General features: G+C 33.0%; 2 protein-coding genes across 2 annotated transcripts; both read right to left on the bottom strand.

Annotated features, from left to right (window-relative positions):
* Positions 1 to 13,776: 13,776 nt before the first annotated feature.
* On the bottom strand, positions 13,777 to 47,425 carry LOC145640098 (agamous-like MADS-box protein AGL27). Its single transcript, XM_081691411.1, has 9 exons — positions 47,105 to 47,425; positions 18,597 to 18,675; positions 17,744 to 17,805; positions 17,567 to 17,666; positions 16,713 to 16,754; positions 15,221 to 15,262; positions 14,960 to 15,067; positions 14,780 to 14,878; positions 13,777 to 14,695 (listed from the first exon to the last, which is right to left on the bottom strand). Exons 1-9 carry the CDS (start codon positions 47,299 to 47,301, stop codon positions 14,570 to 14,572), a joined length of 855 nt encoding a protein of 284 aa, XP_081547537.1. The 5' UTR covers positions 47,302 to 47,425; the 3' UTR covers positions 13,777 to 14,569.
* A 9,687-nt stretch (positions 47,426 to 57,112) lies between these two features.
* On the bottom strand, positions 57,113 to 63,355 carry LOC145631613 (agamous-like MADS-box protein MADS4). The gene is made up of 8 exons (XM_081683764.1): positions 63,083 to 63,355; positions 60,702 to 60,780; positions 59,351 to 59,418; positions 59,142 to 59,241; positions 58,204 to 58,245; positions 58,054 to 58,095; positions 57,536 to 57,669; positions 57,113 to 57,427 (listed from the first exon to the last, which is right to left on the bottom strand). Exons 1-8 carry the CDS (start codon positions 63,265 to 63,267, stop codon positions 57,349 to 57,351), a joined length of 729 nt encoding a protein of 242 aa, XP_081539890.1. The 5' UTR covers positions 63,268 to 63,355; the 3' UTR covers positions 57,113 to 57,348.
* Positions 63,356 to 72,089: the final 8,734 nt, after the last annotated feature.

Raw genomic sequence — 72,089 nt, 5'->3', positions numbered from 1 at the left:
TTCTATCTCATGACTAATTTAAAATATACAATATTTTATTGATGATCATGAATAATATATGATATAATCTAATTACATTAATTAAAATATGAGATATTTAGATGCCATGTTTCCTTAATTGTGAACATTTGATGTTGTAGTTTAGGAAAGCATGATGAGTGATTTATTATGTGGCAATTTTATAATATATTATGTTGTTTATTGCTATATAATGACTAGCATGGCCCAGTAGATTGCTAAATACGATCTGCGCATCGTGATGTATTTTTGTAATCTTAGTACGGTCTACGAACCGATAAAGTATTTTGTAATTTTATTTTATTTTATTTAAGTAGTAGATAGAATATAGTAGAATTACAGGTTGCAATTAATCCAAGAAGCCCATGAAGTGAAGGCCCAAAGGAGCAAGGTGGATGAGATCCATGATGATTCAAGTGGGAGCTTTTTACTTTGTTAGTTTTCTTAGGATTAGGGGCCATGCTATGTCTTATTTATGCATTCAGTATTTTATGCATGTTAGATTTTATTGATGTTTTGTGATGATGCGCTAGAGTTCACTATTTAATCACAACATAATAAATCTAGATCCCAGTAATATTGATGCAACTTTTCCAATTAAAAACCCGACGAAAACCTTGATCGTTTATGATGGGTCGGCCCTCAACAGAGCATCATAATATATCTTGGGGAAGTGGGGGTAGGACCGCATATCTACACTTTTAATTGGTTATATTCAACAAGGTTACCTAAAGCGTTTAGAACCTTGAAGCTAAGAGTAATAATTAAACATGCGATGGTTAATTATTCAACCAAGAATTACAAGAGTTGTAATCAGTAAAGAGTTTACTCACCTTGAAAATGTAATGGTTGATTGCAGAGCCTCACTCTGGTTAATTATTGCACAAATAAAGGATCTTGGAATCATTTTATTCAATAGGGATCAATTTAAAATTGAATGAAATGCTTTAAAGTTACCAATAAATTTAATAATCGCTTATGGTACTTTAAATTTAATAAACACAATTGAATTTTGCGTTTACTTACAAGTAACATGTCGTTCTAATTTTATTATTATATATAATTTCCTCGATTGAAAATAAAGTTGAGAAACGTTCTCAAAAGTTTAAAAGATATTCCATAAACCTATATTCCAATTTTGCTAAGATGGTTCTAAAAGGCAAGTTTTAGAAATCCATGTCACATGTCTAGAGTTGGTTTTATTCAAAATGTTTGAGTAAAATGCCAACACATCTTCATTTTGAAAAGCGTTTCAAGGGATATAATGAGATGGGAGGTACAAACCCTCTAAAAGACAAGTATAAAAGTCCAATAAAATCTCTTATCTTCAATATGATTGAATATAAGAAAGTGATTGGAAATCTCTATGATCAAAAGTTGATCAAATGACGCTATTCTTCATCCACTTTATATAAGAGTTAAATAGTTGATTAAACTCTAATATGAATGATGATTGAATAGACTTAGCAAAATCATGAAATGTGCTTAAAGTAGTTAAGCAAAGCATCATTTTGAACCTAAGAGAATTGTTCTAAGTGGCTCAAATGGGAAAGGTTTAGGAATATATGAGGATTGCATTAAGAAGTTATAGGCCAAGAAATGCAAACAAGTTGCTACTTCTCAAACCTAGAACTACTTACATGCTAAAAGTTGTTATGAACAACAAATGTTTCAAATTAAATGGACCAATTCCAATTGATTAGAAACTACCTCATATAGTTGGAAGGTAAAAGAATGGAAATGTTCCAATTTAAGAAGTATATTATAGAAATTGATTTAGCACATTGCTACTACTTCTTGGACATATGATGTCTTGTTTAGTTCTCTCTCATTGAGAATGAGGTTGAACTAAATGAAGAAGTATGACTAAGGGAGAAATAAATTTACAAGTTTAGAAGCAAATGTTGCTACTTCACAAGTAGAGTCTACGAGTCTGGAAGCAAAAGTTGCAACTTTACAAGTAGAACCTATATTTCACCTTACCTTGTTATTGGCTAGAAATAAATAAATGTTATTCATTCTTGCCATTATCAAAGCACCATTCAATGTTAGTAATGACTAAGCATCGAAGATTCAAAAATGTGGAATAAATGTTATTCTATGCTTCATTGAGTCATAATGTGTTTTGAGATTGCTAAATAGGTTCAAAGTTCTATATGATAGAAATAATTAAACCATTTCTATATATGAATTGTCTCTAAAATGTCTTAAATTCGAATGAAAATGAACATTGCATGCGGAAGATCCAAAGGGATGGACTTTCAATATCATAGGATTATGAATCCATTGATATATGTAAATATCATTCTAATTTAAAATTATTGACAAAGTCACCATTTAGAGAAATGATGAGGAGAACTCAAGGTTGAATACATATCGATGTAAGAAAACCAAAGGTTCAAAGGCTAGAGACAGACAATGAAACTTCATTTGTGATACGATCACTATTTATGCTTAGTTGAAGCATGGAAATGAATATTTTGAAAAGTTCAAAATTTTCAGTATGAAGTTCAGTATCAACTTGACAAGATAATGATTACATTACAATATGATTGTAATTGTGAAAATTTAAGTCGAGACATGTACTTGGCAACACATTCAAAGTATTGCGATATGATCGTAATAATGAGAATTTAAGCAAAGACATTGATGAACATCCAAGAGTTGTAAAATCGTTTTACAACAAACTCCGAAAGAAAACCTTGTGAAGTGCTTATGAAGGAAGCTATGAATCTATATGAGATATATTTTGATAATGGATGTAAATTACCTATCTTCCAACCATTGTTCAAGGGATATACTTTTTAGATAAGCTACAAAACTAAACAAAAAATTACATAGGTCAAATCAAAATGTAGCAAAGGCTTCATATGTGATATGGTTAAGAAAAGTTCTTATAAAGTTTTTCTACAAAGCAAGGAATAAAACATGTATTAAACCGTTTGATGCACGTTCGATTCCTATATAGAGCATGGGGTACTAATACACAACCATACTTAGCACAAAATGTTTGTTGCTCAAGTAGGTGCCCTTATGGAAATTGTTCCAAAAGGTCAAGTGGGAGTAGTGTAAATCTCAAAAGAGTTCGAGAAAAGCAACAAACAAACATGGTTCAAAACCATGGTTGGTTCACCCTATGCTAAATATGCCTCCTCAAAAGGCAAGTGGGAGTATAAGAATCTTGAAAAGTTCGAGAGCCTTGAAAGAGTTCAAGAAAAGTGAATTCGAAAATCTTGAAGAAATTTGAGAAGTAATCGAATAAAAGCAACAATATGAGCATGATTCACCTCATGTCACGAATGACAACGCGTGGTCTCATTAATTGTAATGGGATTAATAACCATGTGTTGAAGGTAGTACATTCCAAGTACAAATCCTCAATTTTCGTTTCTCAATGAAACTAAACAAAGTTGTTGTATAAGTTTCAATTGTTGCATCAAAACCCATAATGATGACTAGCATATGTAAAACTTAGTCAAAGAAATATGATTTCATATTGATTAAGAGTTCGAAAATATTCATTTTGGAACATGATGATTATGCAAGTAACAAAGATGATTTGACAAGTTATAACTCCAAGTGGTTTAAAAACCAGGAAATCTGAAATAGATTCTAAGCCTGTAAGCAAGTGTATGACACTTGAATAATTTGCCTGATTGGGTGAGACCCGTTATAAGCAAAACAGACAAGAAAGAAAAATGTTTTCTAAGTAAGCAAAGACTTGTTAAAGGATTCAACTAATTCATAGTATGACTATGACTACGACGAAAACTTTACATTAGTCATGTTGCAAAGATCTATTAAAGATATTTTAGTGATTTCTACCTTATAAGATTTGGTAGATGGATTTCAAAACACTTTCTTGAAATTGTTCATGAAAGAAGATTTGTATATGATACAATCAAAAGTTTGAAGATCCAATAATCCTAGGGATGCATAGCATCATAGAGTTAGTGTTCTTAATTTTGTGAGTAAATCAAATCGTTTGATGTTCTCGTAAAATGAAGAAAATGTCTTGTGTGTACAAGTTGTTTAGTGGGAGCTATGAAGTCTTCTTGGTCTAGTACAAAGAGCAATTATTCATTTATTGAAGGGTCAAGTGATGGCTAATGCATTTTGTATGTAAATCTTGAAGAAGAAGATGAGTACATTTGGGATTCAAAATCTATAGAGATAGGTTTTGATGGATGTTTGAGCTTGGTTAAGAAACTTATATTGATAAGATTCTTATAAAGTTCAACGTTATATTGAAAGGAGTTTCAATCCCATGTAACATGGCACATTGCTTATGATTCAATACTTTGAGAAAGGTTGATGAAATTAAGGTCTTGAGTGATGATCCTTATGCAGTTTGCAAAGGATGCATCATTATGTCATGGACTATACTCGTCTATTTGATTCACGTGTTCTAAGAACAAGTGATGATAGATTTCAATCGAAATCCAATGTGACGTTGGAATACAAATTAGAAATTCCAAAGTTCCTTGCGAAAGGGCGAAGGAAAATTCTTAGTGTATGGAGATGAAAATGATTATAAGACTTAGAAATTGCAAAGTTCATGTTTATGAGAATGTCTCATGAACTCTACTTACTGAACCCCTTCCATGACCAAGGTATGAGAGTCATACTAAGTTTTTTGGATTGAAGCAAGTTATGTAATTTTAGTTGTGTATGTTTTGAGAAAGCATATTACAAAAGTAAATACATTAACTTGCAGAATTATGTTTATCAATTGAAACAAAGTTTCAATCTTATTTAATCGTGGTTTCAAGATTAAATAAAATGTCCAAAATAATTATGAATTGATGGGCTTATCAGGTTGATGACCTGGTGAATGAAACCCCACAGGTGAACTAAATTCATATATTATTTAAGTTCCTAGTTCGGAATCATTAAACTGGACATAAATGATTTCAATTCATGGACTAGCATGTAAGATTGATTGGATAGCGCAGTTTCATGGGCTATAGGAGCATAGTGAGGCTCGGTCAATCACATGGATATGCATGAATGATGCATGATCGAACTATAGACTTACTTTGAAGTTTAAGTATAGAGCTTCCGGATATATTAGTGGATTCCTTTGACATGAGTGGAACATTGATTTCATTCAATGGATGTTATGGCTGTGGTACACTCAAACGTCTGCCCGTAACTGGAGATTATAAAGGGTGTTTCCCGGTTATTTCAGAAGTTGAGTGGGAGCTTTGGTTGCCACAAGATTGGATAGAGTCTACCTATTTAATTAGGAATGTGTCTTGGCCCCTTGAAGAGGGAGAATTCAGAAAATGCATGGCCGTGCTCAAATGGATTACATAGTAACCATTTGTTTTGTAATTCTCACTCAGTTTTCAAGAAAAGATTTGTAGACTAATATGATCACGACATGAGATGCAATCATATTATCAAATCGACACACATTGACTTAAGGAATTTGAATATTGCGCACTTGTCTCAGCCAAGTGGGAGATTGAAGGAGTTGTGTCTTCGATAAGTGCAATTACTAGATATATCAAGGATCACTATTATGGAGATAATAAGTTCGTTCTCTTGGGGCGTCATCATCTGTTGCTAGACTATGAGAGATGATCTTTGGGCTAGTCAAATGGTCCAAAGCCCGCTAGAATGGATCCTATGAGGTCACACACAAGGGTATTGGGTTAAGCAAGTTAGAGGCCCATTAATGGGCCTCATGAGCAATTCACTAATCATGAAATGGATTGGGCTAGCATAGTTAGATGGGAATTAAGTTTTGGGCTTTTGACATGGGCTCTTATTTAGAGATGAGATCTATAAATAAGATCCATGCCTAGGGTTGCATGCAAGTAAGCAAGTAGTCATAATTCACACAGTGAATTTTGACATCAAGGCAACCAATCCCAAAACCCTTATTCCCTCTCTAATTCACGGCTCCCTCTCCTTCCCCTTTGGACTCACGGCCGGCCACCCTTGGTGGCGCGTGTGGTGGTTCGTGGTGGTTCATGGTGGTTCGTTGCTCGCACTTCTCCATAGAAGGTCAATTGAAGGGTTCAATTGCAACTAACTAGCATTAGTGGAGGTCTTAATCTGTGCCCGTGGACCAAGTAGAGGAATCACGCTTGAGGTTCTTTATCTCCCATTGTTCTTGCTCGATCGCATGTGGAATCACGCTTCAAAGGTACGATTATATGTTCTTTATGTGTTATGCATTAGATCTTGGGATTAGGTACTGTATGAATATGATTCATGTTTATTTCCGTTGCGTAGTACCTATAATTCCCTACAGTAACACCCTAGAAATTCCTTTATTTTAAAATTCTTGTTTTGCCCTGTATAAAACTTTAAATAGGAATATCTAAGACATTACCGCCACCGTGAAAACGGTTAAGGCAAATATCAAAGATACACAGCGGAAGACTAATTTTAAAAACCTTTCCAAAACAAACCAACTTGAAAAGCTAACCAAACAAAAGTAAAGTTAAAACCAAAATGAGCGAAGTAAAATGAAAATCAACCTACAACTTGGAACCATTAAAGGCCCTTATTAAAAAACCAAACCAAATCCAAACTTGATATTAGTTCCACATATAAATATTAGCATAAATAATTATAGCAGAAACACATTGTAACTAATATAAACTAGCATGATTCGCTCTTCACTCGTGCCCCATCATGAATATGCCTCAATACCTGAAAAGCTTATCTCTACTTGTCTCCACTACTCTCCATTAAAAATGGGTCATCATAGGGCCAAGATAAAGACATGGCCAAAACACACAAACACACACAATCAGCAAAGCTGAGTACATAAGCGTAATTAAACACACTAACATGCATTCTCCTATCATCACACACACTTACCCCATTGCACCTGTTTACAAGCACACACAACAATCAACAAGACACTCTAACTAGACACTAACTAATTCATTTAGCGTTGATTACGCATCGAACGGGTTTCCAACTATACCTCCCCCAAATAAATTTGAGGTTAACTGGCACGGGAGCTAACCGTGCCAGCGACAAAACCACACAAAGGTGACGGAATTCCTGCGCATAATAAATAATAAAAAGGAATATACAGCGTCCTGTACTCCATTGGAAGTTATGGTTAAATATAAAACCCCATAACCCCCCCCATTGTTCATACTCAAGGTATATACGTTCCAAGAGTTTTGGTGCGTAATCTCTTTCACTTTACGTTATTTACATATTATTAGACTTGGTGATGACTCACAAAGCATAATAATTCAATCAACAATAATTATTCAATCAAACAACCATACCAATTTAATTCTTGAATAATTAGTGACCACATATTATTTATTGTTGAACCCTTTTTAATTCTACCTCAGTGTCAAAGACACCTTAAACGCATAATGCGCCAAAAATCCTATCCCTCGGTGTTAAAAACACCTTAAGTGCACAAAGGCACCAACATACAATTTATTCCTTGTGTACATAGACACTTATATAGCTCCTTCCTCATGCTTAAAGCATCAATAAAAATTATTTGAACCATAATAAAATTCCTTTTCAATATTCCAAACATAATTAAACATGTAGTTTAATTAATCATGCCTTCTAACATGCCATAAATAAAAATGTGGTTCAAACACAACATGCCAAAAATACAATTTTCCAATCCATAACCCATCACAAATAATTCATGCTTCACCATTCAATCACAAACACCATAAATTCACAATTCCATACATAAACCTTAGCATGATTCTACTTATAATCAATTACAAACAAACCTAGCATGATTCTACATCACCAAAATATGCTAAGTACGCGTACGTACCTCAAATAATCTCTTAAAATAACCGAGTACTCTACAACAATTCTTGAACCAAGTCTCCTACATAAAGGGACCATAATACTATATTAATTACCCTTGTATACACAATTTCCAGCAACTTAAACTCACTTTAAATAACTTATAATAATTTGAAAATTATTTAAAAACCCCTAATTAAACTCCTTTTTTAATGGATAATCACACCCTTTTATTAAAAATCACGATTATACTACTTTAAATAAAATTCCAACATTTTAAACTAATCAAAAATCCTTTAAAACTTCATCAAAATGCATCTTTATACTTAAATTATCCATAGGAACATTAAATTATCTCTTACCCCTTTTAAACTCAAAGATAAAATTTAAAGCATAAAAAAAAACTTCGTTAAAAATCAAAAACTGCTCGAAAATCGTATTTAGAGGCTGAATTTGGCCACGAGAGGGTAGTACTCACTACCAAAGGTAGTGAGTTTTTCATAAAACGTTGTTTCCACTCGAAAAACACTACTTTTTTTTAATCAAAATCAGAGGAGTTTAGAACCTGATCGGGATTAAAACGAGATTAATATTAATGAATGGAAATCTAATTATTAAAACATGAATTTGCGTGTTCAAAATAAATCTGGAATTAAGTAGTTATAATCACCAAAATTTCAAAACATCATTACTATAAAAGCCCTAAATCAATTATTCATAAAAACCCTAAAATCATGATTTTCAATAATTAAAAACCCTAGGTTATAAAATTTACAAAATCTGAAAATTATAAAGTTCAATCATTAAAATACAATTTGATACTAGTTAAATTAATTTCAAACAATAAAATCAAAACCCATAAATCAATAATTATAATTACACAAATAAATAAAACAAAGGAGAGAAGAAATAAGACTAACCTTTTTTGTGTGGGAATTTTTTGGGGATTCATGGGGTATTTATAGAGTAAAAAGTGTAGGGTTAAGTTTGAGCTTATAAAAATGTGGGCTTGAGTTATGGGATAGGGCTTAAGTTATGGGTTTTGGAATAGGTTATTCCAATAAGAGTATGTAGGAATAATTTACATTGCCCAATAATTAATAAACGTTTGGCCCAAAACTTATTTTACTTTTATAAAACTTTATATTTAAAATACTTTAACCCTTTAAAATATTTAATTAAGCCCTTAACAATACATGTTATTAATACTTGAATACTTTATAAAAATACATAAAAATACGGGGTATTACACCCCTTGCCGGTGCGAACCCACCCCCTCCCTTTCCCCCACCCTACGCAGCGCAGCCAACCTCCCCTTTCCCTTTCACTAGTAGAAAATATCAAAAAGGCACCCCCTAATTGGCACCGGTTCAGTCCAAACCGGTGCCAAAAATGGCCTACAAAATTGGTGGGAAGCTGAATCAGAGTAAAAGGCACCGGTTCACTTCAAACCGGTGCCAAAATCATAAAGGCCACCGGTTTGAACCGGTGCCTTTGTGAACCGGGCCTTTAATTATTTTTTTAAAAAAAACCGGCCAGCATTACTTATAACCCTAAATCTATCACTCTGCCTCTTCTCTCTCCTCTCACTCCGCCTCTTCTTTCTCCTCTGCTCTCCCTTCTCTCTCCTCTAGATCTCCTTCATTCCCAATCTCTTCTCTTTCTCTTTCTCTTCGAGCATCTCCGCAACAACAACAACAACACCACCGCAACAACAACAACAACAACAACAACACCGCAAAGCCGCCGCCACCACATCATCACCACCACAAAGTTTGACGGCCGTCGCAAATCCCACCGACATCAACATCAACAACAATTTCTAGGTATAATTTATACGAGGTTAGGATTTAATTTGATTTTAATCGATTTTGTTGGATTTAATTTAGGGTTTAAAGTAATCAATTTTGGATTTTAATCAATTTTTCTGGGTTTATTTAATCGATTTTTGGATTTTAATTCGATTTTTGTGGGTATAATTATCCAAATTTAATGGGTTTTGTATTTTAATTCGATTTTTTTCTCGTTTTTTCTGGGTTTAATTTTGGGTTGATTAATCAATTTTAATTACATGCATGTGTTTTTTTTTGGGTTTTTTTTTTTTTTAATTACATGCATGTGTTTTTTTTTGGTATAATTTATACAAGGTTATGGTTTAATTTATAAGTTTAATTCGATTTTAATCGATTATGTTGGATTGAATTTAGGGTTTAAGTAATCGTTTTGGATTTTAATCGATTTTTCTGGGTTTATTTAATCAATTTTTGGATTTTAATTCGATTTTTGTGGGTATAATTATCCGAATTTAATGGGTTTTGTATTTTAATTCGATTTTTTCTCGTTTTTCTGGGTTTAATTTTGGGTTGATCAATCAATTTTAATTACATGCATGTGTTTTTTGGGTATTTTTTTTAATTACATGTATGTGTATTTTTTTTTTTTTTGAGTTTCTGGGTTGTTTTTTTTTTCGGGGATTTTGTATTTTTTTTCAATTTTATTTTTTATAATTTTGTGTTTTCTGGGTATAATTATCTGAATATAATCGTTTTTGTTTTTTTTTCAATTTTCAGTTCGTGAGTTATCTTCGTCGAAAATTGGTGGCCGATACTTTGCTTCTGCAATTCAGCTACTGAGCTCGTTCGTCGAATATGAATTAATGTTATACTTTGCTTCTGCCATTTGGTTTTTTTTTTTTTTTTGGGCGAGTGTAAAACTACTGATTATAAATTTCAATTATATTATGTATTAATGTATTATGTAACATTTTGGTGATTATGAATTTCAATTATATTTGGTGTGGTATTATGAATTAATGTTATAATTGTTGTTGTATTAGTTTTCTGCCAATTTTCAAGTGAACAAAGAACAAGAACAAAAACAAAACAAAACAAAAAAAAAAATAATAAAAAAAAAATAATTTTGGGCAGTTTTGGCACCGGTTAACCAGTGCCAAAACCAATGAAATAAATATTTTGGTTCATTTTTGGCACCGGTTAACCGGTGCCTAATTGGATATGTGGCACCGGTTTTGAACCGGTGCTAAAAAGGGGGTATTTGGCACCCCCCACATAGGCAGCGGTTCAAACCGGTGCCTTAGACCGGGTTTGAACCGCTGCCAAATCACTTTTTTCACCTAGTGTTTCTTGTTGCCCCGACCCCCAACCCAAATCGAAAACCACCTTTTTTCCCTCCCTCCACCGGAATCGGCCTCCTCCTCGTTCTCTCCACCGAATTAGACCCCCCTAAATTGAAATTGAAATCGAAACCCTAAAATTCGAAATCGAAATCGAATTCAAAATCCTAAACCACCATCCCCAAACCACCGAAATTGAAATCGAAACCCTAAAATTCGTTTAGGGTGGTCTGGGGTTGGTGGTTTAGGATTAGGGATGCCGAAAGGGTGAGGGAAGGGAAGGGGAGGGGGTCGATTTCGGTGGGGGGAATAGGGGGGGGGGGCGATTTGCGGTGGAGGAAAGGGGGTGGTTTCCGGTTTGGGGTGGGGGGTCGGGACAGCAAGAACGGGAAAAGGGAGGGGGGTTGGCTGCGTAGGTGGGGGAAAGGGAGGGGGTGGGGTCGCGCCGGCAAGGGGGAGGGGTTGGGGTTGCGCCGGCAGGGGGGAGGGGGTGGCTGTAAGGTGGTTGAACGGTGGCTTAAACCCAACTAACGGAAACAATAACGGTACAGTCATTTGGTAGTGAAATATATATTTTAGGGATTTGTGTGGTAGCAAAATAATTTTTTTTTTTAAACGGGTAGCAAATGTGACACGGAGTGTTTTCGCTGGTAGTAAATGTCAAATTTTCCTAAGTTTTAAGGAAGTATAAGGTGAAAAAACACTTTTGTCAAATATATAAGATCCACAAAAGTGTTTATAGGTAAGAAGTTATGTAACTCTCACATCACCCACGTGATGACGTGAATATAAGATGATCGCCATAATCTTACCCCCAATAAACAGAAAGATGGTAGTGCCGAGTTGCCGACTACAAAGCAAGTAACAACCAAAAAGCAGGGACAATTGACAATTGTTGCTCAGCAACAACCTTGATGACTCATTAATAGACACATAGCCAAACACAACATGTAACACTTCCAATTTTCTAGATAGATGTCAGTTTATTATAATCTTTTACGGAGTACTTTGTACTACGTATACTATTCCAATGATTCTCTTACTAAAGTTTACTGTTAAAGTTAAATAATAAAACTATAAAAGTGGTATCATCAACTTTTCCAGCAACCCATTAGAAATGCAACAACATCTTCAAGATATCACAAATTGCAGTCATCAAAACTAATGTAAGCTCTTTGGTAAATGTTTTCCCATCTCTTTCTCTTCATTTAGATCATCACATACATGCATTTTACTTTTGTTATAAAAATAAATTATTATGAGAATAGATCGTAGTATAATCTCGGTTGGCTTAGCCGGTAAAGTGTTAGAGAATCGAAACTATGGTATCAAGATTGAGTCATCTCATTTTATGTTTATTGTTAATGTCAAAGCTAGGCATTCCATGTACTAGGAGGCCCAATTCCAGCCTTTTGAAATCATGATCCACTTCATACTCTCAGTCCACACATTTGATGTTCATTGACTCATTGTAGATGTATTTTTTTTTTTTTAAAAAATAAAATAAAATTTAGAGTTGCTTCTGATTACATCTATTTGTGCCGTGATTTTGTTATATATTCTTAATTATTGTAAATTCTTAACTTAATTTCATTTTAAAAATTACATTTTATGTTTATATAAGGCTACATATATTATTACTCCGTATTCACGTTTTTTCTTTTAAATATTTTTTTTAAAAAAAATATCATTATTAATGTTATCGTATATTTAATATACATCGTTAAATTCTTAAATCATTAATTAATCCTATGTTAATTAAGATGACATGCTTTAATCCAGCAGCGACACCTATTAATGTGTTACCCTAATTAGTTGCGTTGCTGGACAAAAAATAGAGCATCACCGTCTCACCGAATACCAAATGAGCGAATTACCATTATCGTTGGATTCGTTTCCAATACTTATGCAATGGAACACGTACCAAAAAAACTAACTAAAGTGGTGACACCAAAATATCTTTTACCATATTGCATATTCCAATACACTTGTTTATTTAATATTAACCACCACTGTACTTGGCACCAAAATACGGAGTATCTTTTACGGTTTTACCATATTCCAATGCACTCGTGTTTGTCATTCATTCGTTACCAAAAATAATGCTTCTACATTTAAACCAATGTTTTAGGTGAGCATCGATATAATTAATTAGCTGCCTGGTAATTAATCGTCACTTTTATCTCTTTCTCTTCTTTTATACGAAGTATATCTTGATAAATTTTAATGTATTTAGTATTCATCACGTATGTCTTTTGATCAATGCAGGCAATTAAATGTCGATTGCATCATCATCACGTTGTGACCGCATTGTAAAGAATTTTAAACAGTCTTTGCTGGTGATATTGAATCTCGTTTACATCATTATTATCACGCTGCGACCGAATTGTGACGAGTTAAGGTATGAAGTATTCTATTACTCGATTCTATTGATTTAGTTGTGGTTTTAGTAGTCAAATTACATCATCAAACTCATAAAGCTACTTTTTACAGATTTACCCGAAGATATATCTTTATAATTGGAATTTCAACTTTTTGAAGACTTCAATCTCTTAGATGAATTGACTGACAATGGAACAAATCAAGCGTGCAATAACAGAGTTTCAAATCCTGAGGCATTGCAATTTACAGTAAGTAATTTCATTCTATTTTAATTGTTTATAATTTCAATTGATTTTACAATTTAAATTTTGAATTACGAGTAATTTTAATCTATTTCATTTCAATCACGAAGCATTTCTTTTTATATCATTCATTTCATTACAATAGTCCTGAATCATGAATTCATGAGACGAGGCGATTTATTTTTAACTGTTAGTAATTTGATTATTTGCATGAAACAGATTATTTCAGATAACTGCAAGTAATTTGTCTTTTTCTTTTTTTATTTTAGACTGTATATGATGATAATAAATTTATACAAAACTTACCCTAACAAAGGATGTTATTTAGAAAATTGGAACTTATAGTATAATTGACTGGTTAAGGGTAAGATTACTTATGTAATGGATCCTTATGATTCCGGTCTAACGAAAAGATTTTGATGTACAATATGATATACAATGTGGAACACCTTAACTGACTAGAGGCCGTAGTCCGTAGAGGGGAGGTATTAGTTTGAAACCTTATCAGTAGGATAACATGTCTTAGGCACCAACATAATGTACCTGTATTCGTCTACCCTCGCCTGGATTCAGCTGTCAAGCCTGTCCGAATATTTATAGTTCTAGTCGAGTATATCCAAGTCTTCGTGTTCTCTGTCTGGTCAGTATATTGCTGATTTTCCCTGCCTGATCGCAAGGATAGCATAACCACAGAATATCAAGATAATTGGAGAGAGTGGTGACTAAGTCACATTATTAGTAACAGATTGTACAGGAATGTATTGACCAAGTAAATATACAATACATTAATCTTCATCATGTCTGCAAATTAATGCTTTATTACACTGCATCTACTTTATTACACTGGTGAAGTATAGTAGTTAATAAATAGGTATAAACAATCATAGTTTTACATATAGGAGACAAGGGAATCAAATGAGAATGCGAGTTCTCATCAGAAAAATAAGGAGCATTCATTATATAGCCCAATTAGCATTACCAGTGCAAAGACAAAAAATAATTCAAATGCTTAGCCTCATGCCCCTACAGCTTGCTACCATAGCAGAGGAAGTGTTCTTACCGATTGAGGGCATGCTATATGTGCACCCACCTCCTCGATGTTGTTTGACTCTAAATCTGTTTGGTTTCCACTGTTGGAATTGGCCATCAATTTTGCAACCTGCAACCCACACACTCAACATAAGTAACCAATTATCTCACTGTTAGCTAGGCTAGGTCTTTTGATAGAGGGGAGTGTTCTCACCGGCTGAGGGGATTGTATATGAGAACTCGCCTCCACCACGTTGTTTAAATCCAGATCTGCATTGTTTTCATTGTTGGAATTACCCATCAGTATTGCAGCCTGCAAACCACACAATTGACATAAGTAACCAAATTCCATACTCTTAGGCTAGGGTCTTTTTGAAAGAGGAAGTGTTCTCACCGGCTGAGGGCCTTGTATATCATCACCCTCCACTCCCTCCTCCATCACACCATTTAAATCTAAATCGGTCTGGTTTCCTCTGTTGGAATTGCCCATCAATTTTGCAACCTGTAACCCACACAATTGACATAAGTAACCAATTTCCTCGCTCTTATCTAGGCTAGCTAGGGTCTATTTCTTTTCTTTTCTTTTTCTTTTTTTTTTTTTCTTTTTTTTTTTTTTTTTATTTTTTTTTATTTTTATTTTTTATCTAATAAATACCTCATCCTTCAGCTGTTCATTCTCTAGTTTCAGCGCCCTCTCCTGTTGAAGCAGTGATCACCAGATATAGTTAAATAATGTCACAAAAAAAAAAAAAAAAAAAAGGAAGACAAGAAAAAAAGAAATATGAAAACTAAAACACATTTGACATAATCATATCTTGTGCATGCACAAAGAATGCCCATTATTACCATTCCCCCATTTGGATCAGCTAACGTCGACAGGCCTGGGAAAGAAGTTGAGCCTGATCATAATGCTTAGACCTTATCTAACTATAACTAGATGAATATTGAGGGACAACTCTTCTAGGAATGTCCTTCCAAAGACTAACATAATCCCATCTGAAATTTCTGATCACTTTTGCTTTGAAGGAACAAGAAACTGTTTCACATGCTTCATACTACTCCAAAGATACTGCATCCACACCTTTTGAGTTAAATCCACTAACCTAGTTTTTGAATGAGTAGTAAAAATAATTGTCGGGAAACCAAAGACACTGCATCCACAACTGAGCTACAATTATTCTGTATTTTTCACTTAAGGAACTTTATTCAGCATAGTTTTTTCTAATGTAATTGGGGGCTGGGTTCTAATTATAGAGTTTGGTTGGACCAACCATCACATTCAACTCTGTCTCTGCATAGATCCCTTGTTTCAGCAGTCTTGTTAATTGCGGTTGTAAAGAGGTTCACAACTTGCTAACGTAATATAGATTTAGTTGGCTGGAGCACTGAAGAAGTGAAGATAGGTATGCAACTATGCATAACTTCTGTCTTCAAGGAAAGGAGGGATGTCAAAGGAAGGTAACGAAGATCAAATTTATTAACCTTATTGTTCATTGCATGCATTTTGAAGAGATGAAGCAGCAGGTATCCTATTTAGGAGAATATTATAGAAAATGTCAAGGAAACTCTAGGATTACTTCCATAGGTTCTACTTTCATCTTATACTTTCAAGGTAGTGTGTCCCAGGTCGGGAAATTAGAAACGGATATTTTTGCCCGTTCCTAAGTGTCTTGTCGCTGAAATCACTTTGTGAAATTCATCTGTTCACCGAGGAATGGACTACAAGATACATATGCTTATCAAAACTGGTTGGGTGTCCCATGAGAATTGATAGATACAAGCAATCTCTCCCATTGCCTAACAATAGTGAGAATAAAGGACAATATAGATGAAAAGAACATTGTCAATAAAAACCTATTAGAACCATGAGGATCTGCATCCTTACAAGTGGATTAAAGAAATTGAATAGTGCGAAGTGGTAAGCTTAAGGATGCTTTCTACTTCTTTGTTGTAGTGCTGTATGTTCTAGACATAGATCCTGGTAAGGAAATGTGATTGGCAAGTCTTTCCTTTGACTAGTTAATAAGTCATTATATAAATGGGGATGCATCTACATTGGTAAATAAGGACAACTTTACCTAGAAGCTGAAAGTATAACACATTATTCTTATCAGATACAAGAAGTCTGGAAGAAGAAATCTCCGTACCTTTTCACGTAGTGCAGCCACAGATTCTAGCATAAGCTGAGCCTGTTAAGAACCATAGTATCGAAGTCAGTGCAAAACATTTGATAAATATTGATTGGCGATCAAGAATCTACTCAATTGTTAAGCAATGAATTGTGTGGTGTCTAGTTTAAGATTTGCTTGAGAAAAGAATTTAAAGACCCTCCTTGGTTATTATTCCCCTCTTTGGCTTCTCCCGACCTCACAATGTTTATCCTTAGTATTTGGGAAGAAACTGAGGTGAGAATGGATTACCCCCTGAAACCTCAAAGAAAGATAAAGCAACAAACAGAAAAGGATAGAGGTTCTTATGTGTATAAACTAAAGACTGCTCACAAGAAAGCAACTGGACTGGGGTAAGATATAGTATGGCTATGAGATTATATATTAGTTTCAGCCTTTATGAAGTAAAATGGTTACTGGATGCGAATGATAACAACCAAAGGAAATAGAAGGGCCAAGAGTTATGATTATGTATTTGTCTTGCTGAACATTTCAGCGAAGAAATTAATGCACTGTATGATACATCTTGCAATATGTACTCTACACACTCCACAAGAATGGATTACTTTCCTGTTTCTAGTGAGCAAATTACACAATTACTAATCAAAAAATTGGGAGCTTGACTACACACAAGAGTAGCAAGTGCTGTTTGATTTAAGAGAATTTGCTCATGATGATGAAGTAGTTGTAAGAACTAAGTCTATGAAGCTCCTTCAAGTTTGAGAGTTGCAAGAATAATGGAGAAAGAATAGGAACTAGCCACATAGTAGCTCACTAACCCAATGGCCAACTCAAAAAAGGAGAGGGAAAGGATAACAAGGGCGAAGATGGACCTTTCGGTTTCTTGTCTGTAGAAGGGCATCAGCTAGTTGCCTCTCCATCTGCATGAAATCATCCAGACTAAGTTTCTCAATATCTGGGCCTTCTAGATACCTGCAAGATTAAATAAAATTATGAAACAAAAAATGTCATCTTCAGAAGAAGAAGCAGATAGACATTTTAATACTTGCCTTTCAACTGTTTTTACTAGTTCACTACATGTTTGAACTTCTGTGCATGTAGAAGGGGAACTCTGGTCACAAGAAAAAGAACACCAAAATTGTTACAAATGAGGGAAAAGGTCAAGAGAACTATAAACTTGAATGAATATTCAAAACATGAAATATCATTCCTGGCCTAGAATAAGAATGATGCTAGATACAGAGAATTCAGAAACTTTCAGTATAAGGAGTGAAGGACTATATATAATGTCTACAAGGACGATCAATACTCTAATGCAAGAAGAAACTATCCTATATTCCTATGCCTAGACTTTATAAATAATTTCTATCCACTCTAACATCAATACCTGCCCCTGTTAATTCCAACCGTGATAGCTGATGGCAGCTACGGAATGGAACAGTAATAAGAATACAAGCACATCCATACCCCCCTCTCCCCTCCAGAACCACACCACTTACTACTTGAACACAAGCAGAAAGACACTATCAAGGAAGCTGGTGTGAGCTGTAAGCCTGTAACAGTGCACACCATTAGGAAAGGCAAAAGATTGAGAACAGATACTCTAGTATCAAAAGTCAAAACCTGTCTTTAGACTGCAAATTGCATAACAAGAATTACACTGAAGGCATTCTCATCAATGTCGTTCTGTAATTGCTTACCAAAAATTCAGTCACCAATGGTTATGTGCAATAATAAAGTAGTAGTAGTGATACCATATCATCCTATATGATGTACTATAATAACGCATAGAGTAGCCTTTAGCATACGATCAGAACAACTAATTCATCAGGATTTGTCAAATATAAAAGACTTGGGAGTAGCAGTGGAATAGTACATGAACATAAATGAGATGTTCATTACCTCTGTTTCATCAACAACCATTGAAGCTTTCCCATCTGTGGCGATAGAATCTTGGTAGCGCTTAAGAATCTTAGACAAACTGAACAAGAAAAACCATGTCTTAAATAAGGCAAGTCAAACACACATGAATTATCCATATAAGATCAGGGTAAGCCCATGTACTCTAAAGAGAATGGAAGTTTCAAAAATCATCAAACCAACAGAATTTTGTGCTATTGAAAAGCCATAACAAGAGTTCAGAGGATCCAAAACACTAGCAGTAAGAATTTAAGTGACAACTCTTATGGATAACACCTATAAATGTAAGTTGAGGGTGGTTAGAGGCCAAGAACTAAAAGGAACCCTTTGTGGATGTTGAAGAGGAATTAATACATTGAGCTTGACTAAATATGCCAAATAGTTGATAGGTGAAGGATTTGTCTTTTTAACATCTAACCTTATTCATTAGATCCCATAAAGTTTTCTAAGATAACTTTGATACATCATCACAATCTTAGCCGGAGCTTCTTTAACAATGACAATGGACATAAGGACTATATTGTGCTACCTATAACTTCTTGTATAGAGGTCAATAATGAAAGAAATATGAGTCAACTACAAAGAATGTGGAAGTAAAAGCAACACCATTGTGCATAGTTTTAAATTAATGAGAAAACATAGGGAAGAAGATGGTCTATTTGGGAAGGCAAGTTTTGGACCATAAAGGTTTAGCTTCCTTCATATGATATGCTAATGTCCTTAGTTCAAAGAGAAATGGTCTATCTATGAATTTTTCCTTTCCTTCTCAAAATCATATCTCCCACATTGAGTAAAGATGTACTACATTTACTAAAAATAGTTGCTATATATTATGTGCAACAAATGTTTTATTTCCTTTTAAATTGTCATTTTTCTCTACCTCTCTTCTTATCACATGCATCATTATCTTTCTCTCTTTATTTGACATTCACAAGCAAATTTTGTCTAGGAGTATGTGCAAAATCAATTGTCGCATATACTGTGAAAGAGAGGTAGTAATCAATTTCATAGTGAAACCAAACCCTTCCCATTCCAAATTCCAATTAGATTTTTTATCAATTAGTAAAAATAAGCTTGCTAAATGAGGGTTTCTCTTTGATTAAAGGAAATAGTCCTTATGCTCTTAAGGATTTTTGACATTATTGTTGTGACTAAACTTGAGCTATGAAGATTTCATTTACATCCAATATTCTTATGTTTATTTACACTTTGTTTGGATGGAAGGAAATGGAGGGAAAAAAACAGGAAGGAAAATGGAGGTATTAATTATCTTTCATTTGGATAACAAATGAGAAATGAAGGGAATTGGAAAGGAGAGAAATGAAGGGATTTAATTGTAATGATTTGACCTCTCCATTTGACTCATTTATTTCCCCTCCCCTTCACCTCCCTCCCCTTCTTTTCTTTCCCATTTCTTTATCCAAACACACTGTTAGAGACACTATCTAGATTAAAGATAATTTATTTTCGGTACAGAGCAAAATAGCGCCCCAATTTGCTGGAGAGTAAGAAGTGGAAGAATGCGTAATATCTACGTAAAGTGTTAATAGGGACAAAATCCCGATCAAGTGATTGAAATTTCTATCAAAGTTTTGTACTCGCCAACAATTCGGTTTCACGAAATGGTATATGGCAACAAATGATTCTTTGTCTTTTCGAAAAAATTGTGAATAGATTTATCTGCTGAAGTCCTTTAAAAAAAAACTTCCCAATTTTAAATATTAGGATCGAGCATTTAGGATCCTAAGTTGTTAAAGTTGAAAAAGACTTCCTAGAGACTTACGGGGCGTTTGGCAAATGAGAGTGGGAATGGGAATTAATAGGTGGGAATTCATGAAATAATCCCAATCCCTTGTTTGACATATTTTGGAAATAAGATTGCGAAATTTTAAATCCTATGTTTGGTATGTGGGAATAATAGAGGGATTAAAAGCAAAATTTACAAGATTGTCCTTTTATTATCATATGCCACAAAAATATATGCCACAAAACAAGGGTAGTATTGTCTTTTTAACAATTTAGTGAATTCCCCCCCCCCCCCCCCCCCCAAATATTACTTGCCACCCCAGGTAATAAAATGTAGGGAATACAAGCTAATTATTCCCAAGCCCATTCCCACCAACCAAACATGGGTTTACAAAGACTAGGGATTATTATTCCCATTCCCAACCCATAATCCCACTTACCAAACAGCCCGTTAGGGTAAAAAAAAAAACCTAGCTGAAATTAACAACAAAAACATGATCATTATGGACATGAGGGATCTCTATTTCTAGTTTTTACAACCTCACTTTTATAATTATTTGCAGAATCTCTTGTTATCATGAAAAATAGGCTGTCTTTGGTCTACTATGAGTAAAGATCTATGAATCTATCCAACAATATGAAAGGATTATGATTCAATCTTTACTTGAGTTGGTCACACCCATTTTACACATGATAGGTCATATAAGTGACCTTTTCAAAAATCCCCTTTATTCCTTTTATAAAAAAAAAAGAAAAAGAAAACAAAGAGTTTGTGCACCATGTTAAAGTTGACATATAAAAAAACTCATAAAACAATTGAAGGTGTAAGGAGGAAAATATGAAAAAAATAAAATCAAAACCTTAGGGATGGAAAGGTAAGAAAAGCAACTTTGAGAGACATATCATACATTTTGTTTCATGAAATTTTTTTGGAGTTGATTTTTCTTCTAACTTACAACTTACCCTAAAAGTTATTTGTTCACCTCTTAGATCTTATCTTTCTAGGTACTAACATAAAACTCTTAATGTATCTTTGTTCTTGTTTTAGTTCTAGTTCCAAGATTAATTACTCAACTTTCAATCATTTCTTAAACAATAATTTATATAAAACATCACACAAGGAATTGTCTTTTAACTACTTTTGAATTGTATCCTCTAAACTTAATTCACAGGTGAAAAGATTTCTCTTATTATTTCCTTGAAACACATTTTATGAGCAAGTAGTTTAAATGCAAAAAAAAAATAAGAGTATTGCTTCTTCATTCTTGTCAGCAAAATGCAAAACTTTTTTAGCACTCAAAAGGGTGAACATGATATAAAAAGAGAAAAAGACCTTTCTATCTTGTTCCTAAAGTTAGATGTAAATACTAAAAATTAAATTGATAAAATAGGTAATGAAGCCAAAAAAGAGAGTTTCATGCACATATCTAGGTTTTCTCTCATTTAAATTATTCTTTTACACATTAAAATCATGTAAGCATGTAAAAGTAAGTTTTACCAATATGTTATCCAAATTGCAAGAAGTTTGTTCTTACAAAGGTTTATGAACACTTGATTTTCTCTTATTGTTAAAGGATCATCTAAACCAAAAGCTTAAGCTTATGGTTGAAGCCCATTCTCTTATCACGCCCCTTCACATGAGTGCCTTTTAGGCTTGAAATGTAGACATAGCATAAACCTCCTCATACGTAGTGCGTAATATTCCACTTGAAAGAAGCAGAGGATGAGATTTGAACATGTGACCTTGTCACGTTGGCTTTAATAACGCTAAAGGAACATGTTAAAGCCCATGATCGGTTTATACAACATTCATCCCTTATTTTTTCTCCATAGAGGTAATGTTAATTAATTTTTGGTTGATAGAAATTAATGAGAGTGAAAAGTGGTAGGGTTAATGGAGTAGTTGTGAGAGTAAAGTTATGGTCCCATATGTCCAAAAACATAATGAGGCAAAAGTATAGGGATGGACTGAAAGAAAAATTGGGGTAAAATATAAGGGACGGTGGAAGTATACTCATATTGTTAAATACGAGTCTGGGTCACACCCTTAATCGGAGAGAGAGTCCACTTTACAAGTCCAAGAAGGTTCCTTCCCAATATCATATGGCATAGGAAGAGTAGCCCCTTAGAGCAAGTTTAGCCCCAAGTCTTAAGACTTGGGGTGACATCATCATTTTAAGTCTTAAGACTTATGCTTAAGACTTTTCCCATTTTTCTTCAAAAATCTCAAGCAAGTCTCAAATTGAGTCTTGAAATTTCAAGAGTCAACTTAAGACTTAAGATTGGGTCCCACTACTCCCACCTCACTTTTATTTTTAATATCTTTTTTTTTCCTTACACTTTTCTACATATAATATGTCAAATATTTAAGTCTTAGGGCTAAAGTGATAAATATGTGTAAGTCTTAACAAGAATTTGATGACATCATTTTCAATGGGGACCACCAAAAATGATGTCACATTCAAGTCTTAAGACTTGGGGCTAAACTTGCTCTTAGCTTTATAAAGTGTTATAACTCCCTCTTCTTTAATCAATGTGGGCGTTCACATGTGGTGTTTGGTAAAGCTATGCCTAAACACTTATTTTAATGAAATTTTTACTTTTCATCACCTATAAACACATTACATTAAAACAAATCAAAACACAAATCATAAGAAATCTTCCTTCCATAGGATGAGGCAAAGGAATAAAAAAGGTAAAAGATACTCAAAAGGATATATAACAATGCAAGATAATGTGAAAAAGACAATTACAAAGGAGGGCTATAATGTATTATTTTGAAGATCCTAATAAATACCCTTTGTGCAAGGTAAGTAAGGGTTAAATAAGCAAGGTAAAGAAGAATCAAACATATAAGTGAAGAGTATATTCTCATTTATCCTTTGATTTATGAAAGTTGATTTATAATGGATACATAATTTTGGCTCAAACCAACATGCTCATTGTTAAGTTACCGACTAAACACCCAACTATACATTGTCCATAGTAGTATCTAGTTACTCATCTACACCTAAGGAAGGCCACAAAGATCGTTTTCGATTTTCCCACAAGTTAGCACACATCAATGGTTTTGAAATTATATCTTGTGTGCTTAACTTTTAAAACCAACCATTCCTCATTATGTCTAGGATAAAGAATTAAAGACTAGGATGTGCTTAACTTTTAAAACCAACCATTCCTCATTTTGGGTTGATTATGTCTAGGATAAAGAATTAAAGACTTTAAATTCTTCAGTTTATTTCATATTATGAATTTAGGGGTTTTAAGTATTCCTGCCTTTAATCACAATCCTTTTAGTTTATTTCATATTATGAATCAAGGGTTTTAAGTTTATTATTACTGCCTTTAATAACAAATGAGAGTTAGTTTATAACCTTATAAGTTTTTGGAATGTTTAACTATTTATCGAGTAGCAAAATATTCTTAAAATTTGTTAAAACATTGTTCGTGTCTAATGTTAATGATGGAAGGCCTTTGTTGAAGCTTCATACATTTTGAAATCAGTTTTATAGTGTCCTATAATAAAGATGAATCCTTTTTTTTTTTTTTTTAATATTTTGGGCATGGTTTAGAAAATAGTTGCATAGGTCACATAATTAGTGGTTTTACCTCTTATCATGACTAGATGTAGTTTTGTTCATAAATATAAACTCATTTTACATAATAGACTTTGAAAATATATTAAATATCATTCCATTGAACATTTGAACTAAGGCTATTTACCTAAGGTAGAACAAAATTTTAATATTAGGATATTCCACTATAGCCTTAAAACATACAAATGAATCAAAAGCAATTTCATTTTTGTATATATCAAAGTAAGTTCACTTTTTTACAAAAGTTTGAAAGATCATGAAATTAAAATATTTTCATGGTGTAAAACTTGGAGACTATGTTCTTACAATAATATGACAATGAAGATTCATTTGTGTAGTTAACAATAAGTCATTCTGGTACAAAAAAAAACTTCAAAACTTAATTATTATGGAAAAAGGAAATTGCGATGTGTTTTTTCCTTTTAAGTGGTTTTATCTTTGAATCTTGCTTTTGTACCATTTGCAAAACTCTCTCCTTCTTGTCCTTCTAGTGAATGCGAAAATGAAATGATTGATGCCCTTATCAAATAAACAAACAAACAAGACCATCATGAACTTTCATGTTAACATAATCAAAATTTCATTAATATCACATCAAAGAAAATAATGCTTTAATGTTTCAAATACAAAACTTATAATGCAATAGACATAAATTTTAGAAACACTCATACATCACTGAAGTAAAAAGTCTAATGCATTTCTTATGATTAGGACAAAAACAAATAATTGATATAAAGCTCATTTTAAAAATTTCACATCTATGATAAACAAAGCGGAGGAGATAGGGTCGTCATGAGATGGAGTTAAACTATTAGTTTCACACAAGATACCTTTATAATCCTCATTTTAATTCATGTAGCCGACCCACTAATAGAAAATGCAACGATACATTAAATACTATTTTGTAATTAACCATCATAAATCAAACTATTTCAATCAATCTTTTTCCTCTTCAATTAAAGGAAAGAACGAAAGATTATCATTATCCAACTTCCTTAGTTATATCTTACTTTTTATATTTTTATAATTTACTTATCGGGGACTCATATTTCATTTCTACATTAACAATTTGTTTGAAGGTAAGTATTATGATGTTAATGAGGCTAATATGTTAATAAGATTATGCACATAACTACTGGAATCTAAATTACATATCTACCTGTACTAATGACCAATTTTGGCTCATCTTATTCCATATTAGAATTTATTGTGATGGATCTTATTAGAAAAGTGTTTTCCAATATATCGTTGATATAGATATCTTGATTCAATCTCATGGTGATGGTGGTGATGATGAGGATTTCAATGCGTGGAGGCGAAAGAAGTGTTGAGTAGTCTGTTATATAGTGGTGGCGGTGGTGTGGTGGAGCGAGGATGGCAAATGAAAGAATGTCAGTAGGGTGGCCTGATGGTGGCAAGTGGCAACGGTAAAGATAGGGAGTGGGAGTGGGAGTGGGAGTGGGGTGGAGGCAAGTACGAGGACGAAGAGAGAAAGTCAAATGCCTATTGTTGTTGGATGTAAGAGAGGAGAGTGATAGGGTCTAATATGAGGAGAAAAAATAAAAGTAAGGGTAAACTTGACATTTTACTATATAATATGCTTAATAATATAGAAACATAAACTAAAACGGTTTTTCACCTTATATCCATGAGAGAAAGTCAAATGCCTATTGTTGTTGGATGTAAGAGAGGAGAGTCATAGGGTCTAATATGAGGAGAAAGAATAAGAGGAAGGGTAAACTTAACATTTTACTATATAAATTATGCTTTATAATATAGAAACATAAACTAAAACGGCTTTTCACCTTATATCCATGAGTTTTTTTTTGCTTATTCATCATATACCCTTGAATTTTCACAAAAATACATCATATACCCTTAATGACTAATGATATGTTAACTTCATCGGTTATTATGGTTAATTATGACTCGAAATCACCCTAAATACATTCCTTTATTTATGAAACCACCTACAATCCTTTTTCCCACCCCTAAAACCACCCTAAAATCCCTTTTCTCATCCTAAAAATCAATCATACGAATATGATTATAGAGATTTGGAGAGGTTTCGGGGATTAGAGAAAGAAGATGAGTCGTTTCGGGGATGTGGGGAGAGATCTAAGGTGATTTCGATGCATAATTAATGAAATTCTACTTATCTTGTTGTCATTAGGGGTATATGTTGAATTGTTGTAAAAACTTATATGGTGAATTTTGTAACAATTCAGGGTTAACAAAAACCTCAGGGGTATATGGTGAAAAAACTGTAACTAAAAAGAAACTTTCCAAAAAGAATGTGTGTCAACTATAAAAAAACAAAAGAAACTTCCCAAAATGAATGTGTCAACTAAAAAAGAACGAAGGTAGTATTTTATTAATGTTGTCGTCATGGACATATCTACGCATGTAAGTAATTCTTCATCCATCATTGTCGGTCCATTGTAGATAAAGGAGGGAAGTTCGTTAATGACAATCAGGGTAAAATGTTTTGCACTCCATTAAATTTGAAGGACTTCTTGGTAAGGGTTGTTAAAGCTTTTTTTTTTTTGGTTTGAAATATTATGGTTGTTTGAGATGGAAATTTAAGCTCCTTAAACATATTTTAAAAGGGCTATTAGTTTAGTGCATTTAAATCTACACAATTTTTTTTTATCCTTTGTAATAATATATTTTTCCTTATTTTTTATCCTTTGATACAGAAGAACATAAAGCCATTTCAAAGATTCTTTTCCTCTTGGAGGTACAATAAAAGGATGAACTAATCTAAATATCATATGAAAGAATCTCATAAGGGTGACCTTTAAGAGTACATGGCCATATCAACTTTGGACTAGGAATTTTAAGGACTTAAAATTAAAATTTTTAAGTGAATTTTTATTTCATATTAATTTCTCGCTTGTTAGTCCCTTATTCCACGAGTTTCACCCATTTCACCCGTGAATGACGAATGAATAATGGATACGGGTGATATATTAAGCGTGTAATGGATGGATGTAGATGGAGAGTATTGAACGGTGGATGGATGCTAGTGAAGTTTCACTTGCTCCAAATCCGATCCAAATCCAATCCAAATCCAATCCGTTGTCATATCTTTTTGTACATAACCACCTATTCTATGGGTAAGAGACAAATCACATGGTAGGAAACCATAGTCGAAGAAACAAAATGAGTGGAATAGCTTTCGTGACTTATACAACCTTTGTTGGCATTGTTGAAGACAAAGTTGATGGTTCACTTTGCGGTTTTGAGAAAGGTACATCAGGAGTTTGGTAGTTTTGCGAGTAGACCAATCGCACGGAGGAGTTACAGAATTGGACTTGGTGGTTGTCTAAGTATCTTAATGAAATGTCAGACTAGTGATAAAACCACTTATGATTGCTTAAAAGGTGGAGGAATAGGCTTTGCAAATGGTGGATTTGGTGCAAGTGGTCTAACAGGTAAGAATATTAGTGTTGACCTTTGCTTCTTCACCGACAATAAAACTAATGTGAAGTTGGGTGGAAATCAAAATCTTAGTAATAGAAGAAACTTGTAAAACAAGTGAAGTATGGAAGAAGCTTCATTGCAACCATCTATGAATGAAGGAACATGAAGATTCTAAAAGTGATAAATAGGGATATTCTTGTAATTGGTCAAAATGATGGAATCACTACTAAGGTTAAGTGAAGGTCACATGCATTAGGTGGAAGTGTGAAGAAAGATCCTTTGGGGACAAATATTTTGAGTGATGTCAATACAATTAAAAGAAAAGTGATGTAAGGCTAGCCTAAAAATGTAGGAGTTAAGTGGAGAAATTATGCTAACTCATAAAAATGAAAGGCCTATAAATGAGATTGGTATCTTCAGATTACTTTTCATTCCCTAAATCTTAACCAACATTCAATACAACCCATATGAGATGATAGTGGATCTTGAACTTAACCCACATCCATGGTCACCATAGATCCAGATTCCTTTTCGCAGATATGGGTTCTTAAAATTTAGACCCAACGAATTTGCGTTAGAATCGGGTCATTTGAAGAAAAGATCCCTTTAGATACGGGGTTTAACCATGATAATTGCACCCTAAATCTTATACTTTTTTTTTCCTTCTAATAATCTAATTCAGTATTCCCTATCTCTACAACATAACTCAGTTACAATGTTGTCAGAGGAGCATAAAGGAGTTAGTTAGAGGAATATCTTTATAAATAAGAGAAGAATAGAAAAAAGTTAACTTAATTGATTGGTTGTTTTGGCTTAACTTGGTAAGATAAATTGGGGCACCTCGTGAAAGTGGAATTTTCGTTCATAATTTTTGTAATTTCATTCATGATTTTTGTAATATGGTTTATTAATCAAAGTATCTTCTTCGTCTTTAATTTCTACCATTAATGATGTTTATGCTATATTAGTTTACAGCATAAGACTTGGATGGAAGAATGCTATATATATATATATATATATATATATATATATATATATATATATATATATATATATATATATATATATATATAATGTTTATGCTATATTAGTTTACAGCGTAAGACTTGGATGGAAGAATGCTATATATATATATGTGTGTGTGTGTGTGTGTGTGTGTGTGTGAAATGAACTTAAGAAATACTAGTTTTTTTTTTCTTTCCAATTTTGATTTATATAAATCTAGTTTATATGTTTATCTGAAAGTGCATCATAAAAGGTAGTTAGGGATCAAGACTTGATCAAATATAATGAAAATCTATTATAAGTGAAAAGACAACAAATAATGTATGTATTTTGGCATGTCGGTGAGTAACGGAGTTGCGTAGGCACTTGTTACTCACCAAAGATTGTTCGACAAGTCAACCTTAGAAAAGTGACCTAAAAAAAAAAGTCAACCTTAGAAAAGTTAACTAATGGGTTTGAAAATAACATTGCTTAATTTTGACCAAGGAAAAGGAGCCAAGCATTTATATTGCTAGAACAATATCGCATTGCTTGAGTTCGTTTGACCCGTAGGGAAAGTCTTTATTCTAACTAATCTTCCATTTTTCGTGCTCTCATTTTCTTGTATTATTGGGTCATGCTACGAGTTACTCTTAGTAATCTACTCCTTAATCCAAGTGTTAAAGTTCGTGTATCTAGCCGAGGATCTAATGTAATTGGTTGTTTTCATTGACTACTTAGTCTTTTATTCAAGTTGAGATTGGTTTTAATTTACGTATGTCGAGTTTTAGGTCTTCACATCAATATTTAGTGAGGGGAGGGGGGGATGTGTAAAGACTTTGGCTTTTCTACAGGTGAAAGGATTTTAGGTTATAGGGAATGTTTGCAAAAAAGATAAACCATGTCCTGTGGAGTATGGGGAATTTTTTTTTTCCCTCTTTATAATTAGGGTTGTAAACATTATAGAAGGAGATAAGAATTTATGGTTAAGTAATAAAAAGAAATTGATCTAAGATGTAAATTAGTAAATTACCTATGTAAAGTAAATGAATTCGAATTTTCGAAGGACGCGACCACAACCCGGGTGGGGTGGGGGGGGGGCAGCCACAGCACGAGGGAAAGGGTGGGTGGCCTTCCTTCTACTGCGTAAGCAAGAATGGTTTCTAATTCAATAGGGAATCTATTTATTATTATTAGTTTAGTTAAATAGTGAACGAATCTAAATAAAATTGAGAACTAATCCGCCTACGCGATAGGCGAGAGGCTTTACCGCGAGAAGAGCCCAAATGCCCCCCTGCTCATTTAGTTCTTGGAAACAAGTGTTGTCATCCAGTAAAGGATGGTAAACGTCAGGGGCAACAGGTTCGGGGTATGGTACTTGGTTTATGCTTTCCTCTGAGTTTGGTACGCCGAGTGCTGCCCGCCTGCACAATAAGAAAATGAGGTCCGGAATCCAATGAACAACAACGATTACTTAGGATCAGCTTGCGAGAACTATGAAAATGGAAAGAGAAATGAAGAAGGAAGGATAGGGGTAATCAGTTAAGATCCTAATGAAATGTGTAGTAAAGATAAATAAGGGAAATTTTATTACTTCCAATATAGGAAATCGAAGAAGCAGGCCTTGTAGATGTTTAATAGGTGTTTAAATTTATTGTTTAACCTAAGAGGAAAAGACTAATAAAAGAATTCTTTGAATGCATTTTGAAAGTGGATCTTAATCTATAAAGTTTAGTTATCTATATAAATCCAATAGATTTTTTTAGGGAAGAATTCGATTGTTGTGGTTTACAACAAAATAATGTGTAATATGACTTCATTGGTATTTTTATATATGCAAGTTTCTTCTTGCCATTTCTTAATTAGATTAGTTTGTTCTTGCGATATTGTCCTTCTTCTTTTGCGAAAGATTAAAAAAGTACTGAAAAATCATAGCTTTTGTTTACATCGTTTTAATTTGTTTTCTTTTATCTAACAATTTTATTTGTATTTTTGATGAGGTAAATATGAACAAAAATAATTTTTTTATTGCATATAATTATATTGTAAACATTAAATACATAAGTATAAGCATCTGCTCACTTCATTAAAAATAATTAATTTTCAGTAAAAATAATTTTAGTTTAGTAAAAATACTTGGATGAGTTTGTTAGGGCAATAATGACCGGCATGGAGAATGGGGAATTCTTGGAGTTGGAAGAAAATGCCCTTGGTATAGGCTAATACCGAAAGGTGAAGTTGTTGCGTGATGCTTCTAGACTATGTTGTAGATTCCAAAAAATTAAAGGTAAGAGGGGAAGAGAGGCTCGAGTGGATTTTGCATATTAGAGATTGACATGTTTTGCTTCACATGTGGAATTATGGGACACTTGGAGCGAGACTGTTACAATGTCATTGAAGAGGATATGAAGAAAAGGCTAGGATGGGGAGTTGGTTTTAAAAACTTCTAGGAAGGGGAGAGCAACAGAGGCCAAAGAAATAGAGAACCTGTTGCAAAACAAAAATAACCAAAGGTAGAGAGTTCGATGATTGCTAGCAAAAGGTGTAAGGAGGTTTCGAAAGGGATGGTGATTTCTTATGAGCAACTAGCCTCGGAACACCATAGTTTACTTCCAGTTGTCCCAAGGCAACCGGTACATATGGAAGGAAGGGGATATAAAGAGGTGATAAGCGGTACATATGGAAGGAAGGGGAGATAAAGAGGTGATAAGGAGTGCTGGAGAGGGAGACCATAAGGATGGTGAGTCATTGCTGCAATGTGAACCAATTTTCGTTATTAGTAACGGTAGTGATGGTCTAAACATGAACATAAGAAGAAGTGGAAAAGGAAGGCTAAAGCATAATCTTAGGATGTTATCATGGATATTATTTTACCAAATCAAAGAAGAAATTCCATATTAGCTAATTTTAAAGGAGAGGAAAAGGGAGATAAACGTTCTAAGAAAATGGAGGTTATGAGTGGTGTAGTTAAGACTTTGATAGAGGTTGATGTTACCCTCCAACCCTATCGAGAATTACGAACCTATTATGTTGGAACTATTGAGGGATGAGCAACCCTCGGACACTTCGCCAGCTCCGTAGGTGGAGCAACATTTATGGCCCCAATATTATATTTTTGTCGGAGATGATGATCAAGAAGAATGCCACAGAGAATATTAAACTTTAGCTTGGTTATGCTCATGCGGTTGGAATGGAAAGTAGAGGTAAAGTGAGTGGTTTATGCATATATTAGAGGGATGACATTGAATTCTCACTTGTTTTGTTTTCCCAAAATTATATATGTGAATGATAGTGTGCCTTGTTGGAGGTTTGTTGGATTTATGATGGCCAAGGAGGACGACAAACACAAGAAGGGATTTTGATTCGACACCTTTACGATGGGGTGGAAATACCTATTATATTTGAAGGCAACTTCAATGAAATCCTTAGCTTATGAGGATATTAAAAGAAAAGTTGACACATTAAGAAGAGAGGTGGCAAATTTTAGACACAGTTGATGTGTGTGGCCTTCGAGATCTTGGCTATGTGGGTTAGTGGTACACTTGAGGGAGGGGAATCAACTAATACTAGGGTTTGTGAGCAGTCATACCGTTTCCTTCCTTTGAGCTTTTTCCCAATATGATAGTGGACCATTTGGTCGTTATAAATCAAACCACACTGCAATTGTTATCGAGCAAAAAAAAAAGAGGGAAGAAGAAGAAAAAGAAATGGAGGGAATTCAAGATTGAAACTTCATGGTCACTTGATGAGGGTAGCGAGCAGGTTGTTAAGGGTGCGTGGGAGAGCTTTGCTCGGGGAGAATTCAGTCTTTCGAATGGCTTTTGTGGGCGTAAGCTAGCTACTTGGTGTGCAGAGTTTCACAAAAATTTGTTGAACAGATTACTGAGATCGAGAACAAGTTCAAAGCAGTCAACAAAACCCGATCTTATAAACTAGCTTTGAAGAGTGTTCTTTGCTCGAGAACTGATCTCCATGATAAACACGGGACCTATTGGTACTTAGGGTCATGTGTTTCTGAGGTTTGTGATAGTGATAAAAACATTAAGTACTTTTAACATCAAAGTCCCGCAAAGAAAAATAAAAATTACATTGCGGGATTGTTTGACAATGGGAGTGTATGGTGTAAAGATATGGACGAGATTGAATAAATCGTTACTCATTTTAAGAGAATCTTTCCAATTCGTCTAACCCTATGGTGCATTTCAGGAGGTGCTTGAAGTTATAAGGCCGAAAATTTCCAATCACAAAAAATCAAATTTTCAAGGCTCTTCGGCAAATGCATCCTTACAAAGCTCTCGGATGGTATGCGTAAGCTTTCATCTGTTCACAAAACAACCAAATTTTCAAGGCTCTTTAGCAAATGCGCATCCTTGCAAAGCTGGTCAGCGCGAATGGTATGCATCAACGATTTTAGCACATTATTGTTAACATTATTGATGATGATACTGCTAGTTTCGTTTGTAATATCCTACATAGGTCCTTATCGCCTAATATTGTTCTTATTCAAAAGTAAAAGTCCCCTACTTCTACTTTGAAATTTAAACCAATTGCTCTATGTAATGTGCTAAATGAATTAGTGTCAAAGTCAGTTGTAATAAGGCTAAAAGTGTGTGCTTCCTAAGGTGGTAACCGAAAATCAAAATGCATTATTGCCATGGAAATTTTCCACACTATGAAGATTAGGTGTAAAGGCCGAATATGATAGGTTGCGATGAATCTTGACATGAGCAGATCCTAAGACAGAGTTTAGTGGGGTTTTTAGCGTTAATTAGATCTTACTATGGGTTTTGATGGGTGATAGGTTAATATGATTATGAACTTTGTCTCCATGGTGTCTTACTCCTTAATGATAAATGGAAGAGTAAGTGGGTTGATAACTCCAACTAGAGATCTTTGGTAGGGGATCCTCTATCCAAAAATCTTTTTATTTTGATTACCGATGCTTTTTCTTACTTAATTCAGAATAAAGTGCAGAGTAAAGCTTTTCGTGGGGCAAAAGCAAGTCATAATGGCCTCGAAATTTCCCACCCTTATTTGCTGATGGCAGTCTTCTTTTTACGAGAGCAACTGACAGGAATGCAAAGTGATAGTTAATATATTCAACCAGTACGAAGCAGCATCCGAACAAAAATTAATTACCCCTTTCGTATTTTATTACTTGCTCTATTTCTCCATGCGTGAAGTTTTAAGATAAATAATACAAGTAAAAAGTAATAAAATATGAAGAAAGTGGGGAGGGTGGAAGAATAAAGTATGATAGTTTAAAGCAGAGAAAATATCAAAATATTAAAGTATGATAGTTGGAGGTCTACTAAGAGAGAAGAAATTAGTGTTGTAAAATGTTTCAAAAAAAGAAAATGGAACAAGTAATAAATATACAGTCGTAAAAGAAAAGATAAGTGATACAAGTAATAAACTGCGGAAGGAGTAAGAGAAGTTTGAGGTTTCCTTCAATAAAGGAGTTAGTGTTGAGCGAAGAAAAGGTTTGTTAAAAATTCTACACATGCGACAGTAGATAAATATGAGAAATATTTAGGCATCTCTACAATTATTGGTAGTTTAAAACGTGCAGTCTTGTTTAGGCGTTGCTTGACATAATTTAGAAAAAGTTGCAAGGTGAAGGGAGATTTCCTGGGGTCGGCGTGGCCTTCGATATGTGGGGAATAAACTGTACAGGGTTATGGCTGGAAGATAGGAAATGGAGAGAGAGTTAAAATTGCAAATATGAAGTGGGTACAAGGCGCTGTACCTGAACTGAAATCGATCTTATCCTTCGGGGAATAGGTTCTGGTAGGGTTAAAGATCTAATAATGGAAAACCCAAGACAATGGAATGCGGCTATTGTACGTGAAAGATTTGAATGGGAAACGGCCAAAAGAATTCTCGAGATGGAATAGCCAGCGGCCGATGAGAAGGATTTTCTTTACAGGAATTATCACCCTTCGGTTAACTATTCAATTAAATTGGGGTATGCTTCTTTAATGCGTAGTTCTTCTTTGAAACAGGTTTTCGACCAAGATTACACTTTCTTTAAGCTCATTTGGAGTTTATATATTCCCCCAAAGTGGAGCTTATTTTTATGGAAGTTGGTTATGAATGGTTTGGCTGTCAAGTCCAACTTGATACAGCGTGGGGTGGATATTGAAGGGGCCTGTGATTCGTGTGGAATGGTGGACGAGGATTTGCAACACTTTTTTAGGTTTTGCTCTTTTGCGAGGTATGCTTGGAATAATTGTCCTTTGCATATTCGCTCTTAAATTAATGAATCTATTCCTTTGAGACACTGCATCCAACAACATATCCTGCTCTTTAATAGTGAGGATGGGAAACGAAGTGAACGACTACATATTTTTGTGGGAGTATTGTGGAATCTATGATTAACCAGAAATGGACGAGTTTTTTAAAATGAAAGGGGGTATCTGACATTTTAGTCTAACTATGAATAGTCTTGAATCATTCCTCAAGCCAAATAAATGTCCTACTGGGATCTCACGACACTTGGATAGCAATAGGGTATTGCAGGGTTAACATTGGCCTCCCTGCCGCACCTTTACAAAATAATGTTGAGGTGGTTATTATGGTGGATGCATGGATCGTGGGATAAGACTATGGGACATGCTGGTTTTGGGTGGGCTTATTCTCTTGATGTTGTCAACTTTTTGGATGGAGGAGGGGAGTATGGCACGGCTATGTCAGCCTTGCATGCGGAATTGGTGGCTTGCTTAAAAGCCATCAAATGGGCTCACTTGAAAGGCTACCAATGCATTACAATTTACTTAAATTCAATTTCTATTGTCCATATGTTGCGGTTTCCTAATAGAAGGGAAGTTCGATTACTATGGTCCTTTGATGAATTAATCAAGGTTGGAGGTTCTTTCGATATGTGCACTATTTGGAAAATAAGGAGGGATCAATTGTCAAAAGCGCACTTTATAGCGGGTATTTGTAGACGTAATTTAGTTAGTTTCTCGGTGTAATTTTTCTTTTAGTTGCTTTTGTCAAAAAAAAAATAAAAAAGTTTAGAAGGCATGGGGTTTAAACTTTAAAGATCTCGCTGTTATGAAATGATGCTTTATTAGGACGCCAAGTGTGAAGGCCCACCCAGAATATGGACTAATTGTCTAATTGTTAGGTTGGGTTATAAAGGCTAAGCAGTATCTTGATTAGATGTTTTTTTAGGCTAACTTGGGCTATCTCGGAGTTATGCTTGGAGGAGTATTTGGAGTTCCAAAGCCCTTGTAATAGAGGGCATCATTTGGAGGACAAACAAAATGATAAAGGCACAAACTTTGAAAAAAGTTCTAGAGAGAGAAAGAACTCTCTGTTCTTATCCCACCGCTTGTAGCACCGCCTTCTCCACCGCTCCCCTGCTCGCCGGCGTCTGACTTTTCTTCTCCTTGCAGTCGCCGGCGAGCCCTGTAGTCTCTTGTTTGCTTTATCCAACTTTAGTTTCTTTCAATAAAGAAGGCCAGGAAGTTCAAGGACGAAAACATTTGCCCAAGTAGCAGCGTTTCGATGTAAAGTTATTGTTTTTCTTTGCACCGTTGCTTTGAGGAAGAAGAGTATTTTATCTACTTCAATTATACTTCTTCTGGGCTCTGTTTTTCTGCATCTCCCAAGCCAAGCTAAGTTATTCTTGTTGTTAATTAGATTGATTTTAGTATTAGTGCCTGGGTTTAATCTAGTTGTGTAAGAGTTTCAAGTTGGTGCCTTTGGTTTAATTTTGTTGGCTTGGTGTTTCATTTTGTTGGTGTGTTCAGAGTTCTTCGTTTGGATATTACTCCATCGATTATCCGTGGCCAGCTAAAGGACGTGTTTCTGTTCTTTTAGTGTTGGGTGTTTCTTTGGTCTTAGTTTGGAGCTCTTTTGAGATGGAGTTGGAACTGTGTCCTGCTTTTGCTGAGTTCCATCTTCCCAGTGAATATAATGACAAGCATGTTGTTCGTATTCTTGATTCGTTGGCTTGTCCGAATTATGTGTTAGTCCGTTCTAAAGTTTTCAAGGAGGAAGGTAACTCCTTGTTCAAAGAAAGCAAATTTAAACTTGCTTTGTCCAAATATGGTTTAGCGAGTAAATTGTTGTGTTTTAGTTTGCCATCGACTCGGGAAGCTTTTGCTATGTTTCGCTCATTAGCATTTGCTTTACATCTCAATCTGGTTGTGTGTGCCCTAAAATTACAAGATTTTGATAGAGTAATTAAGTTATTTTCGTTTGTGTTCGAGGTTTGACTCCTATCATACCAAAGGCTTCTTTAGGAGAGCCTTGGCTTTTAAGGGGTTAGGCGATCTTAAATCCGCCACATCCGACCTTTGCAAGGCAGTTAACTGTGATTTGAGAAATTTGGAAGTGTTAAAAGAATTACAAGAGGTTGAAAGACTTTTAGGTTATGCCTCTTCCGTAGATCACAATTTGGGGAGTTTAAGGTCTAAGCCGATCCTTGAAGTTACCTCTACTTTGGAAATGCAAGGAGTTTGTGATATGAAGGTCATTGCACAGGTGTTGCCTAGTGGGGATGGTATGGAGTGTGATGTTGTAAGTGCTAAGAGTGGGGTGTCTTCGCTAGAGTCATATGCTAAGGTCCCAAATGTTTTGGGAAGTGAGTCCTATCCGGGGTCAATTAAGTTGGATAATGGTTTACACCAGCACAGGTTCTGATCCCGTAGAAGTTCTGGTTCATCTCTTCAGATTACATCTTCTAATATGCAGCGTCTTATGCACGGTGATGTGCTCAGTTTTTTTTTATCATTCAAAATTTGTATCAATAATGACAATTTGGGTTGTCCCGAGTAAAACTCAAATCTTGACAGAGGTCCCCTAGGTGAAAAAACCAGACCTCTATGCCTTTGGTTCCTCCGGTGTGTGGCTTGAAGCGCCAAGCGGCTCCCGTTCATAAGGTCTTGCGTGCTTCATCTCAATCGCCCACAGTTAACACAGCTGCAAATCAAGTTCCCGAAGAGTTGATCAAGGCCTCAGCATTTCAAGCTAGCCCGCAGATAGGGGCTACTTCTCCTGGGTTTGTAGGCAGTCTTCAGGTTTCTGCATTTCGACTTCCAACTTTGCCATCAATGCTTAGGGTTTCGTCTCGCTTGAATCGCCAACAACGGACTATTTCTCATTCTCGTATTCGGACGTCAGGTAAGATGTGCAGGTAAGATGTGCTCTGATAAGGTTATTACAGGTTGTAGGATGGATCGTCTGGGATCAAAACGACGTGCGACTTCGCCTCTTGTTCCGGAGTCTATCAACTTAGATCGTGTGAAGCTTGCTCGCATTAGTCCTTCTTGGGTTTTTGTCACTTAATGCAATGGTTGTTTTGTGTAGTTTAGTTTTTCGTTTATAGATCCTGTTGTAAAAAAAAAAGCAATATGGACATTAACATTTGGAGTGAAACTTGGCTAGTAGACGAGTGTGCAGAATTGTGACAAAAACTGAATTCGAAGACTTAAGGGTTGTGGGTGATCTGATTAATGGCAATAAGGGGGAATGACTTGTGGATTTAATTGAGCAATACATATACGAGGTGTATGCTTGCTATCCTTCTATGAGATTCATTAACAGAGGGAGGAGGGGTCCCGGTAGAGTGCATGCCCTGCCACCCTTTCCTTTTTTTAAAAATAAAATAAAATAAAAATTAAGTTAATTCTTTTATTATTATTTAAAAATAAATGACTATTTGTTATTGCAAACAATTAATTATTCTACTCCGTAATTTATTAGTGGTTCAGGTCCGGTGTTTTCAGTCTTAGTTTATCATATACTTCAAGCATGTGTGGATGAATGTTGAAATTAAATACTACCTCCGTTTCTTGTTAGTGGCAACTTTTGCTATTTAGGGGTGGTACACATAGTTGCACCTTTCTTTTTTCTTTCTTTTTTTGGTAAATTTTTTCCTATAAAATTATTATATTACCCTTACGTAAAAATCATAAACTCAATTACATAACATAATCTGATTACATGAAATCATTTATCCAACATCATTAAATAAATAATTTTCACCAAATTATTTATCCATCAACCAACCTCATTCAATGAACCTAACCAATTCATTGATATTTGTTGGGTTCTTTATCTTCCTCATGTCTCTCTCCTTCCTCCATGAATGTTCATCTGGGTTGTTTAACTTCCTTCATGAAATTTTCTCTCCTTCTTAGATCTAACCCAACAAATCCTCACACTTGCTCTGTGATGTAACCCACTAATTTCCTTGAAAAATACCCCGTGAATTTGCTGAAAAAGAACCCACAAATTTGTTGAAAAACCCACCAAACCCACGAATTCGCTGGATCTACCCACAAATTTGCTGAAAAAAACAACGAAACCCACGAATTTGTTGAGAAAACCCACAAGTTTACTAAGAAAAACCAAGAAACCCAACAAATCCTCACAAATCTTCACAAAACTCATGACTTCATCACAATAACCACAGAATCCTAACAAAATCCTCAGATCTACACTTAAATATGGTTTTTAGGTGATTTCGGGGGTGTCCGATGTGCGTGTGGGTGGTTGTGGGTTGTTAGAAGGTGTTGTGGGTGGTTGTGGGTTGTTAGAAGGTGTTGTGGGTGGTTTCGACTGAGAGAAAGTGGTTTTTGGGCGACGATGGCAAGGTGGTTGATGTTGGGCGACGGTTGTGGGGTGACTGTTGGTGGTGGTCAATTTATTAATTACCTTCACTTTCTCTCTCCTACCCGTATTTATCAATTGTTTGATTCATTAATCAGCTATTATGATAATTAGCTATTATGAAATTTTGTCTTAAAATCCGAACCAAGGGGAAAGTTTCAACTAATAAGAAACGGAGGTAGTAGGATTTTGTATTACATATGATGACACATTATTTTTGATAGTACATGTCTACCTTCAATTGTTAATCCTATGTAACAATATAAACTAAGTACTGATTATGTAGATAGCTTTAAATTTCATTAAATATTGGAATGTTACATGTTAAATTTATGCTCAGTTTTTGTCCTTTTTGGTAATAGATAGATGGTTCAATGTGCTCTACGACCGATAATTATTTTATCAATGATAGTTATTTCTTAATTGGTTGTTCTATTTTTTTTTTTATTTAAAATTTTAAATGTGTTTAGATTGGATTATTTTGTTGTCGATTAGTATGTGGTCGATTGTGCTTTACCAATGTTAGAATCTTGGCTCCGCTACTGATAAGATTATTCGAGCCTTTTCGAAAAATGGGGATTATTCAATTAAAATGCTTACACAATAGGTAAATTGTGCAATTCAGATGATTTCCACCATTCTTTTGTTAGAATTTAGGGAATGAAGGTTAGCCCAAAAGTCCGACATTTCCTTTGGAGGTTGTGCACAAATATTGTACACGATCATTTGATGTACTTTTGCCACTTAATTGAGAATGTTTTGCGTCTTTGGTGTAATTGTGAGGTCGAAATAGTGATCCATACGATTTTTTACTTTCGTTTAACTCGGATGAATGTGGCTCAATGTTATGGCCAAATGGGAGAGTGCGGATTCCATGTGCAATTTGATTGAGAGTTGGAAGATAGTAAATGCAAACCTAGTGCAAAAAGGAACTTCCATACTTGGTGTATTTGGTATGAAAGAAATCAGTGGGTCTTTGAGTAAAAATCAACCCCGATAATGCCCTCATTGCCAAAGTGTATAGAGTAGTGGAGGATCATGGTCTATATGCTAAACACATCTACGATTCTTCTCTTCGAAGATTGCAGCGAGGAGGACTTGTCTTGGGCCACTTCCAGACTAGTGAAGACGATCACTGAGGGTGGATTTGGTTTAGAGTCATTGCAAGAGATAGTCAAAGGGTATCTTTTTTTTTTTCTTTTTTTTTTCTTTTTTTTTTTTATGCCACGCGAAGAGTTTGAGCCTACTGGAGCCCCGAAATTGCTGAAGAAAAGGCTCTGGCCATTAGGGATGTTCAAAATTGGTCTGGACCAGATGGATTGTCTCCGAGTGAGAAATTTATTTTCCTGGCGTTCGGTCCAACCCAAAACCCTACATAAATCGGTCTTGGACTAGAGTGGTTTTTTTTGCTTAAAATTATACATAAAACCTTTAATAATAATTACGATTATCCTTAATAAGCTTGAAAAACTTTAGTCGTATGAGGTATGAGCTTTTTTATACTAAACATACAAAAACAGACGTTAAAATATTGTTTTTCCTTTTTTTTTCGAGTTTTCCATAAATTATGTAAAATTTAGAAAAAATTTTATAAAAAATCTATAATCGGTCCAAACTGGTCCAATACGGGTAGGTTCGGTCCTAGCTTAATCGGTTCGGTCCTTGATTTTTGAAATTCATTATTTCGATCTTCAACCCGATCCAATCTTAGACCGATGAACCCTGCCGGCCATGGCTCTAAGGCTTCAAAGGAGGTTCGGCATTGAGGAGGTAATCTTGGAATCTAATGGAGACATTAATCAACATCTCTCAAAAGGAACTTTATTCCTTGTGACTCTTAACTTAGTGTTGGGTGATATTCTTGTAATTAGCTCTAAATTCAAGTCTATTTGTTTGTCGCATGTTAAACAGTAAGCTAATACCATTTGATTGAGAGGAAGTTTAGGAGGATCCTTATCCTAGTAAAATTTCTTCGTATGTACTCTTGGACATTTTGTCCCTAAATTAATATATAAGCTTGGTTTTCCTAAAAAAAAAAGTTAGGTTTTCATAAAATACATGATTGTACATACTATTATTATTATGGACAGGTATTTTAAACAATTGTTAACCAATATATATTTCAAACTTGTAATTCCTCTATAATTTTAAATGTATGATTTACTTCTATATACTACGTATAACTTTGTCACGACCATTAAATTATACGAAGTAATTGACAACATATTTTGTGTATTATACTACGCTTAATAGACCCTTCTTGTGAATTCATGTTGTCAATATCACAATCGCACAAGTTAATACATGGCAACTAAAAAATCATCAAGAAGCTATGAAAGACTTCCTTCGTTTCTTTTTAGTTGACGCGTTTGATTTAGGCACATATATTAAGGAGAGGAGAGAGAGTGAGAGAGTGAAAAAGCTAGTGAGGTAGCTTGTAATTGCAAGGTAAAAAATTTACTCCAAAAGAAAACGTGTCAACTAAAAAAAATAAATAAATAAAAAAAAAATAAAAAAAAAACTTCCTAAAAAGGAATACACGTCAACTAAAAGAAATTGAGGTAGTAGTTCTTTAATATCCTATCATTAAAAAGGTAAAAGTTCAACTTAAGGTTATCTTAATGTAAGTGATGTGTTTATTTTAGGTTGTTTCAAACTCAATGATTGATCTAACTTTCATAAATTTTGCTTGAACATTTGTTGGAAATTTTCCATGGGTATGAATAAATATTGTTTAACATCTAGAGATTAGTAAAACCACTAAAAAGCTTCATTACCTAAATTGCTACTTTGCCTAACACTTTTTTGTTTTTTATTCAACAGTGGTTGACTTAGTAACATCACTAAGGGCCTAATCTGATTTACTAAATTAAGTTGCGCCGAAGTGAACTGATTGTAGTTGAGCTGAACTAAAATAAATTGTTTATGAGAGAAAGAAATTAGGAACTGAACTGAACTGATTGTAGCTAAGTTGAAGAGAACATGCCCTAAACAGCCCTAAAATTTACTCCGTATTGTTGAACACTATCTAAGATACATTTACCTAAACTCCATAACGCTGTATGTCAAAGATAATTAAGAAGTTGTATCTTTAAATCCATAAAATAAAGTTGTACTTTAGAAAGCAACCAAGGTGAGGCTAAAGTATCATCACACACATATATATCAAATATTCAGTTTATATGAAAAATGATAGTTACTTGTGAAGAACGTAGAGTTCATAGCATGGTGAAATATAATTGTAATATCTAATATTGAAAGATTAGTTGGTTGATAACTTCATTCTTGTGTAGTTCATCCATTTGTTCAATGTCTATATACCATCCCTACTAATTTTATTTGCTTTAAGTGAGGAAGTATTAACGTGAAATCAATTTGGACAAGAAGGAACTTGAAAAAGGTTGTGATATAAATACATGTGCATGAGTTCATTAAGCACTTGAGGAGCAAATGCACGTGTAAAGAACATCACATTTTGATAATGGAACATGGATTTGTTATTCTATTTATTAATTATTGGTATAATTAAGTGTATAACATACTCATCACATGTTTTTTTGTCAAAGTGTCATGCTCTTTAACATACGCATTTGTGTTATTTTGGTGTATAATGAGCAATGTGCATGTGTATCAAACAACTAAGATTATAAGGTTGAATCTTATGCCTTGTTTGGTTGAAAATATAAAATGAGAAAAGTGAATTTTTTGGGATTTGATAAATTGGATATTTTTTTTTATTTTTTATTTTTGAAAACAATTGGATAGTTGTTTAGTTGACACCCAAAATGGAAATTTTCATTTCCCACAAAACATGGTGGGAAATAAACAAACAAGTTTAGGAAATTATTAGGGAAATAACTTCCCATAAAATATAATTTTCTACGGGAATGTAATTCCCATGTTAACCAACGAGACCTTAATATAAATGCTTTAGGCGATATTAAATCACATGAAGGTCTTGAGGAGATAGATATGAAGGTTTGCAATGAAGCTCTAAAGACCGATGATTCTTGGACTAAGCTCTAATATTACAGAAGTTTGGACGAGAATTCTATTAAGATTATATGAATATTGCAAGTCCTTCCTTAATTGAATTGAACCCTATAATATCCAACATTTCCGCTAGCAAGTTTCATATTGAACATGAAGGTCCTTGTTAAGGTGAATGGTGAAAGCTATTGTGTGGATGCTAGCTTTGGGGAGGATTTGCACGAATGAATTGCTCCTGAAGTGTAGGCCGGTGAAGAAAACCCAACTTTTGATCAAGTTTAAAACCTTTAAAATTGTACATCATAACTCAAGTTTAGAATATAAATTCTAGAAAATATAAGGTATTGATATATGTATGAATAAGAAAAACCCTATACACAATATCTGAATAAATAAAGTCATCAAAAGTTGATAATACTAGCTAATCTTTAAGAACCATTAAAATTTGTGTCAAAATAAAAGAACCATTAAAATTAGTATTTTTATGTTAATCAAATATGAGACTTTATAATGCTCTAAAAACATGCACATAGGCAATCATTGCACTTTTGCATTCAACTTAAGAGCATCTTTAACAATGAACAAATAAAATTGTTTGTGTTACTATTGAAATAAAATAATGTAAAAAAAATTATGGAATGATGAATAGTGGCATGAACAAATGTGAATGGTTTGGAAAACCAAACCATTTGTGAAAATTATTTGTCTGACAAAACTTACTTTCATTGATTATTTTAATGATAAATATTGTATTTTAATTTTTAGGAAAAGATAAATTGAAAATGGGGTAGGTGAATAGTAACATGAACAATATTGTTTTTTGGTTCATTGTTAAGAGGAGAATGTTGGAAATTATTTGTTTGATTTATGTATATGAGAGAGAAAGTATTTTTTTTGTGAATAGTAATATGAATATTTTTTTTTTTTGTTCATGAATAAAGATGCTCTAACTAGTTGTTTTATCTAACGTATAATGTTGATAATTCTATGAAATAGTAGTATCTCATGAGTTGATATTTACTATTTCTCATGAGTTGATATTTAGTATCTTTATGAGTTGTTTTTTTTTTTTTTTTTTTTTTTTTTTTTTTTTTTGTGGACAAAAAACACCTTAGGGATTCTTTGGCACCGTTTTTTGTTTTCGGTTTTTATTCATTATATGGAATATCATATGATTTTGAAAAGAAAAAAAATAAAATAAAAAAAAATAACAGAAAAACACAGTGATGTCAAATGAACCTTTACGTCTTGGGTTTGGATTATTATACAAATCAAGACAACTACGAGTATTTTTATACAATGTCAAAAGTCTTTGATCTACTAGGCATGCATACATACATTATTACATATAGTTATATTTTTTTAGAGGTCGAATTCTTATAATAAAAGCCAAGAAGATTTAATTTTAGAATTTGTTATATACACCCGGATATATCGTACACTCAACACTGTTAGTTTTTTTTTTTCTCTTCATTTGATGATAAAATGATCTTTACAAAGATGTTAGGTTACTAATTTTATTTTACAAAGTTGAATGGATTGAATTTCCTTAAGCTCGTCATCATCAATTAAGGGCCTGTAGTGATTTACGATTTACTGAGCTGGACTGAACTGAATTATTTATGAGAAAGGGAAATTAGGAATCGAACTGAATTGAAATTAAGCCGAAAAAAAGGTCTCAAGGAGATTAAACCAAATACAAAACTACGATTTTTATTCATCTTGTTACTTGCAATTGACGACGACAACAACAACAACAACAACAAAAAAAAAAAAAAAAAAAATCCTCAGTTCTTGTGAGAAAGGAATCAATTTGATTAAGAGAAAGATCATAACTTGATCAAATCTCTCACGAGTCAACTTAATTTGATCCATCTTTACGGCGCACGACCTTACCCTTGTGGGAGAAGAAGCCGACCCTAGTGAAAGTTGGGAATGTTACAACTAGACCTAGCATCCAAATCAATGGTAGAACTACTAGAACCGATCATAAAACTAGAAGCTAGAAGGAAGAAACATTTTCACGATATTTATACTAGTACGGAGAAACTTAAACACATGTGTTACCATAAAAACATGTACTTCATCTGTTTTTAAAAGATTGTCCCTATTTTTATATGAGTATTATTAATCTATAGAATCAAAACGTGATAAATAAACGCTTTTTAAATACGAGAAGGAACTGTATTCCCAATAAAATCACATAACATGCTATGTAACTATCAAATCGACAGTACTTTGACTGTCAACAATACTTATATTATTCCCTTAACTATGAAGATAAGCCTAGTTTTTGTAAAAAAAAAAAAAAAAAAAAAAAAAAAAAAAAAAAATGAAGATAAGCCTAGTACATGTTCAACAAGTGGATAGGCTTTGGTAGTTTTGGCGCACTAGTAACAACACTACACGTTGAAAAGTCTATGCTCAAGATTCAGCATTTACTAAAGCACACAGAAATAAACTTTTTTTTCCAAATTAAGAAACATTATATTACTAAAATTAGGCCATCAATGTAGTACACCAATAAATTTTGCCCCTTGTTACTATTTATGGAAATGTTTACACTAATAAAATGAAGTTTAAATTTCTAAATATATCCTCCTAGTTTCATAATTGATAAAGTTATACCAGTAATTTAACATACTCCCTCCGTTTCAATTTGTTAGTCCCATATACTATTTTGGGCGTTTCAAAAAAATCTACCCATATTAAATGTATTTAACTTTTTAACTTGGTTTTTATTTCTTATTTTATACATATTAAATTCTAATTGATTTAATTAATTGATTGTGAATTGATGACATGACTCTAAGTAAAAAAATTATTCCCTTGAATTATGCAATTATGTTTGACGGTTTCCTAAAAAAATTCAAACAATTTAAATAAGGCAAAACTATTTATAAATTGTTTTTGAATTTAATGTTAAATTCCAAATATTCTTGTTTTCTTATTTTATGTAATTGCTTACATATGAGACTATCATATTAAAACGGAGGGAGTAATAAATGGTTGAATGATCAATCCAAATCATATCATAATCTATATACGAATAATTCTAGAGATGAAAGGAATAGTTTTTATGAAAGACAAAATCAATCAAAATCGAAATGTATATATATATGGTTGAAATTAAAAGTTAATAATAAATTAAAAATTACGGGTATTAATATTAGTAGTACTTGTAATAACTGTAATAATTATTCACTAAATGATGTTTCCTTTTTCATTTGCAGGTTTGCTACTAAAAAAGGAAAGTTTCAACACTTTCACACTACTATTTATAGTACTCCGTATAACGAACCAAACAATCCAATAAAAAAAAGAGCTTCAACCTCACGCTATCCAATGTAATATTAATATACTAATCACGAGATAAACAGTTAAACATTCAACTAACTTCATGATTAAGAGCAACTATATCATAAAATATTGCTAAAGTACGACTGTACGAGTAGTATATTATACCATTAATAATAAACACTCACGTGATTCTTGTTAAAGACAAGGAAATTAAAACTCAAAAACAATAAAAATCAATAATATATTTAAAAATAAATTTAAAAATTATACTATAATAATAAAAATACTCCGTAGTACTAATCAAATCACCACAGTTACATTATACTGTACCACTTCAGTTAAAGGATAACTCCAAAGGTTTTTATTTATTTAATTTCATTTTTTTTTGACGGGAAGAAGGTTAAAATTCTTTATAATTTCAATAATTCAGAATTGGAAGCACCGCCTCATAAATTGAAAAATATTTTTTAAAAATATATATTAAAATTGCCATAAAATTAAGCATAAAATTGGTGCAATTTTGTATTTTAAACTTAAAAAAATAAAAAATAGAAAATCGAAATTATTACAACAAAAAAAAAAAAATGAAAAACCAGCGCAGATCGAGCTTATTTATGTAACAAAAACCTAAAATCGCGCGAGTAGTAGTAAATAGAACTCTAAAATCCAAACGAAAATGCAAAGAAAATTCATCATGCCATTTATACAAACCAACAAAAACAAAAAAAAAAAAAAAAAAAAAAAAAAAAAAAACTGAAACAACATAATGATACAAAAACAAAATTAAATGAAATAAGAGTGAGAAAGAGGAAGAATACTAACTTGGAGGAAGAAGAGGAGCCGCTAACGAATTCGTAAAGGCGACCACGATTAGAGAAGACGAGAACCGCAACATCAACTTCACAGAGAACGGAAAGTTCTCGAGCCTTCTTGATCAATCCAGAACGCCGTTTTGAAAACGTTACTTGACGGCTGCTTTTATCTTCAATTCGCTTCATCTCAATCTTCCTTCTTCCCATCGCTTGGATCTCATACACTTATCTCTAATTTGGTTGAAGATGAGAAGTTGAATCAAGTTAATTATTATGAGAAATAGAGAAGAAACCCCAATATACTGTTTGGTTTTGTTGAGTGAGAGAGAGATAGGGAGCAATAAATTTTGACACACACAATTGGAGGACATGATTTTTTTGATTGGACGGATTTTTTAAACTACACGTGGTTTTTTTAATTATTTGGACTGGAGTGGATTTTGAGTACTTCCCTTTTTTTATGGGGTTTATCCTTTACCTATTTTCTATTTTTTTTATTCTTCCTATTTTTAGTAATTAAATTGCATCGGTATACGTTATTGTTTTTCTTTTAACATTATAAAATGTTTAATGTTGTGGAAGTGTTTTTGACACATCGCGTCATTATCTTCCTACGTTGTATACTTTGTACATGTAAATGTGACTAGGGGTGTACACCGGTTCAAAACCGGACCGGACCTGGACCGGACCTGTTAGGACCGGACCTGGACCGGACCTGTTAGGACCGGGACCTGAATCTGTTAATTTTAAGGACCGGAGACCGGACCTGATTCAACAAGTCCGGGTCAGGTCCAGACCTGAACAATCAGGTCGGGTCCGGGTTTGGACCTGATTGGACCTGTTTTTTTTTTTACTTAAAAAAAATCAATTTGAAAATAAAAAAAATACATGTTAACCAAATTCATCAGCTTTATATTGATGTTTAATATTAATTTCAGTTTTAGATTCTTCTTCTTCAGAAAAGGAAAAAAAAATTCAACTTCAACCTAGAAATTAAAACAAAAAATAAAAGAAAAAAAATAGGAAGCAATTAGCCAATTAGCACTCTTAGGCTCTTAGCAGGCAACAGCCGCAACACCGCAGCAGGAAGCTAGGAACCACCAGTCCACCACAACAGAACTTTAACCCAGATAAGGTGATCGTTGGGGTCGCCGGAATCACGCGATCTCGTGGTCGCGAATCTCGCAATCGCTAGAGCCACGCGTTCGATCTGGTGGTTGCGGTCGTCGCGATGGCCATGGTTTCTGCAATTGCGCGATCTGGTTGCCGTGGAGTTTGCGCGCGGTGGCTGATGCAACATGCAGGGGGTTTTTGCGGTGGGCGCTGGTGGTCGCCTGAGGGGAGCGTGCAGCCAAGGCAGGGTGTGCAGCGAAATTGAGGAGTTGAGGGTGTCGGCTGACGGGCTGAGAGAGTTAGTGAGTGAGGAAAGAGGGAGTTAGGGTTAGAAATGAAACTGATATTTGTTTTGATTTTTGAAAAAAAAAAACTTTTTTTTTTTTTTAAAAACTCAATTGTACCGGGTTTCAGGTCCAGACCTGAAAACCCCGGTTTTGGACCTGATCTGGACCGGGACCGGAAACCTTGAATTCCAAGGACCGGGACCGGACTTGAAACTACAGGTCCGGGTCAGGTCCGGTCCCAACAGGTCCGGATCAGGTCGGTTTTCAGGTCCGGTCCTGTTTATGTACACCCCTAAATGTGACTGTAATAAATAGTTCTATCACTCATTGTAGGTTTTATTTTATTTATTTTATTTTATTTTATTTTATTTTGGGTCTTATTGTTCCGTTTGAAAACAAATGTCTTATTTTAACTCTTTGTACAATTTACATGAGCCATCTTAACTTATTACTCCATATTAATTTATAACTAAAAAAAAAATTCAATTATGTAGATATTTGTTAAATACTTGATATCAACTTTATATAACTATGCTTACTAAGGGTCTGTTCTCATTAATTGAACTGAACTAAGCTGAGCTGAACTGAACTGAACTGAATATTTTATAAGAGAAGAAAATTAGGAGCTGAACTGAACTGAACTAAACTAAACTGAACTGAGTTGAGCTGAATTGAACTGAACTGAGCTGAATATTTTATAAGAGATGGAAATTATAAGCTGAACTGAACTAAACTAAACTAAACTGAATTGAGTTGAGCTGAATTGAACTGAACTGAGCTGAATATTTTATAAGAGAAGGAAATTATGAGCTGAACTGAACTGAATTTCAACGTAAGAGAACAGGCCTTAAAAATTAAAATATTACTCCCTGCGTTGTTTATTTAAGTGTTTCAAATTTGACGTTAATACTATTCATATGCATCGCTTTAACCGTGCTTTATGTTGGAATTGTTGTTGCCCTTGTTGGAGTTATTTCTTTCCAAAATAAAATTTCAAGTCTAGTTTCATTTTTGCTTCAAAATATCAATAACCAAATTTGCAAATATTAATTAGTTGACTTTTTGGCCATAATTATTTCTTTCTATTACCATTTTAAGCCGCCTAACCATGCATATTTGAGGCTAAGTACATAATGCTTGATTGCTTGTGATTACTCAATTAAAGGTATTTAATTGATACTCCTGGACTTGGGCATGCATGATTGCCGTGAATGGCTTCCTTCTTTGGTTAGAGCAACCTTAACCATGAATAAATAAAATTGTTTGGGTTACTATTTGAATAAAATAATGTAAAAAAATTAGGTGATGGTGAATAGTGGAATGAACAAGTATGAATGTCCAAACCATTCATGGAAATTGTTTGTCCATCCATGAGATTATAATATTATTATTTATGTATGTATTTTAATTTTTAATAAAAGATAAATTGAGGTGTGGTAGGTGAATAGTAATATAAATACTTTTTTTTTTAATTCATGATTAAGAGGAGGATTTTGAAAATTATTTGTTTGATTTATGTATATGAGAGAGAAAATATTTTTTTAATGAATAGTAACATGAACAGTTTTTTTTTTTTGTTCATGAATAAGGATGCTCTTACTACTCCACTATAAATTGAAGTCCCCTCCACTTCATAAGGACACACAAAAAAGATATATATAGTAACAGATTTCTCTTCTTCACTCCAAAATTGTTACACAAAATTATAGTACTCGTATCTTGTTTGGGCGTTGATTAAAGTGTTCTCAATCTAGCTCTCCGTAGTACATCGAAGAGTCGTGTACACCTAGAGGTCGATAGCTATGAGTCTGTGTGTACAAGTACGGGACAAATTCGACTTTAGGACAGTGATTCTATGTCATGCCACGACATTATATTAGATAAGTTTGTTCTATTATTAATTGTTATTAGTCATAATTCCTACACTTTAAATCTTAAGATGAGATGTAATCAATGAATACTTGTTAGAACTTAGAATCACCAGCATGGTTTCCAAATATCAACTTAAATTTATACCTATTGATAATTAAATATATCATTAGTTAAAATTATGCATTGACAAGTGTAACGGTCAAATTGGGACGACACTTAAATAAAAACGAATGGAGTATATATAAAATAAATTTCTACATTAGGTTACGTGCCTAATTAAAATGGAATGTTTTTAGAGGGAAAAGTTAGTTTTTCTAAATCATGGAAAATGTATCTCGTATATGGAATACTTCTTCCATTCTCTTTTAAGTCACACGTCTTTTATGATGTTTGACAACATACGAGTTTATCAATCAAAAGTACTAATAAATGTAAGTTACAAAAATTAATATTATGATAAAATATATAATAAGACAATTCAAACAAGATCTCGCATTATTGTAACTATAATTTACAATTCACCAAAAATAGTGAAAATATTATTTATGATACAGTATCAAAAGTCAAAACATTTCAATTAAAAAAGAACAAACAAAGCATATATATTGAGTTTTTGACGGTTTAAAAATTGGAAAATATAAATCAAATTAGTTTTCCAATATTTTGCTCACTATCAAAAAAAATGTAGAGGAAAAAAATTAAGAGAACTTTGTGTAAAACCGATTAACTGATCTTTCATATGAAACACTGTACCAAGCTAAGTTTGTGAGCCTCCTCAATAATCATTTAGATTTATTTTCTTAATTAGTTAAAAATAGTGGTCAGGCTTAGAGATGGCACTGGGTCGGGACCCAGCACTATAAAAAACATGGCACGATTTAGACCGGCTCGGCACATTACTGTGCATGTGGACCTCCTTTATTTGGGATAAGCACGATTAGGCATGGCACGATCGGGCCAGCACAACAAAGTATGCTAAACTCAATGTAATTTTGCTTAGGCACGCAAGCCAGACACGATTACACGTGTCAACCTTTTGAAAACTTCGGACCGACACGGTACAAAATTCATGGGCTGGGCCTAACTAACCCCAAAGCACGTGGACCCGACTCGGATCAGAGCCATCTTTAGTGAGGCTGATATGCAAGCGAAACTTGTGATAAAATTTTAAATTAATGTTCATGCTCCGTCAATGGGGCAGTTGTCTACCTCTCTATTTTACAACATGCTTGTGTTGTGTCAATTTGATTTTGTAATGTCCAATTAAAAATGTTTAGATTTCTCTAATTAGTTATAAAAGTAAGCAAGTTGATGCTCAATCTAGTCCATCACTCTTGTAGGAAAATATTAAAAAGACATTCATACTCCTCCCATGAGTCATAACCCATCATTTTTGACATACACTAACCTATACTTCGTATTTTGTGTTTAAGTTGAACTAAACGTGACCTATATATAGTAAGTAAAACCAACACTAACAAACGTGGCCTATGTATTTAGTACTTAAGTAAAACCAAAGCTCAGAGCTTAAAAAAACCAACACTAGAAAGATAAATTCTCGATGAAGCTTTTTGAAAACTCCCAACTTAAAATAAAAATAGGTAGCTTAATTGCTTTGCAGCCTTGCACAAATATATAAACAATAAAGTCGAAGAGATGAATTGAACACTATCATCCCAAAAGACGAGTGAGTAACTTAAATTTTATTAAGCAATCCAAATATAACCGACTTTCAACTTTTTGAATTTATATTTTATGAAGCAATCCAAATATAAATAAATTCAAAAGTTGAAATTCGGTTGGTTGAATAATAGGAGGGGATTGGTGCATATCAAGCGGTGGCCTGGGAAGATAATGTCATCGAAGCCGCAATGTGCAGTGGCCTGACGACTGTTTTCTAAGTCAGTCTACTTTGATTACTCTCTTTTGGTACTCAACTACGACTACACAACTTGGCAAATGGCTATATTCTACGAGTACTATTCTCTCTTTTCTACGAAGTAGGTTTTAGGGCTTATTCTCATACGTTTATTTTTAGTTCAGTTTAGCTCATCTTCTAATTTCCTTCTCTTATAAAATATTTATTTCACTTCAATTTAGTTCAGCTCATTTCAGCTAAGTTCATTCAATGAGAACATGCCCTTAGTGATGTTATCGAGCCGGAACCTTTAATAAATTTAACCGATTTAAATTGCGATCTAAGTCTTTAGAAATTTCAGTTCAAAGTGTTTTTAATAGAGTACACACTTACTCTAGATTAGACCAGAAATTGTGAGCTAGGCCCTTTAATTAATATTTGGAGTCTGACAATTTAAGTAATCCTATTGAGGTTGTTGCCCCCAAAACTTATGAAGAAATTGACACATATATATTTTACAAAGATTACTGTTTCTGCAAAATCCACATTTTCTTTATCTCCTTGTTGGTCAGCTTTGTGGAAGTCTCACTCAACAGTGAGAACACGCCTTGGCTTGGCTTCGGGTGGTCCCTATTTCTGGGGTGGGTCAAACGATGAACGCTAAGGCTTATTGATGTGTGTTGTGTTATTGATAGGGTGTTCCTTTGTTCTCTATTTCAACATCGTGCATTGCTTGATCTAGGGTATTTGTCGGAGTTATTTCTGGGAATCATGCGGTTTCATGTGCTGGTATGGGGGTATTAAACATTGCCAAAATGTTATTCAGGTTACCCTTTTTTATATTTGTTATCGGTCTGAAAATTTAAACAATAAAAGAGGTTGACTTTGAGTTGTCTGCGAAACAATAGGGCAAATGTATTACTTTTCTTTTGGGAACAAGGTCGCGATGTGTGTTGACTTGATGACAAGGTCTTCATATCTGACTTAGTTTGGGTTGTCTGACTTTTTACTTAGGCGAGTTGTGACTGATACGGCTCATTGTAAGGTGGTCAAATATGAAGTTAGTTGTCGGGCAATTGGATACTGTTTCATTCTTTTCTCTTTCTCTTTCTCTTCTCTTGGAGAATTAGAGAAGGAGGTTGTTGCGTTGTTGAAGCAGATTCAAAAGTTCTCGAACACTCAAGACATTGCGGCACATGTTGTTGCCCATCTCTTCCCCAAGATAGAATTAATATAACTAAAGGAGTGGTGACCCAAATTATATCTCGCTTCCTACTAGTTTTTTATAAGTTGTGTTGTTTGGTTAATAATAATAATAATAATAATAATATGGAGTATTAAAGCTTTTGAAAAAATGGAGTGATAAAAAAATATGGAGTAAAAAAAAGGCTAGCTGGTTGTTTAAAAATTACTCCCTCCGTCTCTTTATTTTTGCCCAATTGCTATTTTTTAAGTCAAATTTTGAAAACTTTGACCATAATTTACCGTTAATTTGCAAAAGATAATATAATTATGAATTTATGAGTGGTCTTGTTAGATTCGTCTCTTTATATATTTTATTAATAACATGATTTTATAATTTTTCCATATATAAACTGCATCTATACTCCGTAATGTTTTAAGACGCTTTTTTTTTATAATAGATTTTAAGACGCTTTTTGAAGAATGTATACAGTCAAATAGGGCAAAAAAATAAAATAGGGTCAAATGGAATAGTTGAATAGAGGGAGTCAAAAATAAAAGCGGGGGAATCTTACAAGTACTATAGTTAAATGCATCCAATAATGTAAGGTGGACATTTTATCCTTTTTGATATTCTTGCTATTTTTCGCCTAACGTGTCACTATTAGTCTATTGTTATTGTTGGATTGAGACGGTTCATGGTTGCTTACGGAGTCCTTGCTGTCTTTATTTTTTTTATTTTTTTATTTGATTTATTTAATAATAAAAAGCCAATTTATATATGTAGTATGTCTTTATTTTTACATCTGAAAAAATTAAATACTACATTTGTTTTATATTATTTACAACGATTTGATATAAAGTAGAGATGAAAAATGTCTAATATGCAAATAATATGAAATGGGGATAGTATATAAATATAATATACTTCGGGTCTGTTCTGTTTACCTTATTTTCACTTATTTCAGGTTTAATAAGTTCAATTAAGTTTAGATAAGGGTTAATAAGTTCAGATAAGGGTTAATAAGTTCTAAATCAACGTTCTCGTCACCTTATTTCCACTTATTATATTTATATAGAGTTGTTACTAATCAAGATTGCTTTTCACTTTTTTTTTTTGTAAATTTTTATGCGTTTTATTATCATGATTTCATATAAGAATAAAGTAACATTTGCATGAAAAATAAAATTAAAGTAACGTTATACTCATAAGAAGAAGGAGATGATGAGAATGATGATGGTGAGAATGATGATGATGAAGCATTAGAAGATTAAAATTTTGTTTGGTGTTATTGCAATATACACTTTTGCTTGTTTCAGTGTTTATTTTTTTAAATATTTGAAATTATCAAAATGCTAATATTTTCATATTTTATTGCTTTTATTTTAATATATTGTTATATATATACTCATATTTCCAATATGTTACACAATATGTTTCAAGAATGACAAATAATGTCTAATAAAGTTGTTAATAAGGTCAAATAAGTGAAAATAAGTGTTAATATGGTGTAATAAGTTCAGATAAGGGTTGATAAGTTCATATAAGTTCAGATAAGTAAAAATCAGGTGAATATAACACACCCTTCCTCCGTCCCCCTTTGATAGTCCTTCATGGACATTTTTCACGGGAATTAATAAACAGTTCAGTTCAGTTCAGCTGAGTTCAGTCAATGAGAACAGACCCTAAATGCATATATAATAAGGTAAGATGAAAAACTCTACTATACTAGCACCTCTCACAGATCAGGCTCCTAAGCATTTTGTTGTTAATAAATAAATAAATAAATATATATATCAGTTGACACGTTTCCTTAGTCACGTTTGCCAATGCACTTATTCAATCACTAATATATTTAATTATCAATAAGCAAAAATTATAATAAGTTGATATTTTGAAAGTATATAACGTGACGAATCTAACAAGATCCCACATGACTATATTTTTCATTATGTATAAAACACAAAACACAGTCAAAGGGAGATGTGTGAATAGTGTTAAAGTCAAAAACGTGTCAACTAAATAAAAACAGAGGTAGAATATATATAAGGCAAGGAGAAAGACCTTACAGTACTTCAACCCTCAGTCCCTCAAAGTTTTTTTAGTCTGGTATTTACAGGTCAGACACTTAAAGAATGAGGGGAAGGGTAAAGATTACTCGTTTATGTACCATAAACCAATATTTCTTCGTACTCGGACATCGCTTTCCTTTTATGGAAACCACGTGTCTTTTTGCCTCCATAAATGCAAGTTGCAAATATCTTTGAATTGGGGAAAGTACATTAAAACAAAAAGGAAAATATGTGGTAGAAAACAAAAACCCATTTATTGGCCTAGTCTAATCAAGTTGGTGAGACATTGCTTTCTCACATAAATAGTACTGGTGTAGAAGGAAAAAAAGCAACATGGGCCGCATTAGAAGTATTTAATTGGGCTTCATTATTGGGCCATGTATGAGCAGCCATTGAGTCCAGTAAGAAGGATCACGCATCAAACATTGATGTTGGTCCAATAATAAGCCCACATTCCTTATCATGTCATATTTTACTTGCTTGAGCTTGTAAGGTCCATATACTTTTGTTTTCACAGAAGATTTTTAAGGTCACAAATTTCAATGCTAGATTTCAACCATTTTTAGCAAAACTTATGATGAGGCTTAAGTTTTCTATATTTGGAAAAAAAAATTATTTATCTTCTGTAAATAGTAAAAATACAGAGAGTACTTTTTTTTTTTTTGAATAGAAATACACAGAGTACTTTGTAATACATTAAAGAAACATGATCCAATCAGAGTAACAATCTATATCCTAACGAATCCACCAATTTAGGCTATAGGCTACAGGCTATATTGAGCCAAGTCCCTCAAGTGGGGATGATGAGGTTAAAAATAGAGGTGATCAAGTTGAGTTCATGGCCTGACCCGATTTTGGATGGGCTTTGGACATATTTTTCCGGCCCAAAATCAGGTCGGGCTCACCCCGGCCTGATTTCTTAAAAATTTTGGACGGGTTTAGGGAATCAATTTAATGCAATATTAATTGATTTTTTGGCCCGGTCCGAAATTGGCTCGAAAAACCCGTATGAATCGCGTAGCTTGGATGGGTTTGGACACACATTTTCCGGCCTGAAATTTTTGCTCGGCTTGACCCGATAAATGGGCATATTATTTTTACCTTGGCCCGGCCCAGCTCATACATTGATCACCTCTAGTTAAAACACACTTTCAAAGTGGATCTAATGAGTTCTTTCAAAAAAAAAAGTGGATCTAGTGAGATTTGAGCAATTATACATGAGCTTTGATGTTAAATCTTTTCACTAATAAATAAACTGCTATTTAAAGTGTTATACTGTATGTTTATTTAGGTGGTCTAAAGACCAAGAAAAAAAAAAAAAAACACTCTATTTTAATTACTCCGTATAAACTATAATGGATCATCCAATCATGATGTTATTTATACTTTCGATAACTTGAACATTTCACTTAAATCATCAACAGCAATTAGTTGAGTTTTTCAGATTTAGTTTGAGGTGTTAGAACTTAGAACCAACCAAATTATGAGATTTCACGCATACTGAACTAACCCAGGAATTCAACAGACTAATAGAAATACTTCGTAGTTGGTTAGATAATTAGATTATGAACACTCATACAGTCATACAACAATACTTATGTATTAGTGATGTACAAAAGCTTAAGATAAGAAAGCAATATTACTAGTTACTAGTAAATATTCCATTTGTAGACAAGGTTTATCCAAAGTACAAAAATATAACAGCAAATAATGTTAAGAGTTGTTCTTACACACAAACACACAATAATCATATACTTTTGGTCTTGTGAATTATGACAAGAGAATTAAACACTCAGCATATATATGGATTACAAGCTCGAATTCACAGCCATTTATATGAAGCCTTTGTAACTAAGGACAAAGGCATGTTCAAGGTAGCCAATTTGGTAAGAAATTGTTGGCATTAGCTCCTGCTGCGGCTGCTGCACTTACTGGATCAGGCTGGTAACTGCAATTCCATACAATATTAGCCTAACTAACTAGGTAATACCGTAATGCCCGTGCAATGCTCGGTTTATTATAATTGATATAGGAGACGCTAAGGTGGAATACGTACCCCATTTGTAGTGTTGGTTCACAGTCAAGAGGGTGAAAGAAGGTATCATCATGAGGTTGAGCAGGCTGTCTACCGTAACCAACATCTTGCACATTCCCCCATTGAAGAGAACTTGCTTGGTTTGCTTCAATCAACTGCATCAATTTCATGTAACGTAACATGAATAAGGATACACTACAACAATAGTTTTACTCGAGAGAGCCTTGGTTACTCTTTAAGATAATCTAGTGGCATTTTTGTAAATGAATTAACAAAATATCTCAGCATGTCATTTTCGTAAATAAATCACATTTATGATACCTGCATTTTTACAAAAGTTGTTGATTTATTTACAAAAATGCCACTAAATAGACACTTTACTTGTTTATCGGCAAGATAAAACTTGTATTTCTTCGTTTTATTCGAGTCTATGTACAATTAAATTTTGCGAGAGCTACTAATATGAAAACTATATATGCATCCAGATGAAGGTAAATTGATGTAGGGGGACGGAATAAAAAGGAAGATAAGGTACGCACCCTTTGTTTTAGAGTTCTGTTTGCTTCATTAAGCATATGTTCCTGCAGCAGCAAAGATATTCTACTCAGCAAAGGTAATGGTTTTGGTGATAATTGGTAAGAATTTGTGGTTCCTCGAAAATTTTTATTAGCTACTGGTAGCTAGTTTACCTTCCTTTGTAGATCAGTGAGTTGATCCACCATGCACTGTGTCTGCAAGAAATAGAATGTAAAAAAGAAATCGAAAACAGTAAGATGAAAAGCCATGAACAATTTTGTTATAAATACGCACATATACTACATGGCCTATCAATTGAGCTAGGCCGAGCAGGCTAGTTTCAAAATATTGTAGCACTCTCTCGAGGGTGCCCCAGTTTCTCATGGTGAGAAACAAATTTTATTTCTCATCTGGTATTTTTGTAAATAAATCAACAACTTTATTCAACCGTGGAGCCCACAATAATGAAAAAGTTGTTGATTAATTCACTAAAACCCCATGAGAAACAAATTTCGTTTCTCACCATGAGAAACAGGGATTTTCTCCTCTCTCTAGTCGTTTATAGAGAGAAGACTACAAGGACTAAGCTACGCATTAATCTCGGTCAAATTTTACACTTCCGTTTAGCTTAAGGAGATGATGACAATGCTAGTAGAATCCAAGTACAGTTTCTCTTACAATTCAATCATATGTTAGAATGATTTATCGCGAAAGAAACATAATATTATTCCTCCAAGATGCCAGGTTTCTTTGTTAACATGCACCTCACCAACTAGAAATGTATAAGGCAAGGGTATAATTTCAATACCCTAATGAATCGGTTCAATTTTTGAAAGTATATCAAAACATCATTCAACAATTAGCTTAGCTAGCTGCGTTACCTCCATGCATACCCTAATATCTATGTAGACCATAAAAGTAACATAATATCAACCAGAACCTACACTTTAATATAAATGATACTACTTATTGAGTTATTGTAGAGTTCAAGTATTTTATACTTTCTTCATTGTAAGAAAAAGTATAAACTTGCAAACCATATTCTTCCAATATACGAAGTAATTTTCACCAATTATAAGCATGTAAAAAGGCAAGGATATCGGTTTAGTACCCTAATTGATCTGATCTGCTTCAGTGACATATCAAGCTGTCTTTCAAGAGATTCAAGCTCCTTGCTGCTTAGAGGACCAAGATCTTCTCCCATAAGATTCCTAACAATAGTATGTGAGAAAACATAATAGCTTTATTTCATGCTCGTAACAACAAATTTTATTCAAAGAACAGTTGACATGTATTAACTAGCAGATCCCTCTGACCTACCTATGTGTCCGCTGCAGGGACTCATAACGCGCTTTAAGCTTTAGGTACTCTTGCTGGCTACTTATTTCCTTCATTCATTACAACCAAGGAGAAACATTAATACACTAAATAAGTTAGGAAAGAATTGATTATTAATATACATAGAACTGAAAAGATTCACTCAATAAATCCAATATATACTAGCATTATGTTGAAAAGATAAAATGACTAAAAGAATAGATTAATCGAATAAACTTAATGAACACAATTGGATGTGTTACAAGACAAGTAGAGCTTGTGTATTTTTGTATGATTGATGCATTGATCCTTAATCTTGTACTTAATAGTTGTCTGCTACTTCCCAATACAAAAGCAAGATGCATGCATCATATTATGGCATTAATTTATTTTTTCCCTATCATATATACTTCAAAAGGCAAAAGTGGATTAGGGATGAAAATTTGAAAAACTTGAATTCAAGTTAATAACTAATCATTATTATTAGTACAGAACAAAAATCCAAATTGTTAATATTTTTCTAGAAACTAACATGCTATAAGTTAAAAAACTAAAGGTAAAAGTATTAGTCAATAGCACTTTAGGGTTTACATTCCACCAATGGCATGAAATTAAGCAAGCAATATTGGTGCCATAAATGAGAAATCATACATTTGTTTGGTTTATAAACAAGCTTAAATAAAAGTAACATAATTGAATGTACTTAAACTTGTTACACTTCATTCTACCTCTAAGGCTCTAATCAATATTCCCTCCAAACCATTTAATCCAACCATTTTTAACTAACTTTGTACATATTTTTATCTTCACCGACCACTTAGAATATCAATGTTATATTACTTGTAAGTTTAAAATTGCCAATATAGAGTATGTCAGTTTGGAATACCCATACAATAATTAACAACTTATAAATCAGCTTGTTTAACATTATAAACTGCTTAAGTGGGAATGTAGGAAATTTGTATTATAAATTCTACCAATCATCTTGTGTAAGCCAAAATCTCATCAAGAGTCATCATATCCATTACGAGCATAATCAATCAATTTTTTAAATAGTAATGTTGATTTCTATTTCCAAATCATTATGATATGGCTTCTAATTCTTCAATTCTAATGACCTCATTTTTCCTTCTCTTGGTTATCTCAATTTCAAATTCATTGTCAATTTCCAACTTACTTGTAGCCATTTTGCTCCTAGCCTAGAGGCCCTAGACATGGTCAGTCACTCGAGATTCCAGTCATTTTCTGAACATATTATGAGTATGCTCCTTGAATTTTCAACAAATTAAGCAAAAATGAAATGTAAACAAGACAATTATGAGAAGAAAAAAAAATTCGTAGGTAATTTACATACCAGGGCCTCTCTTGTAGAGACGGTGTTGTCTGGGGGTCCATAGTTGCTCTTTTGATACCTCTCTAGAGTCTTGAGCATGCTAGAAGGCAAAGAATGTATAGACTATAGAGTAAGAAACTTCGATTGAGATATATATTCAAAAATAGAGATTTTTGGAAAATATTCAAAACCATTAGACCTTTTATGGTCATGTTATAGTAATACACTCTAACATGAGATTGTCTAGAGAAGATTACACAATTCATATGATCAATAATTCAGTATGAGACACGCATATGGTATACGTATGCTGCAGAATGAAAGCAATAAATCAAGCTAAACAATTCTTCAGCATGCAGCTTTGTTCTACTTGTTAAAGCAATCATGGTAGTAAGAGTTAGAGACCAAGCATGACAAATTGACAAGTAGCTCTTGCATCAATTGCAAGTTTTCTAATGCAGTTTGCAAGAAATTAAAAAACTAGCATGCTTATATCTTGTTACCTAGCTAAGTGTGGCTTCTTAAGAAATAGTGTTCTTCCAATTGATATCTTCCAATTGCAGACAACTATTGTTCTCTAGGGCACACGAAGCTTTAATCGACATTTATAAGCTTTAATCGACATTTATAATTAAAATTGATTTTTTTTTTTAATCTCCAACCATCCAAAAACATTACAATCAGTAAAATTTAACTACCATAAAATAGGGTGTAAAATTTCTTTTTAAAAAAAAAAAAAAAAAATACACTATATTGAATCTTGTTGATAGACACAGAACTCATAAGACGAGCCAAATGCATATATTAGATCGATTTCCTAAAAAAACAAGACTAAACTTTTGAATTAACTTTTGAGTTTTCTAAACAAAGAAAACTTCCAAATATTAATGAAAATAAAAACCAAACACCAAAATTATTTCATGTACAAAAATCACATGGATCTCCAGGGAAATATGATTGGATAATATGTGTGGATACCAAAGACTTCAACCCCTTGTCATCTTAGCTGTTTGTTTCATGAGGCTTCACAAAACCCAAAATATAAAAGCAAAATAAAGTCTTGAAACCCAAAATACAATTAAGTATTTCAGATGGATTATGCTAAAAATCTACTGGTTTCTTGCTGAAATAATGATTATCTTGTCTCATTCTCTTAAGAGATCAAGAGATTGTCCAAAAAATATTAAATCAACTCAAAATTTACAGATCTAAGAATATCAGAAGAAACTCCTGTAAATCTGAAATTTCAGAAACCTGGAAATTTTGAAATCAGAAATTTAAAGAAAAATAGAAAACCCTAATGATACAAAAAAGTTTTGTATTTTTCAGCAATAATTAATTTTTCAAGTAAAAAAAAAAAACAAAAAAGTCAAAACCACCACAAATCTAGGCATCAGCTGTAATTATGAAAGGTAATTAATTAATTAATTCGAGATGGAAATCCCAAATGATTACCTTAAACCTAGGATGAATCATTTAAAAAGAAGCCCTAAAAAATACAAAAATTGAGCACATTCAAGAACGTAAAGCAGCTGATAAATTGTTTTACTGTATATATTACTGTACATAAAAAGGTGGTTGAAAATTTAACATAACTCAAACTTGTTTGAACGATATTTGCTTTGACGGAAATTGATTTAACTATTACTTAAATCTTCCTCTCCAAATAAATGAAAAATTAAAAATACTCAATTATGAAAACCCAAGATCTTTAAAATTGATATGTTATAAATAAATTTGCTTTAAAATTGTAAGGTGAACCAAAGATTAAGCTCCAGAAAAGAAAATTCAAAATAAAGAATTTGTTGCAAGAGACTAATTAAAAAAGCAAGAGAGGAAGTGAGAAGAAAAGTAGGAAGAAGATGAATTAATACAAAGTTTGGTTTAGCATAAAAATGGAACCAAAAAAACAGAAAAAGAAGGTTAGGAAATAGAGGCTATTGTTAGTAAAACCAAACACAGGACAAATATTACATGAGACCAGATCTAATGCTATTCAAAACTAAACACACAAAACACAAGAAATTAAAATTTAAAATTAAAAAAAAAAACTCAAACTCCCATTTCAATTTTTTAAAAATAAAAATAAGGGAATACACAAAAAAAACTGCTAAAAACGCTGAGACATTCACTAAAACGGAAACCTATGCCCTTCTTTCCCACCTCTTTCTCAAGATCCTTAAAAACTTCAAACAAAATTTCTTCTTTTATTTTTCTTTACATATAAAAAAGCAAACTTTATTGATATAAGTATGTAGGTAGTTTAGTCTTCTAAAATTGTTTTAGACAACAAAAACGAAGCTTTAAGGTGATTTGGGGTCGGCTAACATGAATCGTCATTCGGAATCATATATCCGAGGGCGAATTTTGAAAAGAAAAGGGGGAAAGGTGTAAAAACAAACCTAGGGCTACTGCAAAACTCATAGAGTTTTCCTCGATTGGAGAAGATGATAAGAGCAACTTCAGCATCACAAAGTACAGAAAGTTCATAAGCTTTCTTCAAAAGACCATTTCTTCTCTTTGCAAATGTTACTTGTCTGTTGATCTTGTTTTCAATCCTCTTCAACTCCACTCTTCCTCTCCCCATTTTCTTCTACTTTTTCTCTCTCTACTCTCAATAACAAAGAAAGCTAGCTCCTTTCTTTTTATTCAGGAATTTGTTTGTTTTTTTTTTTTTTTTTTGATGAATTATTTCATGAGGGGACTTTATTGAATTAGATGTATGATACCCTTAATCTCTAATCATGAATTGATAGCATTTGTTTGTTCAATTAATTACTTTTAGGTAAATAAAAGGGAAAAGAAAAAAAATGAAATAATTGTGGGCCAATGATACCATGTACTAGTTGAGATTTTTTTGATGGAACTTGTCCTAGATTCCTAGCTACTTAAGATTATTGGAGGTATAAATTAAATTGGGGTGGTAATTACTTTGGATGTAAAAAGTTATACAGGATATTTTTTGAAGGGTCCTTATAAATCTTAAAATGTTTTGTTTTAGTGTTTACGGGTACTTGCAATAACACAAAGATTTTTACACACTTTTTTGGTCATATATTTTAAAGAGAATATTTGTGCGAGTTTGTGAAGCGCTCTTTACACTTAACCTATTTGAATAGAACTTACTCAATAAAAGATTTAATTGGGCCTAATTAATTAACCCTGATTTAGTGATTTCATCTTATCTTTACTCCCGATTGGACATAGTTAACCATGAATAGACCTGATTTACCTTGAAACTTATTAGTTATTACGGAGTATGTTTTTCAAAGTGAATAAAATTCACACGCACTAAAGGCAAAAAAAAACCTTTTTAACTCAATTTTTTTATTTGAGCAATTTTTTAACCCACTTCTAAAGTATTGTTTCCAAACATCATGTACATATTATCTCCATATACATCTAATAATTTACACCAATTCAATCACTCTCATGTTTTATCCACTTTTTTTTTTCCCCTTAAACCTACCTACCTTTTATTCTATTTTTTTTACTCGCATTTTCATACTTACCTAAAAACAAATATGCTCGGTAAAAACTTTTCCCATATTGCTCTACTAAAATATCATATACAAATTAAACATTATATTTGTATAACATTTATAGATACATCTTAGGGTCTGTTCACATTTACTGAAATGAGCTGAATTGAACTGAACTGAACTGATTGGAGTTGAACTGAACTGATTGGAGCTGAACTGAATATTTTATGAGAAAGGGAAATTAGGAGCTGAACTGAACTGAACTAAATTGATTGGAGATGAACTGAACAGAATTGATTGGAGTTGAACTGAACTAAACTGAAATTAAGTAAATGTGAACAAACCCTTAATATTAATAGTCTAATATGTGTGATTACAAGTGTGAAAGTCATATGTGTTAGTTGCAACTAAAAGCCAAAGGAGGTATATATATGACTATTTACAAAAGGTAAGACTTTCAACTAAAATTGAAATTTTACTAGGTTTTTTTTTTTTTTTTTTTTTTTTTTTTTTTTTTTTTTTTTATTTAAAAAAAATAAAGAGATGTTATCTAAGAGAACTTACACAAAAACTTATCTAAGCGAATTAGGCAAGTAATTCATCACTTTTTATAGAAAGAAGTATAAATTAACAAATTAATCAATTAGTTTAAAGCTCTCTAATTTAAAAGATGTTGGAAATATTTCATATTCTTGTGTTTATTTTTACGCAAAATTGACACAACTTATTACATTGGAGGGGATTTAAACCCCAAATAATATTTTCTTGTGTTTAGGTTAGTTATAAGGAAAAATTGCCTCTCCATACTGTTACATCTTTTTTTTTTAAAAGCAAATAAAGTCACTAAATTTTAATCTCACTACTATTGTTTTGTAAGCCTTTATTTTGAATCAACATTCGTACACATAAAATGACTATTGTACTTAACTTTAATTGCTATTGAGTACTTCAAGTTATATATATTGTACACCTTAATTGGCCGCTTTAGAATTCTAAATAATTAATGATGTTATTTTGATCAAATCATATACCCGTATTACCGTCACATCAAAATTACATACGTACGTACATCTCAATTGTAACTCTAATAATGTATGATTGTAAGAGCCATTAAATAGATTCAACAATATTTTATACTGTACTCAATTATACATGCAGCTCATTATTGCATACCCATTTCATTTTGAAATCTTATTATACCTTATTTGGCATTACAATATGAATAAATGATAACAGTAGAGTAACAGTTGGACTCGTAAAAATACCTATTTTAGCAGCAATTTTCTTAATCAATTTATTATGTTAATATTTTCAGTTAAACTTTGGGTCGTTGGAATATGTATGATGACTGTGTGTACTGAAGTTGATTGATTGGACGTTGGTGGTTCGAGGAGAGAGAAAATGAGGTAAAAAAAACCTTAAAATAACCGAGGGATTTTGGACACGTGTCGATATTTAAAGGGTTCAAGTCACTGGAAAAACCCACTGCAAATTTTGCGGGTCGGGTAATCATGTGACCTAACCTTAAACAACTAACATGAAAATCAATCTCGTACATCATATTTTTACTTTAATATAATATTATCAAATTATTATTTATAATTTTTTTGACGAATATACCCCTATTTTCAGTGAAAGATGCATAAAATCTATATGGTTTTATGATGTAGGAAAGCATAAGCAAAAGGGGCTTTAAAGTTATTAGATTATCACGTCACTATATATATATGTACCATAACAATTAACCATTGGGCAATTTGTTGAACTTACACTTTCAATCAACATACGTAGTATAACAATTTGACTATATATATGTACCCACGTTTATGGATTGTCTTAGATAGACATGAAGTACTATGTATCGACTATCTATTGTGACTTTGTGAGTCGTCCCACATCAAAGAAGATAGGAGAATTACGGTTGATGAATACGGAGTAATTTTTGTAGGCCAAAAATCCTATTTTCTCTGTTCTTTTTTACTTGACTTGTTTCTTTTATCACGTTTGCAATAGCAAAACTTTAACGATCAATAACTTTAATTCTTCATAAGTAAAAAATATAAAAGTTATATATTATGATAATACTTATTATAAGGCAAATTTAAAATGATCATGAATGTGTTTTTCATTACATATTATTCATGAAAGACGGTCAAAGGAGGAGTACGGTGGTGAATAATATAAAAGTCAAAGTGAGTCAAGTAAAAAAGAACGGAGGAAGTATATGAGTTTGTTGGTTGACCATATCTCCTCCATCCTTACTAAGATTTGGCAATTTCTATCGTGTGTAGTCAATTAACACTACGTCATACTCAACCTATCGATCTATATTCTATACCTTCCCTGACCTTCTCTTTGATTTAATTTAAAGATGAACTACGAAAATCAAAATTTGAGCTCATCTTAAGGTCTACTCATCAACTATTATGTACACCATTAACGAATAACTCATTCGTTCGTAATTCTCTTCTTTCTTCACAACTCGAGTTCTAATTTTGAATTATTGCTAAGATACGAGTATACTCCGTTTTTATATGCACGTCTTCCAATAATTTCGATACTATCAATCATCAAAATGGTGAAAAATGCTACATCATCCATCTAATGGATCGAGATAAATAACGTTTTTTCCAAGTATGAGTATGACAGGAAAATTTTCATAGATTTGCTCTTTAGTACTAGCTACCTTGTTCTTATTGTGAAGATATATATACTTGAAACATTTGTCACCAAACTTTGGCACTTAAATTCGATAGTGAAGTACTCAAATGACATCATTTTGCAATTTTACATGTATTACTACGTACTTGTTAGCTCACTATTTCTTTATATGCTCCAAGATTTCAATTAGGACATAATCTTATTGCATGCTACTATTCTATGCTACTCCGTATATGTAGCACATAAATTGATAGGACAAATTTTGCCATTTTTTTGGGAAAAACAAGGGTACTTTTTATGTTGTAATAAGTTTCATAATACTCACTCCGTTTTTAAATACTTGCTTCACTTTCTCTTTTCGGCCGTTTTTAAATACTTGCTCCATTTCCTTATTTGAAAAGTTTTTACAATATTTAACTAATTTCTTTCCCCTAGTGGACCCACCACATATTTTCTCTCCCCCAATCCTCTCCACTACTTTTGTTTTTTACATTTTTTTTTCTTCCACTTGCCCCACTATCTCCATATATTATTATTTTCTTCAATTTCTCCTAAAACTCCGCGCATGGAGAAATGAAGCAAGTATTTAAAAACGGAGGGAGTACTTGTATATGATATTCTCTCGGTTTTTTTTTTTTTTACTTGCAACCGTTTGATTTTTACACTATTTATATATCTCATTTTGGCTAGCTTTAATAATTTATAGGTTAGGAAAATATAGTCATGTGAGATTTTATTAGATTCATATTGATATACGTACACGTTCTCAAAATCAATAATTATTTTATTTTATTTTATTTTATTTATGATTTTTACACACTGGTAATTGAAGAAATTAATGATTAAAATAGTGCATTGACAACTGGAAAAAGAAAAATGTTGCAAGTATTAAAAAAATAAAGAAGCATCTATAGCTAGTTATTGGGTGATTGAGGCAATTAATCAAAGGCATGTAATTTTCACAAGCAAGAGCTTTAATGGATCATTATTAGCACATAGGTACTTATGAAGCAGGTACATGATCACCTCTTTGTATGATACTATAGGACCGTATGTAGGATTTCTAGTATTCCATCCAATCCATCTCATTTTACTTGACTCAATCAATCACGACGTTTATTTTAAATTGGTTTCAACAAAGAGGGAGGTGTATCGATCATTCGATCGTACGTCTATACACATGTTATGGAGTTCATGTTAATCATGTGATGACACCAATGAGAGTAGTGAGGGAAGTACCACAAATAAATAAAAAGGAGTAAGGAATAAGCTTGTAATTACCTATACGTTAGATACCTTTAAACTTTATTCCGAGTAACAAAAAATAGTGTTGCAACTTAAAAATAATACTGAAGTCTAGTGTTAATCAAGGTACTGATTTTTTTTTTCTTGAGATTAGGGCAATTAATGGTCGGTCTACTTCATATCGAATATCATCCAAGCTCAATGACAGTTCACTACTACTTGGATAATTATTCATCAACAAGCAATGACAAGAAAGTAGGAACTAGGAACTTCATAAGAGTGTGAAAGAGAGCGACAAGGATTGACGACTCAATTAATCCTATCTCTTTGTCTTCTCTCTCTACTTCATCATCTTGACAATGACAGGCAATGAGGTGTGATTGAGGTCTACTAGCACACAAAGTGCATATATGGTAGAACAGGCAAGGGCTGGTCCGGGCCAGCACATCATAGCCCGGTACAACATGAGTGATGTGATAAGCCGATATTCACAGGTTATAGGTTGTGGGTCATGTATGAACAACATTTTTTACACATATATAATATTAATGGATGAGCAAAATATAAAATTTATATTTAGTAATTAATAAGATCGATCGAGTGTCTGTTGACATAACACAATGCATGTATAGGTTGAATTGAGCTATTTCAATTATCGTCAAGAAATCAGATTAATCAAATTAGCTTAAGATAAAGTATATAACTACAAATTTTGAATCCTCTTTTTGTTATATATACAAGTACTTGGAGAAAGTTAATACAACCAAGAAAGTCACCAACCAGGGCAGTGGTACCGTACTATGTAATCGGACCACATCAAAGTATTTATATCTTTCATTAAGTCTGAAATAAACTTCACTTAAAATGTATGTGACCACCAACAAATTAGCTTCACAAATGATCCATCATAAAATGTAGGTCCCCTCATTTCATCACTAGTCTATTATTGCAAAGTACCCTTTCACACATTTGCATTCTTTTTTGGCCTAACATACTGAAAACAACTCTTCGCATAATTATATTCTCTTGATCAGCATTAGGAATTTCCCTCGTAAAATTAATTTCTTAATACTTCATACTATTTCTTTATTGTTTTACCTTGAAAAATATAAGTATCTCTAATAGTATGGGTCAGTTTCGCACAAAAATGGCCCGATTCGTTAGGCAATGGCTCTCTTGAGCCTGCCGCATTATGACACAAGAGGATTGATGGGACTAGAGTAGCCATTCATGAACATCATTTTTAAATTTAATATTTTACGACATAATTGATACGTAATGATATGTGCTTATCGAAGTCCATCTAACTATGCATGAGATTCGTTTATGAATGATCAGCATAACTACTTTTTACTCGTTCTAGGCACAACCCCCTGTTACAACACCTAAGGGTTGCACGGTCCGATCCATGCCCATCTCTAGCAGGCCCGCTGATCGGCTTTTAATATATTTGCTTGTGTTAGTTATATGATAGCAAGCATGTACTGCATAACATTGAATCTCAGCCCTATTATTTGAAAGTAGTAAAGAAGAAATTTAGTAAGACTCCAAGTAAAGAAACAAGAGATACTTGATTGCATGTGGGCCCTTTATCACATGTTCTTGTTCAATAATTAATCAATAGAACTAACTCTAGGAGGCTTCAATCTTATTTACTCCAACTTCCTCTCTCCCTTTTGTTTTCTCTTTTGCAGTTTTGTGTACTTTAATTTATGTATGATTGAATTGCATGATGAAAAGTAAAGAACCGAAAATGTACGGAATAAAGATAATAATTGTGAAAATAAAAGCCCTAAAATTCTAACGACTAATGTTAATATAGTGTATATTGCTTAGATCGTGTTGATAAGAAAGAAAAAAAAAAAAAAACCAATCAAATACTCATACAAAATTAAATATTGTTGCATTGCATATTTGCATGCAATAGTAAATGATAGATTTATCCGACAAATTCACAACATGCTTTCCTCTTTGTCATGCTTACATGTAAAGGACCAACTTCACAAAAAACTTATAGTAAATGAATAGATGAAGCGGCCTAAGATTGATTTATATACTCTATCAGTAAATTAAAGATATTACTAAATTTGATCAAAATACTTTTAAGCATTTATAAGGTTGCTACATTTTCATGAATTATGTATATCTACAGTGAACCGTACGTAATCTTTTTATGCAATGTATTATGTGCAGCAACTTAAATAATGATATCATGAGACATTTCTTTTTTATATGATGGTAAAGCTTGGTTATCTTGATGAGAAATTGGACTATTCTTCAATTCCCACGTACTCTCCAAAACTTTTAATCTAATAAGATCGACTAGATATTCCCTAAATTAGATTAGCCATGAGCCCATAACACCGTATGACTAAGGGCCTGTCCTGATACGATTATTTTCAGTTCAGTTCAGCTCAAACAATTAAGTTCAGTTCTGCTCAAACAAGTTCAGTTCTGCCTAATAAGTTCAATTCAGCTCAGTTCAATCAATCAGATTAGGCCTTCATACTCGTCGTATTGATTTGAAAGTGAGGAATAGCTCAAGTACTTAAAGCTTCCCTTCTGATTTCAAGAGATCTTCAGATCGATTCTCATCATCCGCCCTTGTGATTCTCTAAACACCAAAAAAAAAGGTAGTTCTTCGTAGTTGTATCGATTTGGCTGCACTCGTCACACAAATCACTTAAACATCAAGGTTCCTTAATTAACTAATGAGGAAGCTATGACATCAAAGTGCATTTGGACTAAAATAGACCATGGACTTGTTGTAATTCAATAATTAGGCAATTTGCTAAACCTCAAAACTTATGCTTCTTGGCCTAATATGTTTTATGCCGAAAATTTTGACCAAATCAACAAATTGTTTCCTTTTTAAGATTTTATTTATTCAATTTGTATGCTTATAAAACCTACAACATCAAATATTATTGAGCAATCAACATCAAATATTTAGCTTCTTTTGATAAGTATATTGTACAAATTTTAACTACATAATTGAACAAATAATTCGGGCTTTTAAAGGCCAAACAAAACACATCAACATGCATGAAGAATGACTTGATCTGATTTTATCAAAATTAAATAAACGTGGAGTTAATTGAGATGTCAGTGTCGTTCATGTGCCATTTTATGCTCTAATTTTTTGGGAATTGTTAGCAAGACTTTTTTTTTTCTTTTCTTTTTTCTTTTTTTTTTTTTAATTTTTTTATTTTCATGAATCAGTTAAAAGATAATTTTGAATAAAGATATACTTCCTCCAAACTATTTTTATTGGACGAAACACTAATTACATAGTTTCGTCGATGTATAGCCCATAGTTTCAAACTTATTTTTTTAGTTATTAATAAGTCAAATTTTGTCTTTGAGGAAGTATTAATTTAATTAAATTACAAAAGAAAGATTAATAATTTGAAAATGTAATGAAGATTTAAACAAAATATTTCACAATCATATTTTCCATAAAAAGAAAGATATAATACTCCATATGTGAATAATGTCAAAATTAAAGGGTTTATTCAGTGTAATTTACTCTCTCCGTGTCTAAATTACATTCCTATTTTTAGCATTTATTCCTTTAATTTAATTTAATTTAATTTTAATAGATTTAATTTTACAATAGTCCCTTTAAGGTCATAATGAAGATTCCATTACTCTTGCGCTTTGGTTCTAAGGGATTAGCATGTCTAGATGGCTTGGATTAACTTGTGTTATTTTCCGGACTAATAGGGTTTTTCTCTTGACCAATAAAAACAAATTTTCTTTGAAGTATATAATTTTTACAAAAAGATTACAAGACTCAACATAACTATCCCACTTACCTATTATTTTATTTAAATTAATTAAATTGTCTAAATTATATATCGGTTAAAGTATAATATTTATTAAAATATGAAGGGAGTAACACAAAACATTACTGTCTCATATTTTTGGAAACGTGTGTGAACGGACTCATACAGACGAGGATTACCTCTGCGCCACCTTTTAAATGCTTCAGTCCAAAGCCCAATTAGCAAATATTTTG

The sequence above is a fragment of the Chenopodium album genome, chromosome 1 (assembly GCF_948465745.1).
Source record: "Chenopodium album chromosome 1, dcCheAlbu1.1, whole genome shotgun sequence".
Classification (NCBI taxonomy): Eukaryota; Viridiplantae; Streptophyta; class Magnoliopsida; order Caryophyllales; family Amaranthaceae; genus Chenopodium; species Chenopodium album.
Note: the sequence above shows the minus strand (reverse complement) of the source record. Positions and strands in the feature narration are given on the sequence as shown.

Coding starts and splice junctions, on each gene's coding strand:
- LOC145640098 (XM_081691411.1), bottom strand. CDS start 47,301: ATGGGAAGAAGGAAGATTGAGATGAAGCGAATTGAAGATAAAAGCAGC. Junction 15,068..15,220: donor ATGAACAGCTGAAGGATGAG/GTATTTATTAGA, acceptor TGTGGGTTACAG/GTTGCAAAATTGATGGGCAA. Junction 14,696..14,779: donor ATATACAATCCCCTCAGCCG/GTGAGAACACTC, acceptor TGTGGGTTGCAG/GTTGCAAAATTGATGGCCAA.
- LOC145631613 (XM_081683764.1), bottom strand. CDS start 63,267: ATGGGGAGAGGAAGAGTGGAGTTGAAGAGGATTGAAAACAAGATCAAC. Junction 59,419..60,701: donor TCTCTACAAGAGAGGCCCTG/GTATGTAAATTA, acceptor TAATGAATGAAG/GAAATAAGTAGCCAGCAAGA. Junction 58,246..59,141: donor AGCAGATCAGATCAATTAGG/GTACTAAACCGA, acceptor TATTTCTTGCAG/ACACAGTGCATGGTGGATCA.